We start from the raw sequence: 72,089 nt of genomic DNA on the forward strand, positions 1-72,089 counted from the left end.
TGCTCACCTCAACCTCAGGCTTCCTTATGTCTATATATTTTCCTTGTTTGCTCTATTTTGTTATCTCTTACTCAGAACATCCCTTTTTATAATGTTTTCAATTCATTCATAATTTACTTGTTATACACATTTGAATTTAGTAATTATATAAGAACATTTTAGGACCAAAACGTATTTAGCACACCTAAGGTGAGTTCGGACTCCTCGGATTTCTATGCTCACATATTGCGCAGGCGAATAAATATATTAGTCCAGGCATTTTGAGAAAAAGTTGAGAAAAAATTCTCATATAGCTGGATCTTTCAGAATAACTTCATTTTATAATGTACTTTGACATATCAAAAGTTCTCTACTCTCCGACGTGTGCTTTCTCTCAAAATGGCGCACAAAGATGGCGGCCATGAAATTTCAACTTGACGTTTTTGGCGACAATAATTTTTCTTCTTTATGATATTTTCGATACGTATCAAGTATATATGCATACAGGAAAGACTGAAATTTAATTTTTAAGATTCTTATCTTGTCAATCTTCATTTTTGAAAGGTTTATATTTGTTATATGTATAAAAATGTCAAACCAAGTATCATTTTTTTATATTTGAAGGGAATTATATTAGATGACAAATTAGAAATGAAGATTTTCTAAAATAAAAGTTTATGATAATTTTATGACCAATTAAATGAAGTACCTACTTTACCTTTACGTAACTTGATGTAAATCCTACTTAAGATATTTTATATACCTTATTAGGTACCTTATCTATACATTATTAAGAAATGGAAATTATTTCTACATCTTCAATTTCTTTCTCAGATCATAAACAATTTCTGTATGTTCACATTTGAGAACATTGCAAACCAGCAGAACGAAATCACACTTATTTGATCAGTTGTTGTTTGCAGTAATCGTGCAAGTACATCGTATTAAAGTAAGAATTCAGTTGGCGCAGATTCTAGATTAGTAAGAAAGGGACATAATTTCATATTTTTTCTTGTTTTAGAGTCCATCCCCAATGAAGTGGACCAAGACAATTTCCTAGCCACTGCTCTACTTGTTAATAGACCCTCAGCGACTGTTGATAAGCAACAACCTCTGTTGGAGGTAACGGTGCTGGTTGGAAATTTGTTGAAATAGATCACCAGGACACTAGTTCTGAAAAGCGAACTCGAAAGATCCGATTCCGAAAGATCATACTTCTTCTAAAATAGTTTAAATGGACTCTTCTTTCCTATCTTGTACAGAGCTGAAGTTGCATCACAACCTGTCATGGCGCAGAGGAAAAGAATGCCGTCCTTCAGTGTCCAAGTTTATTCTGAGTCGCTGAAATATCAAAATATTTATTTGGTCTGGAGCTGGAGCATGGCATAACGAAAAAAAATGTAGCTTCAGGTACTGTCTTGGCCAGCAGAATAACAAATAAGTCTACGTCTGTTCCTACAACAGTGACAACATTCTGTTATTTGCGAGAGATCAATACAACTGTGCACTGTCAGCAATTGAATCGCAAAGGTCCTCCATGCTGAACCTCATATTCTGCCGCGAAGAAACCCATGGCCTTCCAAAACGTTGGGAGAAGGTCGTCGATCTTGATGGAGACTATTTTTGATCTTCCAGGTGACATATCGATGTTTGAGCTTGGTGGGTGAAAAATCGACAGACCTTTCTTGGTTACCTTTATAGTAGGACAGTCTATGCAGGACAATTATGTCGAACAACTTTGACACTTGTATTTTCTCTTACATCTTCAGCAACTTTAATGGTATTACGCCCAGCAAATCATCGGCTGGGAATCGTCTTGATCCAATCAACTGGGGATGGACTGTAAAACGAGAACAATTATGTCCCATTCTAACTAATCTAGGAGCTGCACCACCAGACCTTCGTACTTTGATCAGATGTACTTGAATAATTACTGCAAACAACAACTGATCAAATAAGTCTGAATGTCGTTCTGCTGGTTTGCAATGTTCTCAAATGTGGAAAAACTGTCTCGGGATTGAGCATGAATATACAGAATTTTTTATGAATCTGAGAATGATATTGAAGATGTAGAAAACTTTTCCGTTTCTTAATAATGTATACATAAAGTATCTAATAAGGTATATAGAATATCTTATGTAGGATCTACATCAAATTACGTAAAGGCGAACAAAATCTCTCATTTTAAAGCACATACAATTACCTTCAACTTTTATCTTAAAAAATCTTCATATCTAATTTGTCAGCTAATATAATTGCCTTCAAACATAAAAGAGTGATACTTGATTTCACTTTCATTATACATATAAACAAATTTAAATCGATTAAAATTGAAGATTCACAAGATAAGTATCTTTAAAATTTAATTTCAGTCTTTTCTGTATGCATATGTACTTGAAACGTATCGAAAATGCATCACGATATGACTGTAGTTCCCACAAAGAAGAAATGGACATTATCATAACGTATAATGAAGGTAAGTCAGGTGTTAATATTGAAATTGAAAGAAATGAAATATTGGAATGATGAAAATGGGAGAATGGGAAAGCGGGAGAACCCCGAGAAAACCCACGAGCTATCTGATAGTTCTGTGTATGAGATCCTCTATATGGTGCATATTTACAAAGTACTAATTCTAAAACGTTAATGTTCGTAAAAGCGCAACCAGATCCTCTGATTTCGAAATTATTCCTTCTTGTTCTTAATATTTTCAGTATTAGTTAACAATTCCTTAAATTGGTTGATTGATGCATTTCTTCGTTAATAGTCTTAAAATAAAAGTTTTGTATTTTTTTGTTTTTTTTATATTCACAGCTTATCTAAAGATTAACTTTTAACAAGCTATGTTTCATTAAACCAAGTTTCATACGTTTATTAAAAGTTTTGATATTTAAATAATATATTCCTCTACAGGACCACGTGCTTTATAAAATCTTTTAGATACTCGTATTCATAACCTGGATTTAAGTGCTGAGTTTGAAATTTCGCATCAATTAGAAATGTATGTTTTTATTTCGGTTCTTCGAATATTTCTTGTTTAAAAGAGAATATGTTACTAAGTTCTGAACTGTTATATTCATCTTCATGTTATTTAATAAGATTAAAAAGTTATTCTCTTATTAAACTGTAATACCCTCATATCGTGCTCTGGAATATTTTAAAATTATATTGCAGTATATTAATTTAAATGTTCCATCTTACTGTTTTCCACTGTCATCACTACACTTGGTTTCATTTTTAATATCTCATTTTAATACTACTATTAAAACTCATCTTGCTACTATAGAGAAAATCTTTCAATCATTCTTATTTATTTACATCTCTATTCTAATTCACTGGCTAATATTCATTTGACCCACGAAATCATATGTTTATGACATTTCGCATTAGAAATCCGACATTTGTGGCTACATTCCTTCTGAATTACGTACACATTATTAGAATTAATTCATTTAAAGAATCTACCTCATCATGGCACTCATTGTGGTTTACAGACTCATTTTTTTCGTTACAATTCTAAATTGATTTTAGGGTTTAAGTTCTAACTAATTTTCTTAGTTTTTCTTTGAATACCACTTCATGCCTTTGAAAACCACTTCTTTTTCTTTTAAGAATATTGGTTTTCCCAGTAATGCTGCAAAAAGTTAAGACCTTGGAGAATAAGTTTAATTCTATCATGCATTAGAGCACAATGTTACTTTATATTTATTATATATAAAATCTTGAAAAATTGAATATGTATATACAATGAAATTAAATGCTCTTATACGTAAAAACATTATAATTGAAATATCCTTTACAATTATTTATACATACTATTATTTATGTGTATTATTTAAATATCATGTTCTCCACAAATATTATCTCTTAGACCTGTATTTAGTCGCTGGTGTTGTTATTTAAATAATGTTAATGCTGATCAGGATTTAAGTGATGATGCAAATTTAGGTGCGAAATATGTGTTTATTTCGGTAATACAGATATATTTATTTTTGCTTTTCTATGAATATGTTAAATCATTTATTCAAAAACAGCTACTAAAAGAAAATAATGAAAAATAATGAAATAGAAAGTATTATTAAGAGGTATACTATGAAATGATCAGATGAAATCTTCGATATAGTAACTGATGACCGGAACTGAGACTGTCAGAAAAGATGTTACAGGTAAATCAGAAATGAGATTAATTGCAGAAACTTATTACCTAGACACTTATCTGAAAATTTTATGAGAGAATTGGCAGACAATGTTAATTAGATATATATATTATTCAAAGAGCTATCAGAAGATTCTATTAAGAGAGTTTCCAGATAAGATTGATTGGAGATTTATGTCACGGAAAGAATTACCGGAAGATTTTATAAAAATGTTTTCAGGTAAAGTTGATTGGAAAGTAATTAGCCAAGTTCCAAGATTGTCAGAAGATTTTGTAAGAGAATTTGCAGATAAAACTGACTTGAAAAAGTAGTCTTTATTTAAAAAATGTCTGAAGAATTTATCAATAAGTTTATAGATAAAATTGATTTTGAAAAGATTTATTACGCTTCCAAAATTTAAGAATTTATTCCTAAAAACGCTAATAAACTTAATTGGTACACATTATCATTACTTCCATATTACCTGAGAGCCTTATAAGAGATTATGCTGATAAAGTAGGTTGGGCACAATTTTAGTAAATCAACACGTAACAAGAGATTTTATTTTAAAATATCAGGATACGTTCCCTCTCAGGATAGGATCGTTATTCCAAAATTTGGTGGTAATGTGTTTAGTATTTTAATTAAACAATTTATAACTTTTGAATTATTAGGAATAATTGGTGAGAGATTAGGATTGATCACGTCCATTATGTGTAATTCCTAATTGCAAAAATTATTACCAGCATTTTCTTCTCCAGAATTAACAATAAATTCAACTACTAACTTTCGAACATCATCTATAGAAACATATTCTTTAGAAAATTGTGTATATTGTTTAGTTCCTTTGCTGGATTTATGTGTTCTTGTTGATAGTGTTTTTCTTCAGTTTCTTTTCATTTCATCCAAGATTGGTTTAATATATGTATCACTTTAAGCATATAACATGATTTAACTCAATTAGTGGACAGATTATTGTTCACATAAATGCATTTATGAGTAATATTATATGTCTATAGTTTTCTTAATTTTCTTCGGTAATAATTCCCAATTCACTGTTATTATTATGTGTCATTTCTGTTCTTAGTAATAACATTAAGCCATCCGTAGTTGTAAAGAATTCATCAACAACAATCATATTACTACTGTTTATTCGTACTTCTTTATCTCAAATTTTATAATAACGATTTTTTCCTCGAACTTCTTGTAAACTAAATGTATAACCACGCTTGCGTCTTGGTATTTGTAAGCACTTAGCAATATCTTTAAAACGAGTAAGTCTACATTTTATAGTTTCTATTTCTTGAAAGTTTAATGATACACTATCTATTTCAGACAATATTATTTTCTTTTGCGGTAGAGGTTTATATCTTTAAATAACTTTTGCACAAATGATTTTCGTTATGGTGTTCCAGCGTACTACAAATTCTCTTTACAAACTGGAAGAAGTTCTTTTATTAAATTTTTATTTTGATCTATTATTTTTTAGTCTCGCTTCCTAAAATGAGAATAGCATCTTTCACTGGTTGTTCTTGGTTTTTATACTTGTCATATATTCCTGTTTTTTTCTTATCTCTAATTGTTAAAACCTTTAATAAGAATCTCTTTCAACTTAAGGTTTGTCACAATTTCTTCCTCATGCATTTATTGTAAAGAAAATCTTTAAACGTTGATGTTGCACACTTAACGTTGATGTTAAACTTATGACGTTGATGTTAATGTTGATGTTGAATGTTTAAAGTTTGATGTTTACTATGAACGTTAATGTTAATGTAAACATTAATGTTTGATGTAAATGTTTGTTTCTCTTATAAATTAGCGGGTCTTACTAACTAGTTATTAAGTTCTTAATCTTCTTTCTGTGCTTTTCATTATTTATTTTTCTTAGCGTATAAATTACTACAAAGCCATAATAATCTTTCAAGCAAATTAATATGTCATTAAATTTACAATGAGACACATCTCCAGGTAAAAACTCATTATACACATGTTTAAGATTAGTATCATTTTAGCGAAATATGCATAAGAAATTAAGAACATATTTTACTTATTGGTACTTTTGACTGTGTCTGTACAATAAAAGAGCAATCTAAATGTATATGTCTTACTATTGTAAAATAGTCTGTAATATTGTTCTGTTTTTCGACGATAAAATCATCAAACACAGCTATAAAGTAATCTTTATATTCACCAATTGGAATAACATAATCATTACTAGATACAAAGTTTCTAGTGCTGGAAAGGTAATAGATTTCGTCTTTACTTAATTTTGCTTCTTTAAATCACTAATGTACTTATTGATATGTAGGCTGATACATGCTTTTGTATTTTTGGAATATGTATAGAAGTTAATAGTAGATAACCAACCAGGTTGCAACAAAAATTAAATAACAGGAATGTTTTTCCAGATTCAGATAGACGTTTAATTAGATATCAAATATCACACGTAATAATTCTCCATTTTTAACTGATTTTTCTTTAAGGATTTCTCCTACATTTCATCTACAAAGTTTAAACCGAATTGTATATACTTCTTCGAACCCTTTATTTATCTTGTAACAAGAGATAAGATAGATAAAATTGAAATAAAAATAACATATGAAGATGATAATTTGATTGATTTTAGTGGAGTTCGTTTTACAGCACAGTTTTATTTGCCTCCCGCTCCCCTCCCCTAAGAGAGTTAAGGGCTCTTAGTCCAACTAGGATTTGATCTCGCACTAAAATATCACCAAAACTACCATTAATGAAGTTAGGGACACCGAAAACTATGATTTCGACATGAATATAATTCATTCTAAATTATTTTTATATGCCATCATCTACTCCTTGTTGAATACTAATGGGGCCTTAATTTGGATTAAAGCAGCATAGAAAGTTTAACTACTCATCTCAATGACCCCGAAAACTACGGATTCGACATTAGTTTCAGGCATGTTTGATCATTTTGGTCTGTCCCTCTTCTACTCTCCTTAAGTGGGCAAGGGAGTCTTACCCTTACACAAGTGTTCAACTTGAACCTAAAAGGACATCGAAATCGGGTCACCAATCATCTCGTGCATCGAGTAAGACTGTAGTATAAGAGATTCTAGCTGCTCTTTCTGCTGAAACTAAATTACGTTACTGGAGACTAGCGCCGCCATTCAAAACAATTCAGTTGTACGAAATACTGAAGACAGAACAGAAGCCTTTACTGTATGATCTTTTCTAGGCGCATGTGTTTGAACAAAGAATCAGTGCAGTGGCTAACGTATCGTACGTAACAAATTTTATTTGTGCCTATAGTAAGCGTTTTGTTCAAGTGAAGATTTGTTACAGTGTTGAGACCACGAATTAAGTAGAGGTACGTGAAAGCGTTTCTCTTGTATAAATTATGCACGGCTTCTCGATATAGAAAACAAAGTCAGTTAGAAATCCTTTTTTGGTACTACTGTAGTAGAAAACTTGAGCATATCTAGGGTAAGGTTAAGGTGAGGTTGATGTAATGGTTTATTTATTTTTACTCATTTCATATTGATATATAGAACATACATATTGTGTTATTGTGAGCATACATGTTGATGAGACATGGTGGCTTAGTGGTAGACCATCTCTGGTGCTATGGGTTGTTGGTTCAATCCCGGCCTATGCTACAAGAACCATGAGTCTTTCATTTCTTGTGTCTTGCTGACAATTAGTTCTAATTTCTTTCCGACTTACTGCGCTGAGAGAGAGACACGAACGAGAGGTTGCCCTGAGTAAATAACTCATTTTAACGTAATATGTATGTGATACCTTGTTGAATTATTTAGAATTGAGTATACAACCGAAAATCATTTATTTTAGTAAACAAAAAATCATTTACGTCTCCTCATTGTGTGTTCAATAGTAGCCGCATTAAAACTAATAATAAACATTGAAAACTGTCAGAAAGAACATGAATATAAACTATTATAGCTTTATAATTCTTACATAATATTTCCAAACTTTCCTAAACGAAATTAAAATTCATTTGATAAATGAATATAAAAGAAATATCCTTATAATTGGGATGACGTACGGTGTGGTGTGGAGATTTGAGTTTTCTTCATTAGATAATAACCTCGCCAAGGTCAATAAGAAACAAGAAATTGGTCCGTTGTAATGGGAATTGTACTGTACAGTTCTGTGCTACTGTGTGAGTATAATCAGAACTCAGTGAGAATAGTGTACTCTTTGGAGCAACATGAATTTATCGTTAAAATGTTTGGAGAACATATCTGTTGTTGTTACGCAAAGGGTATTTAGAAATAAATTTGCCCCACGTTCTGCCCCAGACAGGAGCATAATATAATCGCTAGTGAATAAATTGGAAGAAACAGGATCGCTTCTGAGTGAGACAGGGAAACATCGGATCCCCTAGTAGGGTGTTGTGGAAGATGTCAGTTATCGAATCCTTAGGTCGCCCAAGAAATCTCTCCGTCATTTGTCTCAAAAAACCGACTATAACTATTCAACATGTGTATGGGTATTAGCATTAACACTAAGTTTGCACTCTCACTAACACTTTATTTATATTCTGCAATTTCGCTTAAAAATCCAAAACTTCATTCCACTTGTAAGGTATACTGGCGAATATTTGCTGTTTTTCTTCAGGCATGGACGATATTACCCCGGATGAATTTAAACTAGTAAACACAGTCCCATAAATCTCCCATTCATTTGCCAAAATCGCATGAAAATCGGACTTCAGTTAGAAATTCCAGACCCAAATGAAATCCGTGAGTTAAAAAAATCACCCTGTATTTGTGCTCATTTTAAAGGTATTTTTATGTTATAGTTGAACAACTGTTGAAGTCTGATACTAGTGACCATTATTTTCAGTTTAACTGATTTCTAATTTGCCTACTCAGGTATATAATTTGACAAAAATGAGAGGATCGAAAACTTTTAGGGTTCAAATTTTAAGTTATCCTTGAATGTAGGTAATTCGATATAAAGACTGTCCCCTTTTAGCCGAACAGTAGCGACATTGTTAGTAGATTTAGTTAATGATTGACTCGTACCATTTTTACACATTCTGTGTCCTAGCAGATACGTTTGAATGCCAAATACACTGCAAAGAGTGATATACTCCTGTAGGTAGGCAACCATGCCTGGCAAAGCCAACCGCCAAGAATTTCAGCTTGGCTCCACTTCTTAAATTGTGGACTAGAGCAAAAGATTATCTGTGTGAAGTGTGACCATTTGGTCATAAAATGCAGAATTGAACCCCTTAACCGCCGGACTAGTGCAGAGTAACGGTAATTTTACTTTCGTTACGTTACATTCCCTTGTTCCTAATGTATATATTGAATATTTATACAGTTCACGAGATTATCATGAATCACACAACACAGTTTGCACTTTTAATATATATATATATATATATATATATATATATATATATATATATATATATATATATATATATATATATATATTCACCTTAAACATATATTTGTTACATTAAAATATTATACATTCAGTCTGTACAAGATGGCACTTCGCTCCTTTTACCTTTCTTAGTTACCATAACAGCGACATCAAAGAGATAAGTCATCATAGCAACGAAATTAAGAAAATAACTCGGTATGATGCAAATATTTAAATTATTTCTTTATCTTTTTCTTCTTCTTCTTTTTAAGTGATTGTGCCTTTAAAATAGCACTTTTGCCAGTAAATATAAACAATACTTACGTTAGCTAATAAATACAAAAATATACATTATCGTTGTAAGAGTCACTCAGGAAGAAAAACCCAATAAAACTGATGATGCTACAGAAAATGTGGTGCACACGTAGACCATTGAGAGTGAGATACTAGATATAAATAGATTTAAATCATATTAGATCATCACCTGAAGTAGCGGAACATATTTCTCCATAAAATTTAGGGGAAAAGTCTCATCTATGTGTGTTTCGACGTTAAATATTATCAAAAAATATATTGATAAGGATTTTACTATAGATGAGTAGACCCAAGCAAACACCGAATGGTATCTTCCTTTCCCAGCAAGATACCTGATCGTAGACATAACCTAAAGACCAGTGGCGGCCGGTAGATTGTGGTTTTGGGTGTTGCAGTACGAACGATAAGAGACAGAAGATATAAAGTGGACTCATTGACTAATCAGCATAACTTTAGATGCAAATGCTATATGACATGTTAAACTAAATAAAATTCTGTTTTTAATTAATAAAAAATGCAGAACATTTTATCCGATTAATCACCGTAATTAATTAGTAAGTTCATTATCCTCTCTTTATTGGAACAAATCTGCCTAATACATGCTGGTTGAACTCTAGTATTCTTATTGTCAGGTCTTTTTCGATGGAAAGCAGAACCAATGGTGATAACCTTTCTTGGGACATTCAATTTCTTGAAAGTGTCAATTCATTCTCACGTGGAAAAAACTTTTCGTCTTTTGCTGACGCCATAGGTACAGTTAATATTAATTTCAGAAGCTTTGTAGATTCACTAAATATTTTTTCTAGATTACTGCGAATGATCTATTCTAGCAAACTCAGTCCCTGACAGCGATCCGAATTCCTCTTCAGTGTAGACTGAAGAGACTTCGTAGCAGAGATTAGTATTATAAAAAATGTACATTGAACACACTTTATTCACAGTTTATAGAGGAAAATTTAAAATAAATTGAGGAAATATATCTAGTGCAAACAACACTACTACCATAAGATATCCTGTAAATTTAAACGTTTTTTCTTTTTTTCGAACACTCTCCTGAATTGCCCTTCGCTTGTTTTGTCTAAGCCTTAATTACAAATTTTTCCTCAGTTGAAAGCTGGTCAATGTTTTTTGTAAGTTATTTACAGAAGTCATGGTATACAATTCATTCAGATTTTGTATTTTATTTACAGAATTAAAGCACACAATAAAATTAAACCTAATAATTAAAAACCAAAACAGCTGATACAAAAGACGAAAAGAATAAATTCCGAATGTCACATATTCATACATCAACACACACACATGTGCGTAAAAGAAAAAAAACTACATTCCAAATCATCCGTCTTGGTTGTTACGCAATGCACGATGAGCACAATATACTTCCACATGAGGCGAAACAATGCTTACCAATGTAATATGTTCTGGAAAGGAAACCCCGAAATCCACCAGATGAAAGATCAGCATGTAACAGAAGCCAAAAATAAAGAACATCAAAACAAACAGCACTGCCAGTTCTACACCCAGAAATGTTAACTCGGAGGGGTCCAAAGTATTTGAGGGAGGTCCAATACGTCTACATAATATGGAACCTGTCTTATACTGCATCCGAACAGACGATAAGTAATTCTTACTTACTGTCATCTATATTTTTAGAAAAAATTATAGAACTATCATTTTTATACGAATAGAAGAGTACGTGATGAGGCGTAAAATAAAATATTTAGCATACATCAATCGTTTCTCTGTTAAACAAGTATAGTTCGTTAAGAAAGTCTACAAAGTTAGTCAAGTTTCAAAATTTTTGGGAGGTCCGGACCCGGTGGACCCCCCTCGTGGTTACGCCCCTGAGCATTGCTAACTAGTCCCAAATTTAATGTGCGTTCCCCATCATACAGTTTTATGTGGAAATTATCAAGAGAATAAAATATACTTATTTTATAAAAGAAATATGTTTATACTAAAATACTATCTACTGAGGGAGGGGGCGATTCTACATACTGACTTATTAATATTTGATTCACAAATTACTGTAGAAGAAGCCTTCATTATCAATATAAGCTCAGAATTAACTTGTAAATGCGGGTCTACTTCCATTTGTTTTCCCCTCTATTAGATATTTTTTTTTCTTATTTTGGATTTCTGCAATCACTTTTTTTAATTGTTATTATATTGATTTGCTTCAGTATGGCCCCGTAATTTAAAATATGAATGAATAAAAATTAATTCCATTTGTTAATTGCTAGTGAAAGAAAATTCAGAAATCTTATTTAGCGTGAAAAACTTTCTCGCTCACTGGAAACCATGCTGTGTTGCAGAAGCACTGCAAGGACCAGTCACTTTAACTTCTGAGATAGGGGAAAGGAGACTTAACATTTGCTCCAATTGCCGCACTGAGGGAATCTGGTCGTTGTATGCTCGCTGCAACACAATATAAATTAGAGACTCTGTGACGGATTATTTTTCGTTTTTTAGAACGGATTAACGGAACGGACAGTTACAGAAGTAAAAAATATGTTATTTAAAGTGTATATATGCAAGTATTAAAAAGTATATTTTTCTGTCCTTTACTACTATTGATAATATTTTTTTCTTGAAATACTTTGGTCGTTGCGCAACGCTGCAACACTAACATTAGCCGCCACTGCTAAAGACATGTTTAAAATTTCGAATTTTTTGATTCATAATGTAGGAGTAAAATTAATTTCAATTGAGAAATGTTTTGTTAGCACTAACTGACATAGGTAATACAAAATGCCTGTATGGACATGCACACAAAGATACCGGTACCCTGTGTAATGGCATTCAACGTAATTAAATTGGCCTTCGACAGCATAACATCTGCATGTGTACCATTTCAATATGATATTTATTTATTTAAATCCACTGACTCCAACAGGAGAATCCCAATTACAGGATTCTTACATAAAATATTACATCTATGTTATCAATTTAGAACAAACACTAGAATCAGAAAAATACAAAAAAATAGAAAGAAACACAAAAATAAAAAATACAAACACGCAAAAGATTGCCAACATACATGCCTGTAAGTATTCAGGTTTCGTGACCTATTACCACTACCTCCTACTATTACGTGCTGCAATTTACAGACAGGGGTTTACATATAATCAAAATTTAAATAAGTTTCCACCAAATTACAATAATTTTTCGCTTTACAACTAAAATCCAAATCACATATTTTTACTAATCACATATTTTTTATGGCGTATGACAGTAATAGTTAAATCTTCATGTCCCAGAAAACATCGAACTCTGTTATTCAAGTCCTATCATGTCAATATAAAACACTTCCTGAGACTTTCTTTGAGAAAAACTACTTAAAATACAGCTTGAAATCAATACTTGATATCCATAACTAGGGTTATTTTAAACTGAAAAAAGGGCTTTGTTTCGTAACAATCCTAAAAAAAATTGCGAATTTCAGGCAAATGCAAACACTGAAGCAATAATTATAACTACTCAACTGAAAAGGGAAGATTGCATTATGTAGACGCACACCATTATAGAATAGAGTTCAGAGTCTTGATCAAAATAATGCCAAATTTTCTAAAAGACCGTAATTAAGAATCATAGGCAGGCTAAGTTAATATTTTGACTTTCATATCCAGATACTTTTTAGTTCCTGTATGCAAAGAAGCATACGGGTGCGTTTAGTTTTATTCCATGTTTATGTGTGTGTTTGTGTGTATCTAGTATTTTATTTCTTAGAAAATATTGGTCTGATCTCAACGAAATTTGGCAGAAATGTAGCTCATTGTCCAGGGAATGAAGATCGCTGTATACAGCGCCTAGCTACGTCACGAACGATCTCAACTTGGCAACAAAGGTTGTGTTTCACTACACGCCAAAAGCTCTTGTGACGGTTCACCGATTGTGTCTTTCTTATTTACATTCGCCAATAGGTAAGAACACAAGAGAAATTGAAGGAAGGTGCACGTTATGAATATTGTCATATATTGTAAAGGAATCTCTGTATTTGTGCTGGCACCAACATTAAAGACCGGTAGTGATTGAACTATTATTGATTGATTTTATAAATATTATAACTTTTCAGCGAACAAAGATGTGGGTTGCCTAATTTTGTGCTGTTTGTGTTTATTGCGATTTAGTGTATTTCAGGAAAGGACAGAGACCTTTGCAATATTACTGTTTTTATTGTATCGTAACAAACAAGCAACATGTGGGCTGAAGAACCAGCGACCGACTGCTCAGTGTATTGCTGAATCAGCACTCTGTAAATGTAATATGTTTTTGGTTATGTACTTTGCGTTTTGCAATAAATGTATGAGAGACTCTATTCCTGACTCGTCCCACTACCTCATACCACACCTCCCGTGACGTCTGGGACTCGTTTCTTGGCTCACCTGTAATAGTTGCCGAGCCCTAGGCTCGACCTTAAATAGGATCAGAGACTTCCGCTTGGGGAGGTTGGTGCTGAAGTTAGATTGCGAGCTGGCGGATGGCTGTTGCATCTGACCAGTGGACGAGAGTCTGAACCACAAGAAGGAACTATGACAATGCTTCGAGACCAGCTGACGATTAGAGCCTTAGAGAGAGTAAGAAGCCGAGCCTTTGGACACCGGTCTTGATTATCGAGGAGTGACTGACTTTTGCCCAGACGTCATAGTGAAAATATTCCCATCACTCTCTTCATCTCCTTCCCGAACACAGTCTCTCTTTCCCAGAAAATTATATTGTTAATTCCCTACTTGATAACCATGCTTTTACTTCAGAGAGCAGCCGCCCGATTCTAGAACCTGTCATCTAGAGCTAGATTCCCCCCTTATTTTTTGACGGCTTGTGTGTAGGAGTCTTTTCCGATTTCCCACCTTTTACACACCCTATTCAATATATACTGGACATTGGACATTATTCTTTTCCACTATTTCCTTTTTTCATTTTTGCTAGTTCTTTTCTGATTTTATTTGTAACGTTGCCGTTAACATTCCTTGCAGAGTATATTAGGAAGTAGAGTCTAAATTCGCGGTACAGTAGACACCTTAATTGAGGCAGCTTGCAAATCTAAGTAGTTACGTAATTCATATTTTGTTTAAAAAAATTATATATTATTTATATAATAAACACCATACACTGCTTATTGTTTTTGAGGCACAAAGACTAACTAAAACGGGCACTGATGACTATAATAGGAGCTACATCATTTATACTTGGCTACAATTACCTAGTACAATGGATGTTTCGTTGTTTTATCAATATCTGAAATTTTTGGTTCTTCAACACACAGACATACATTCTGACAATATGTTTAGTCAATGTGGCCAACAAACCCTTTCACTGTGGAAGGCGACGGAAAAAAATTCCCTAACCTGCGAATGTCGATTATAGTCGACGTGTTAAAATTTGTCTGTATCTTGGGTTTGTCGATTGTAGTCGCCAAAGGTTTTCTGTGTGATTTCTATTGTTTATCGAAAACAATAGAACACAAACAAAAATGAACGGTACAACTTTGGCGACTACTCTCGACAAAGCCAAGATACGGACAAACAAAGTTTAACACGTCGACTATCGTCGACATTCGCATGTTAAGGAAATTTGGTTCTGTCGACAAAAGTCGACTTCCTCTGCGAAAGGGTTAACTTACATTCTAAGTGCAAAAGACTTGCCTTCATCAATATGTACGCAGTGTTTCATATTTAATGAAGACGGAATATTTCTTGGTTAGTTAATTTACTGACAAATCAACACGAAGCTTTTATTTGCATCTTAAATTTTAAATTCTAATACTCACAATCAACATCACATTTTGTTAGCATTGGCTATTAATAGCTCCTTTAGCCAGTATCTAATACAAAGCTTCCCTCTTACATTTCCACACTAGCTTCTTATCACAATAAAGTTGCACTTCTTAAGTGAAATTCTTTGCTCATTATTTTTCTTAAGTTACGTACTGAATGGAGAAGCTTACAAAGATGTTTTATTCTAAATTATTTATGCATTTCTTGAGTCATTACTCAAAGAGGAATAGTTTTCTAAAATGCTGCTAACCATATAGATGTTCTAATCAAGTAAATGTAAATGTAAATGTAGAATTATGTTTCTTATTCAGTAGCAAATATTGAATTATTCTTTGTAGCGGAGACAGAGGTATTACAGATCAGTGGGGGCTTCGAGTCACCATAGTTTTTCACAAACGCGTTTCTAATACTTACTACTATCTAATCTTGATAACATTAACCACTCCAGCTATCGATGATATTCTCTCGATCAACGATAGGAAGTAATTGAATATAGTTGCTTTTCTTCATTGTACTACAAATTTATAGTTTCTATTTAATTAAGTTATGTGAGCACCTTTATTGATTCGTATGTTCGGCTTTAGTTTAACGAAACTATATTTTCGCAATATATATTTACGTTCAAAATTTAAACGTTTCCAGAAGCCACTGGTTAAGGCATTGAAAATCATAATTATCTCACCAATAGCGTGATCCTTTTTTGTATGTTTTCAAATGAAATATTGTATTTCCAATTAAAACAAGGCAAATGACTGTATTTCTTAATAAACTTATGTAATACATGGTGATGAATAAACATATATATAGTTAAAAAGAAAATTGACTATTTGATTTATCTTTATTCGTTACCTTACTAACATGGGACTACTGCTGCCGTGTCACAACAAAACGCTGTAACTTGAGTTACATTGTTTTGTCGCTATAAGCATTTTTGAATTTCCCGCCACCGATATTTGTGTTCACCAGGCCCAGTATTGAGCTGGGTCAAATACTTTTGAAAATACAGCAAAGAAAATTTCGATGTAAGTAGGAAATTAGCCTGTTTGTAGCGACAAAACGATGCAAATCGAGTTACATTGTTTTGTCGCTACTGAACGACTGCGTAACTGAAATTACATTGTTCTGTCAATGTCATTGTAAGTAGTAAATGTGCATTTTGTAGCGACAAAACGATGTAACGCGAATTACATTGTTCGGTTGAAAAATGAATGTAGGATGCTCTGTTTTTACGCGTGTCTGAGAGTGACGTCACCGCTGTATAAACCAATCAATGGTTCAATCTGAATCAAAGTGGCGTGACCAACGCCCCGAATCATGGGAACAAACCGGCCAAATAGGCTCGAGATGATCAACCCGCTGGTATCACATTACAATTTAGAGCATGCTCCAAACAGGAGATATCTCCCCTGCGGCTACACTGCGTCGAAAGAGTACGAAGAGTACCTCGAAGATTGCAAGGAAAAAGAAAGAAGGAAATGCAGCCGGCCAATTTTCCACGAGGTGATGAAAGATCTCCATATCTCCACTTCAAGACCCACTCAGGATGCGAGGAACATCGTTTGGCCGTTTACAACGACAACGACGGGCCGCAGCAGGAGCACTCCTGTGAAGCCTGTGGGTGCGCGTTGTGCAAACAACAGATCTCCCACCTGAAGAACCGTGATCTGGCCCGGGGGCACATGCACGACTTTCTAAGCAATGAAGAAACTCGTGTGTCAGTCTATACTGTCGATATGCAGAAAGTGCTCTCGATGCCAAAACTGTCTACCAAAGACAGCTTCTTCTTGCGAAAACTTGTACTGTTCAATGAGACGTTTGCTCAGGTTGGCCAAGGCGCGGAGGCAGTTTGCGTGCTGTGGCACGAAGCGGAAGGCGGGCGAAGGGCAAGCAACATTGCGTCTGCCTACGTGGCTTTCATCCAAGGTTATGCCAGGGATTTGGAAAACATCTACCTGTTTGCAGACAACTGCGGCGCCCAAAATAAGAACCGAATCCTCTTCGGGGCGCTGTTACGAGTCGTCAACGATTGCACTGTATCCTGTTCCAGGATCTGACTGGAATATCTAGAGCCAGGTCACACCTACATGAGTGCCGACAGCGTGCATGCGTGCATCAGCACCAAAATTCGAATAAAAGACCTGTACGACATGGATGACTTTGTGTCGACGATACAGGGCAGTCGAAAGAACCTCAAGACGGTAACGCTGTCCCACAAAGAGATGATATTGTTCCGGGATGAAACGAAAGCCAAACTCCCGAAAGGGTGGTCCTTCAGCAACATGAAGATTGTGGAATTTCGGAGAGGTAGTTTGGCAATCTACGTGAAAAAGGACTACGATGCAGAAGATTTTCGCGAGATTTCAATTCTTAAGCAAGCCACGAAGAGAGTCCTTGCTAAGGAGTTGGGGAAACAGAGCCCAGATCTGCTGTCAGCACTGCCGAGGCAGGAATTCCCAAGAGGCATCAGTGCGGAGAAGAAGGAGGATCTCCTCAAGCTCTGTCAGTATGCCTCAAACCAGACGAGGGTTTTTTCAGAAGCTTCCTGTCACGAGCGGAGTTTTCGATCTCGACAGGGTCGTTGACGTCGATTTTTGAAATGACATTTGACGTTGATACATCAAAGAACTGTCTAGTGTGTAAATTCTGGTAAATAAGTTTTTCAAAGCACAGACTAATTTGTGACAGATAATTTGGTCACTTGTATGTCATTTTCCCTTTTTTTCGTTATTATGTGAAGGAATAGTATGTGATCGATAAGTACGTTTTTCAAAGAACAGCTTCGGTTTTCGTTTTATATTCTTCTTAAGGTTCTTCACCACATCGAAATTTAACTGCCGCTAATTTCAGACTTTTTGTAATACAGTGAAACCTCTATAAAGCGGACAGCCGTGGGGAATCAAAAATTGTCCGCTATAGAGAGGTGTCCGCCTTAGAGAGGTTTCAATATTCACTTACGTAAATTAATAAACAGGGTAATATGCAATTAGAAAAAAAATATTTTTGCATGAATCATGTGTTTATACCATGACATCATTACCAAAATGTTAGTATGCCTGCATTATTTTGCTCCATGCAATTCGAGGCACAACATGGGAATATGTTATAGTTCTCTGCACTTTACACTTATCGCTACTTACTACGTTTTCGATATGTTGCTTTAATTTCTAAATTAATTGTAGTCCATGAATGACTTTTTTAAAGGACAATATGCGTACACGTGGTCAAAAATACCAAACTTGTCTTCTGTTTGGTTAGAGATTCCAGCGGGACAGTAGAATGATGTGTCATTCCAAAGAGTGGGCAACTGTCAATCACTTTTGTTTCTGGAGCAAGTTGGGTGGGAGTGGAAAGCAAGCAAAGGAAATAAGTGTGTTCTGAAACAGAGACCCTTCCTCTGGGTTGCTGAATAGACAGTTGAGGAGGCAAAATGTTGTCTCACCCACATGTTCTTCCTTGGTGGCATACGTATGAATTACTAAAGGTGTATTTTTACTGCATTTTCCAACTTGTTTCTAGAGAAAGTGTCCGTAATACGAAGTAAATAATACCTATAAAAGACAAGAAAGACTGTCCGTGTCCGTACTATAGAGTGTCCGCTTTAGAGAGGTTTGCCAATATGTTTTTTCCTATTATAGTGTTTGGGGATTACAAAATATTCCGTTATGGGAGGTGTCCGTTAGTAGAGGTTTCACTGTATCTTCAAAACAAATAACAGTACAAAAAGTGCATCCGCAGTTTGCTAGACAATCTCATTTTGCGTGACTCACTTCTCTCTGCTTCCGTTTTGTAGCTATTCATAGATTTGTCATTTATTTGCGATTTTTTGACTAGCTGCACAGCGAAAGCTGACAGGTGAGCCGCGACAACGATATGACATATAAAATAATATTGTCTAGTAAGCTGCGGATCCATTATCCTATACTGCTATTTGTTTTGAAGACATTACAAAAAAAGGTGAAATTAGCGGCAGTTAAATTTCGATGTAGCGAAGAGCCTTAATGTTTTATTTAATAATGTTAAAGGAATGTAACGAAAATATGTTCATACCGAGCGAAATATTAAAAAGGGGTACAAAACTAAATCAACATGTATGGTCGTTCAAATTACGTACTAGCAAATATAGCATACTCAATCCTTCAGCAATTTTATTTTGTGTGTCTATTTATGGGCTTTCTTTGGTTATTAGCAGTTTTCCCCACAATTTTGCAATAAACATTCAGTTACCATTTAACAGTGAATTTTGTGTATGCCATGAGCTGCCAATACCAACGAAGGAAAACATATGTGATATTCATGGGTATCTTAAGTTGTGTATAGAAAGCCGACTTGGTTATACTTGGTGAATGGAACATGACCAACACATTGAACACAAAATAAGTTGTATATATCATAGGCAAATTCGATTAGGCCTATTACAATAAACGAAACAAAGAATCTGTGTGAGCTCGCTATTATTTAACATAGGAATTGCCTCTATACCGTACGACTTTCCCGGGGTGGAAAAGTGGGGTTCTTAACAAGTCCCTATGCCTAAATTACAATTACGTACTCCTAACGCCTGGGTATTTCAGTTATTTCATTTATTAAATAGGTACTATTTGCTATTAAAATGAATTCAATTTCAAATAATGCTGCTAAATCGTGTACACTGTAGCCACAAAATGATGTAACTGTAGATACATAGTAGATGCTGTAGCCACAGATTGATGTAAGTCTAAATACAAGCTCAGCGCTATAGCGACAAAACGATGTAACTAGGCAATAATAGTCAACCAATCAATTTTCACCAAATTTAATCACACAACATGTATTTACGTAACATTACATGCAACCACGTGTTTCCAAAGTCAAGATACACCGGTCCTACACGATACAAATCAAATTTTCGGATGAAAACTTTACGGCTCTTTTTCTCAAAACTGCTCCGCCAAAGTTACAGCGTTTTGTCACGACACGGCAGACTGGTGACCCCGGTTACTCCAAGGTGCTGGAATGGGGATAAATACGCTATATTTGGTACGCTTTTTCTTTGGTGTACTTAACTTTTGATAAATTTGAATCTTTCTTACAGATATATTCAGTTGTTGACACTACTCTTAAAGAATATGTGTAAGTTTGATATGATATTTCCCTTAGGTGATGCCCACTACGTCCGTGTCCCTCATACAACTCCTATGAGTTTAAATACTTCTTAATGTTTCCTTGTACCTACCACTCAACTTAAATAGATGTTTTAACATGTTACCAAGCAATTTAATAAGCACTTTATAACAGGCAAACATGAATTGTGTTCGTTTGCCATATTATCATCCTGCACTCTGTTAGATCGTAGACATAAATAAGATGTTCTACTTGTTTGATCACACAGACAAGTTTTAATCTATTTACATGTTATAGTTTAACGCCAGTAAAGCTTATATTGTTCTTGAAGTTGATTTATAATAATTTTTCTTCATTATTATTTATTCCGATGATTGCAAAAGATGAAGATAGGTCTAATAACAAAGAAATATAGAACTTCCACCATACTCATGAGGCTAGCACCTATGAAGAAACCAAATACTCCGCCAATGGACACTGAAAGGAAAACAAATTGTGTTTTTCACAAATATATAGATATGGACTTCCCGTAAGGCAAAATAAATCCTATAATAACTATTGTAATATTAATATTTTATTTATGTATATCTATTATTTAATTTATGTATTATTTATGTTACATGATGTATTCAAGTGATTAAACAATATGATTGTTATTAACATATGAATAGGTAAATAGTAAAAACATTAAATTATATTAAATTATACATTCTAAGTCTAAACAATGGGGTAATGCAATAAATAGGTCAGCGTAATGCTAACACGATAAACTTCCACCATACTCATGAGGCTAGCACCTATGAAGAAACCAAATACTCCGCCAATGGACACTGAAAGGAAAACAAATTGTGTTTTTCACAAATATATAGATATGGACTTCCCGTAAGGCAAAATAAATCCTATAATAACTATTGTAATATTAATATTTTATTTATGTATATCTATTATTTAATTTATGTATTATTTATGTTACATGATGTATTCAAGTGATTAAACAATATGATTGTTATTAACATATGAATAGGTAAATAGTAAAAACATTAAATTATATTAAATTATACATTCTAAGTCTAAACAATGGGGTAATGCAATAAATAGGTCAGCGTAATGCTAACACGATAAATTCATTGTTAATACTTTTACGGTATTAAATTTCATTTTCGTTACACTTTGATTCATATGTACCTTTCCGAGCATGAAAAAAACACTATTGCCTCCATAATGAAGTTATTCAAGAAGTACGTAATATATGCAACTGTATGTTATCTAACACATGATATACAATGTATAGGTGCACAGTTGTCAGTGGTAGAATATTTCTATGAAGTGACTTCACTGTTAGTATTTAGTTTGAACTAAGACTACATGAAATACTGAAGAACGGTGATTCTAGGAATATTATAGTTTCCATAATCTACTGTGACTCTAATTCTCTGACTATATCATTTTACCTAGGTATGATATGCTTCCTTTATCATCCAGGTTTAGAACCTTCTAACGTGCAATTACAGTTACTACTGCATATAGAGGAGAAGAAAATTTACTTATGAATATGTAGAAAGACCAAGTAAAGTAAATATGTGATTTTACTAAGAAGCTCCAGTTAACACTGTGTATGTGTATGTATGTATGTATGTATGTGTATATATATATATATATATATATATATATATATATATATATATATATGTGTGTGTGTGTGTGTGTGTGTGTGTGTGTGTGTGTGTGTGTGTGTGTGTGGACACTATGAAGTAACCAAACATTTAACGTAGGTGGTAATTAGTTATGAGCATCCATCCGATTTTTTAAATATTCTGTACAGAATATTAATACTATAATGCAAATACTAAACAAACATTTTTAGCCGGAAAGCCTTGCCCAAGTGCCTATCCAAAGGTAGCGTTTATTAGCATAATCATCAAGGAACAATTTAGCAAAATAACTGGTAATCCAGAGCCTGAAAAGTACCCCTAGGAAGCCGTAATCAGTTTGGTGTGTCAAAAAGTAGTACAGCTTGCTAGAGCTCATGCACGAAATTAGCTCTCCGTATCAATGCAGGAAGTACCCCAAAAATCGGCAAGTTATGTTCTTACAAAACCAAGTATTCTGCTTGAATTTTCCTTGAAAAACGCTTTCTTCTAACTATTTACCTTCTGTCTGAGTCCATTTATTTTTCAGTTTTATATTTATTACTAAGCGAGGCATCTGAGAGGGCATAGGAAGGTTTTAAATTGTATAAAATATGATAAAATAGAAGGGAGAAAATCAATATTTAGTCCTACGAGCAGGAGAAATTATACATATTTTCAATTCTTGAATTTAATATTCAAGAACGCGAAAAAATTTCCTGACGGCAGTAGGAATAGTACGGATAAAAGTTAGAAGCCCGAAAAACCTTGTGACTGCAGTACCATTAGTCGCATACCACATATAGCAAACATATACTTTGAATAATAAAGGAAGATTGTGTGAAGAACAACTGGTTATATGCACAGTAAACGCACCCGTAACGCTTCTTTTCTAAGCAGCCATACTCATTTTTTTTTCTAACACCACACCGAGGATAACACAGATATACGATGCTGCTGTACTATTTAGTCAGATAGATACTCTTCTACTCGAGAACTTTATAATTAAGATAAAAGCGTTGATATTTGCTAAGAATAAGAATAAGAACTTTTGATTTTCAATGTTTTTTCTTTTTCTTTCTTATAAGCAGAAATTATGTCTACATGTTTATATAAGACTAATATATTTTGACATGAACGTTTTAAATCAGTGTAATTTCAAGCACTCCGAGTACTATTTTTCCACTTAGCTATTTTCTACTTAACGTTTCAAGCATTATAATTTCTTTCAACAAATAATTTGCCGTAAGTTATTGTTCAATAGTTCCCGATTCAATCCAAAGTAATCACGCCCTAATACAACTAATAAATAAAATTCTTATAACTGAATCACAGCTTGGAAAATGTAATCTCTCCCGCGTTATTAATAAACTTAAATATTTTATATCTCTCTCTGTTCTGGCAAATTTACTGACAAAAGTTTGTTTGCAAGTATCTGATTTACATAATAGCATTACAATTTAGTTCGTAGAAGTAGGTACACGTTTCATACAATGTTGACGTTAGTTAGCGGTATTACCCACTAAGAAAAAATAATTTATTTTAAGTGAACGAATGAAAAATTTACTTTCTGCAAGGCATTACTACTGTATATCTCTACTTTAAGAATCAACATACCTGCAATGTTTAATATTCCACGCAGAACTCTCATTCGCCTATGTGTTGCTCCACGTGTAAAGACATATTTCTGAACACCATAACCACCTAATTCCGGCGTTCTCTTGTCACTAAAAATACAATATCCAATTTCAATACTTTTTCTACATTTACATTTAACAATTTAAAAAAAATAAAATCGAGAAATTGAGTCAAATAAAATTAAACTTAAAAGTTTTATACACTTTATACTGTCGAATACTAACGTAAAGTGATAATAAAAAAGATCAGTAGAATTTAAATAAATGGAGAATGGGAGAATCACCTGAATTACTCCTGTGTATTGTTAAAAAGTGATTGTCTTTTCTGTTAAAAATAAACTTTTGTACAGTAAGGGACACTTCTATATGGTACACCCATATGGAAATGTACGGCAAAAGTGTACCATCCAGAAGTGTTCCTTACGGTACCATAATGTTACGAGAAACAATGCGTTCGAAATGTATTTTAAGCGAGCTCATTCTTACCTAGGTAGTTCTTTTGAAAGTACATTAAGGACGCGCTGATATTGAGAAAATTACTTGAGAATTGGGAAATTGTTGACCTCATATATTTGTCTATAAAAATGATGTTTATAGTAAACGTAAAATATATTGATTAAATTATTATATGCATGTAGAGGAGGTGGATGGATATCCCTGAAAAGTTAATGATGTAAAAGTGTAATGTTTCAGGTTTATACCTCACGTGGTCTAAGACAGTAGATTAAAAAAGTTTATAATTTAAAAGACAGTGATAGAATAAAAATGTGGTAGAAAACAGGAAAACTCATTGATACTATGATGTCTATCAAAAACTCACCTGGAAGATGTACCAGGTAAAACCCTCTCACCTCAGAGGTGGCAGTTCCGCTAGTGAGGAAAAAGTGCTTTCTCACTGGAAATTAATTTACGTTAATTCCGTGTGTATGTTATCTTTACACAAAACAAAATTGTGTAATTTGCATTGTGTAAATGCATTGTGTAATTTGCATTTTCTCAAAAGTATGAACTATTCATTCTTCCTTCATTCATTTTTTCCTTTTCCCTTCTCTGGATAGTGAGCTTGTCAAGGGACATCTATCCTCATGCATGAAGAGCTTGAGATAGATGTCTGAACGGGCTCAGGCCTACAAAGTATATATCACTTCAGGATGGGCGGGGCTCAGGCAGTGAATTTTTAAATATATAATCATGTTTATCGGGTTCTTTCGGGAATTACTTTCTAAATATACTGTACATCAATATATAGTGCACTGTTCTTTCTGGAGAATGTTTAAAGCACAACTGCAAAATTAAACCTCTAATTGTTGTAAAAATGAAAACACAATTTTACATTAATTATTAAGTGTTTGTAATTCGGGCATATTTAGGGTTCGTTTGCTAATCACAGGAGCTCGGGCCAAAATGCTAAAACATATATTGGACTCGAGTCGGCCTCACATTGCAAATTCATTGGTGTGACCGGGCCCGGGCTAAACATTCCAGCCCATGCAGATCTTTAGCTGGAGGCTGTAGATGCGCGTAATGCCCCGAAATGTGTATAAAAAAATAAATAATTAAAAATGCAAATACGTAGACAAACAAAGTTCTGATCCAATACAACAAATACAAAACAATAGATATTAGATATGATCTTAGTATAATTTCTGACATGCTTTATAGAGTCATAAAAATTTGTTTTGCTCAATTTCTCTTGAAAGCCACACTTGAAAATATACCCTCATATTTTTTTTGTTCAGTTTAATGTAATCGAACGATTCATACAATGTTTTGCCTGGAGTCACGGTGGCTCAGTGGTAGAGCGTTCACCTCTGGTTCGTGGGTTAGATCTCAGCTCGCATTAAGTGGGCTTTGTGCTGGACAAACCGTGTTCATGGATTCTGTCGAGGTTCTACCGTTTCCTCCCATTTTATTCATTCCAGTATTGCATTCATTTTTTACCATCACCACTGTACCTGGAGCCTAGCCGGCATATACTTGAGACTTAAAACTGAAATATCTTATTCAATTTTTCAATGTTTCGTCTGTAGGCAATATCATAAAACAAATCTAATTTGTAATTTCTAAAAGGAAAACAAAATAAATCAGAAAAGAGTAAAAAGGAAATAATCAAGAAACGCGATTATTCTAAATTTAATTTTACATTGCATAGAAACGATTTCTTTTCGTGTCTCATGCAATTAGCTTGCAATCTTTCAACATTAGCCGGAAGCAAACATGCAGATAGAGCAGAAAATAGAAAAAAAACATACAATGAAACTGCAGACATAAGATGGAAACACATTGAAGAGAACATTCTCATCACAAGCAATTGATTTGCTGAGATAGGGACGCCAGATCCTTCGAACAACGCCAAGCGTAGTTACAAATAGAAGCAACAACTTGTAACACTAAGCTTTTTACCTCGATATTTCAAACTCGCAACATCTCTGTGTTATTATTTTGTCTTTTTTGTTATTAAAGCATATACGAATCTGAAGAAGAAAATACCTAAAATGAGAAAGGGACTGTCATAGACTTTTAGGGTTTTCAGAATCTTAGGAGACACCCTCGTGGTTCTCCCAAAAGAGGGAAAGTCACCGAAAACTTCGCTCATACAGAAAAGAAGGAAGAGATGGTTGCCTTGCAGTCAACGATGCTGAAGTCCAGATTCCTAATTGGTCGTCGCCCAGAGTTGATCTCCAAGCAATTTAGATGCTTAATGGACTAAAGACCTTCCCACCTCATTTTTCGGACTAATACAAGTGCCACTTAACAACCTTCAGGAACTGTGTATTAGTGAAGTGCTAGTGTGAGTGTTAATACAGACTACAACAAACTGGAATGGATGGAACTAAATCCGTAAGCAGTACTCATTTATTGGAAAATCCGAGTCAGTTGCAGTTTCTATTACATATACTCTCCGTTCTGCTCTCATATCTGAATGTTTCCTTTTAGGCTGTGTTGTTTCCAATCCAACACCAACCCAACATTTTATCGGGAATTAAATTTTAAATTAGACTCGTTTTAGGAAACAAAGGCACTCGCATTAAAGCCTCACACATTGCCTTTGCTGTGAATGAATGTTTCCTTTATACTCGTACATTTCCTCCTCTAAACTGTGTATTTTTCGTTCACCCAAAATGCTCTCCCTAATAACAAAAAAAATGAAGATACGTTCTAGGTTTGCAGGTACGGAAACCTCATCTAGACAAGAACGTTCAATGTGCGCTGTGCCCCTGAGACCAGGTAAGACTCAGTAGCATATGCACACAACGATATTATATAGCTAAACAGAAATTAAAACTTAAGACTTTTATAGGTAGACTACATTTCTTGAAACATACAGTGAAGCGTTTTCTTCATAGGTATTGTAATGGTAACTTTAACGAAAGTATACTTAAGTATGATTTTCATATGAATAGTTGGTAGAACTATGCATCAGGATTTACACTCATCATATAATTTTAATCTGATAAAAGTTATGTATTGTTTGATATATGTCTTACTTTTGGTCATTTTACAGACCAATAACGTTGTAAACATTTCATACAATTATTTCATTTGGCAGATTTTGTATTACTTACCTAATAGAAACCTTAGGCACATAATCTATCTGGAGGCAAGAGAGCTCACACTTGCAGTTCAACCCATAGTTCTTTGTACCATATGTATTAACCGGTTCTATTTGATCTGTAATAGAATTACCAAAAGTGTAAGAGGAAACGTTTATCAATTCACGGTAACTGATTATTATTTTTGTACACAGTATATTTCTGGTATAAATAGAACAAAATAATCCACACACATTTTGTTTATTTCTACTTTATGTTGTATTACGAATCATTACTGTTGTGTATGTTAGTATGTATCAAAATTTATAGAAACATATGAAATATTACTCAATAAGTAAATGACCAATCATCAAATGATTGATGATAATATGATATATTTTGTTCATAGAAACCAAGACTTCACTATATTTTAATGGATGTTTTAGGTAAAACATACACTGTTTACGAAGCAGATAATTTTGATTCCAAAGAAAGTAAAACAAAAAGTACAGAAAAATGTCAAAGGTTGCATACAAAAGAATTGTTGCTCCTAACACGAAAAGCTATCAAGTAGCTCCGAGGAGTTATCTCAAAGTGTTAAATAACAAGGAATGTAATTGTTTACATCATTGTAAAGATCATGCAAAATCATACCAGTTTTATGGAAAACATTTTCTCGTATGGGATCTCATTTACGAAATAGGTTTCTTCAACATGTAGAGAAAACGTCCGGTGCTTATAAATCATAGACGGCTAACCATCAAGGAGATAGGAAAACATCAGGGGCTCTCTGAATGAACCACTCTAATTGCCCTACATTGTACAATATAATGACGAATCTGCCAGTCACCCGAAAACTTTAAATAACACAGTATGTAATTGCTTATATTATTCGTAACATAATGATCAGCGGAAAAGGTTTTCTTTAAAAAGTTCATTGCTCGATATTCCATGTGATTTTTTTCTGCTTTGTATTTTGTTTTCACCTTCTATCTCCCATTATTTACTTGTAAGCAATGGCCATTTTATTTTAAACACTCGATATGTTTTGTATTCTTAATAACCAACTTCAACATCCTTAAGTTATTTTACTTGCCATAATTGTGGAGCTTTAACGAACTCAATATGCATATGAAACTGAGAATATTATATATAGTGTGTAATCTACAAAACTCATCCGATCTGGCCAAATTAGCGCAGTAGAGACCATAAAAGTTTAGTAAGTAGATGAAGTATGATCGTGTGAGATCTTTAACTTTCGAGGTACTGCATACAAAATTTTAGTTGGACTTATTAAAACAGGAAATTTCATTAAATTGCAATCGTCAAATCTTATTCGATCTTCACACAACTTCTTCATCATTTATGGCATGATGGCACATCTCGAAGACTTTCGTATGTACGTAAAACGTTATTATGTGTAGATCTTTGGTTCTAGTATAATTGAACTGTTCCGATATTGACCAAACTTAGCATAGTAGTAGATTGCAATGTTAGTATGCATAGTTTTTTGATCAATCGGTCATCAAAATTTGATTTGCAATTAGTCAAAATAGACTATATTCGTAAAATTAAATCATTATATCATAGAATATTGAACAAATACCTTAGGAAACTTGAATTAGACGAAATCATTATATATGGAAATATCATGGTATGAGAACACTGAATTTATATCTTAATTAGGGATTTGGACTTCGTGAAGGGAACTTTTATCATATGCTATTGGACACTACTCATCAGTATATATATATATATATATATATATATATATATATATATATATATATATATATATATATATATATATGTTTGTGTGTGTGTGTGATCCCAACAATAAGGAGACGTAATGATTTGAAGTCATCTTAATATTCCTTGTAAAGTTATCCTGCAAAATACGTCTCCATATGGTAAAGAATAAAATATTTTTAACACATATGAAAATTATTTGAGTTGATATGTCTTTTAAAATATTGTATGATCAAATGAAGTGTTTTTTCTGAAATTAGTAAACGACGATTTTTCTCGTTTCCTTTAACTTTTCTTGTAATACACTTTGATATTGAATAGTGAACTTATAATACATTGGGTTAAGCAAAACCAAACCTTCTTCATTTTGTTTTTCCTAAAAGTAAGTTTTTCTCGTACTAACAATGGGTATGCTGAAAATCATTATATATGTATACCGGGTGATTCAATAAGAACGTACCAGGTCTATATCGCAGCTAATACTGCACGTAGAGCCTTGAAACAAAAAATTGCATTACCAAATCGTATGTGTAGAATGCAATAAAAATAGTAGCGAGACCAGTGGCAATTCGTGAATACCTCCAACAGGGGCAACTTCAAAATTTGCAATGGAAAGTGGTATAACTGTTGGAATTGTTCGAAAGGACATTAAATGTCATGCATTGGACTATTTTTATTGCATTCTACACATACGATTTGGTAATGCAATTTTCTGTTTGAAGGCTCTACATGCAGTATTATCTGCGATATAAAACTGGTACGTTCTTATTGAATCCCCCGGTGTATATATATTACCGCCTATTATATAATTTTAGGCAAGGAAACTAAGAAAGTAAATTGTAAATATTTCTTAAATATGAAATCACCCTTAATGTACATTTTTACATTATCCTCAAATAGACGAAAGTTATTAACTTAATTACTCGCCCTTCATCTTCTTGAGGCACTCTCTTCCAGAATGGTCGCACAAAACTTGAGGTCCTAAATGAAAGTAATTAGATACTGTATTTGAGAATGTAATTTCATTCGAGAAACTTATATTTTCAATTTTAAACTAACTCAAAGAGTGTTGTTTTAGTAAATTTACTAATCACAGCATTATTTCAAACAATTTTTCAGTGAAGCTACAACTTACATAACTTTACAAAATAAGCAAATTAAATTAGTTAACTTGAATTTAGCATACGTTATTTCAAAGTGGACACTTAATGAAATTATTTTAAATTTATGTCAATTATTTAGAACATCAATGTCTAGCGAAACAGCAAAAATTATACGTTGATGCTTTTATTAAAGCCTTGCCTGATCCTTTATGATCAAGATGAGAAATAATCTTGTAGCATGCAGGAAGAAAGCTCAAACATGATAACATAAATTCTAACATTGGGAGGTAAAGTTTTATCATGATGAATGGGTTTGTCTAAAGTATCAAGGATACTGTCACCGACAATCTTATACGGACCATGGAGAGATTCCTTAAGCCTTAGGACCGATAATAGCGGGACGATAAGATAAAAAAAGACCCATGCTGTCTAAAATCTGTGTGTTTCATAACATAATCTTATATATTGGAACTGTACACTAAATTGTTTCATAAATAATACTCACGTTCGTTATGAAATATTCTAACCATAAGTACTTTAGCCTCATGACGTTTACACCATTGTCTTTGGGACAGATGTGGATTTAAAATAACATTACACATATATTTCTCGTTTCGAAAATAAGGGAGAAATCTGAGCATTTTTTCAACATACATCCAAGAAAATAAATCAGTGACCTACTTGTTCCTCCTAGCAAGGCCTGATACAAGTACTTCCATAAAATAATACACAATCTTGCCTAAATGTATTGTTTAAAACTATTGAAATAGGATATTAGATATGAAATTGAAAAAAAAATTGAGCCCATAATGTAGTGCAAAATTGATAAAAAAAAAAATAAACTAATAAAATCTTTCTGCAGGTTCCTAGTCGCACCTAGATTATGTCGTTTTCACACGATGTATACTTCACAGTCCATAAGGGGCGCGGTGGCTCAGTGGTAGAGCGTTCAACACCGGTGCTTGGGCTCCCTGGTTCGATCCCAGCTCGCGCCGTGTGGGCTTTGTGGTGCACAAACACCGTACTCATGAGTTTTCTCGGGGTACTCCCGTTTCCTCTCACTTTCTTCATTCAACCATTTCGCTCATCTCTCATCATCACCGTCTCCTTTAGCCTAACCAGCATAACTGAGGGACGTAAAACTTAAAGATTTCACTTCATTTTTTCACAGTCCATAAATTCTTGAAATTATGGAGTTTGCAGACTAAATATGTTATTTAACTACCTGAGCTCTATTAACTTATTTCTTAGGAACAATATAAACAGTGATTAACGCTGAATCTAATTTATGTATTAGGATAAATGGTTTCATATACATATTATATGAAATCATGCAGCAAAAACTTATGAAACTATGAAATTATGTAGAAATTATCATAATTACCTTTTTTAATCCCAATGAGCCTGTCTGTACAGTTACATAGTTTCACTTTTTGTTCTACTTTGCATTGTGTAATACATGCTGAATAACTATAGAACGGAAATGCCCACATGCCCTCATTCTCATCCGGAAATCTGCATTTCCTCGACGATATAGGTAGAGCTCTTACATCGTCATCTGCGGTTTCTTCACTGAAAATTCTCTCTCCATAGTAATTGGAATTTATAATTGGAACACTGTTAATACTCATCGAGCCATATCCACCTTCCAAAGGAACTTCGTAATTTGAGAAACACAGAAACTAAAAATAAAAAAAGTTTCATTAGTATCCCTGTGCCTAGAAAATACATTATTGGAGTTTCATTATATAACAATGCAAAGTATTGTACTAACTAAACAATGTTCCAAACTATTGCTATTCTTGATGAAACACGGCCTAACATAACTTCGTAGATTATTAAATATACGTTTTTATTATTAAATACACGCCACAACAATACCTTTCATGATACGTTATTCAAGGAAGCAAAATATTGCTTCAAATAAATATACATTTCATATTCCAACATTCCACCAACAAAATCAACAGCTCAGAACATGTTTTAACTACTTATCTTGACTATACAATGAAAAAACCAACGACCTGTTTCTTATGTTTTTTAATATCAAGAGATCAAATCTTCCCCATTTTCATTCGAAGTTTTAACATTCTACTTGTACCGTATCAGTATAATAAAGTAAAATTAACAGGTCAACACGTTAAGAGCGTCGTGATCACACATACCTCAAGCTAAGATGCATTGAGGCCACATAAATCATAATATGTAACATGGAACTTCTTACACTGAAGGCCTGTGTGCCACTGGTGGCTCATGCGTGTGTTTCCTTTTAGGAGCTTCCTGAACTCCCACGAAATGAAGTCTGAAACTTTATTGATATATTGAATATTCCTTAGCGTTTTGGAATTACGCACCTAGATTTTTTTTCTAGAAAACGTTTTTTTTCAAAAACTCGAAGAAATATGAGGAAGATTGTTTGTTTATGTTACTATTCTGTACCCCTTAGTATTTCGGAATTATCATTCGACCTGCCTGTGCCTACATACCAAAACATTATATGTTACAATTATAAATTATCAGATCTGCAACCTGCTGCAAAAACAACGCATGCGCCACATGTGGCTGAGATGCGTACGTTTACCTCTAGTGACCGTGAGCCATCCACGATACATATGAAATACTGTGAAAGGACAATGTTGGGATAAGGAGGAATTGTCACAAGAATGGAAATAATCAATTATTGTCCCAATTCACAAGAAAAGCGACAAAATTGATTGTACATTGTAATTATCGGGGCATTTCTCATTTTTCAACGTCTTATAAAATTTTATCAAACATACTGATAGCAAAATGCATACGAAATTAATGAAAATTATTAATGCGGATCTAGGTAAAATAAAATGAGCTATCGACCAAATATTTACCATTCCTTAAAACCTCAAAAGCAAGTGAGATTACAATATCCCGGTACATGAATTATTTATTGATTTCAGAAACGCCTAAGGCAGTGATAGGTCCTTCTGAAATCAATAAATAACTGATGTACCGAAATTTGTATAACATTCTTACCGAATTTGGAATACTGAATGATGTTTCACTCCTTAATTATATGACTTTTTTATTTTGTTTTGAAAATATGGCATGGGTAGAGTTTAATGTTGTAAATTGTAGGAAAACAAATTTAAAACCCTAGGACCAAAATTTCGGATTAATAATTTAGTATTAACTATTTGTAGCTATTTAGCTACATAATGCAATTTACATTTCGAACCCCTGTCACAATATCTACTTTTTATTTAACGTTTTTTTTTTTAGTTTTAGTAATATTAAACGTTGAAAACTCCTTTTACACATTCATAGAAAATTTCTTTTACACATACACATTCACTAAAAGGTAATTCATAACTAACACTTCACAAACAAATTTTGTAATGAAAAAAAACTCAGTTCTTCAGAGACCTTCACAGTATTGTTGGATATGGAATGCTTTGAAAGTTTTTTTTTTCTTGTGGAAGTTTAGTGCTACCCACACTTGTTACATTTGACCCACTTGGTCTTACCTCACATTTCTTGGAGGCATGAGTGCTGTGGATCCTCTGGTCTTCTATACTTGAATCTGCTCCTCCAGGATGTTACTCGGTCTTCCACAGGTCCACGGGTACAAGATTGACATAAACAGTGAGAAATTTTCATACGAAATTGACTAAGTTTCATAGTTGTAGTGGCCCCTTTGCTTTCTCCTATCTTGCTCGTCTACAGAATCCATGAGTTCACAATTTAAATGTCTAGAAGATGAATGAGCCCACGATACCACTTTCGAGATCTCGTAAGTATTTTGTGTCTACCCATAATGGTATCAAACAAGTCAACTCCTCCCATGTCTCTATTGTAAAGTTTTATTACGTGTAAACATGGCACATTAATATTCAACACATCGGAATATGTTGCGTTCTAGGGACTTTTCTTGCAACACTTGCAAAAACGGAATGTATATACGCTGCGACAAAATGCACTTACGAAAAGAAACAACTATTGCGAGATTTATAAGCAAGAACTATGTGTATGTATTTTCTCTGTTGTTGTTCAGTCTTGTTTTGGAATACAGTATAAGCAAAATCAAAGGTACACTCCGCATCAAAAATTTCGACAGCTGACGCCGTTCAGCTTGGCTACCCAATATACACCTTCTTATTCCATAATCGTGTCCGGTAAAGAGACTCCTCTCTTTCCTCATTTCGCCTCTCCCGTACTAAAATCAGCTAACATCGTGAGTGCAAATCTAATTTCTAAGTACACATGTATTCGTATCGATAAATTGAAAGAATAAAAAAAACAAATGAAACAAGATTAAAGATTTCTGGAAGCCTAACTTTATAATGTTAGGTTATTTTCTTACTGCGTTTAAATTCCATTTTTATGTTCTCCCTTTCATTCTTCTTTCCCCTACTCTCTCTCTCTCTCTCTCTCTCTCTCTCTCTCTCTCTCTCTCTTTCTCTCTGCCTGATTTCTGAACCTCTGTGCAATAGATATCCTTTGGTTTCAATTTTTCATTGTGTGTGTTTAAATTATCCCTACATCAACTTACGAATCTTGTTTCGTCTCTGTTTTATTATTTACTTTTTTCGATATTAACACATGTCTAGTTTGAAGTTAGAATTACGTTCCTGATGTTAGCTGATTTTAGAATGAGAGACATAATAAGGAGAGAGAAGAGGTCTCTTTACCAGACACGATTATGGGATGAAAAGGAGTATATTGGGTGGCATATCTGCATAGCGTTAGCTGACTCAATTTCTTAGATGCGGAGTGTACTAACCAGGGTCTACAACTGAATGATATTCACCATGTACCGATAATGTAAATCTGATTGGAGATGATATGAAAAAATATAAAGAAATATGAAGGTTCTATTAAACACCTGCTGGGACATGCGTATTAAGTGTAATCGCAGAGAAATTTAAATACATGGAAGTTCACTGTAACAGTAGTATTGCAAAATATAGATATTTTAAAATATAAAATAATCCTTTCTATAAAGTGGATACTTTCAAATGTCTAGTATTCAAAAACCTTCGTGCAAAAAACAATCGTGAGCATTAGTGTTAGTGACCATAAACTAGATCTCCACAAATACGCCTACTCTATGAATATGAAATAAAGGTGGAGGACGTTCCCCAGAGCAAAATAAATGACTATTAGATATTTTGTTAGGAAAAGCGTATCTGATTCTGAATACGTAAAACGATATCTCGAACAGAATCAACACATCGACGAATTACTTTTGATGTTGTGAATCATTGGACAACTAATGTAATAGAAACATGTAGAGAACAAAACAGAAGGAAATGAGATCTTTAATTTAATGACTCATGATTATATCCTATCAACTAAAGGAGACAAAAGTTTAATGAAAAATAATGGTTGTGGATGATTTAGTGGAACGAGATATAGCATTAAACGAAAGAATTCGAACAAAAACTGAACACGAGATTGTCCACCACAATTTCAATTTGATTTTGCACCTCAACTAAGCCCCTTTGCAACAGAGGTGAGCACTTTACCACTGAGCAAGCATGTACCAGAAATACTAGGTCATTGACTATGCGTGGGAGTTAATTACATATAAAAGCGATCAAAAATCCTATGTATCAGATCTACCAGAATCTTTTCTTAGTTTTCGTAACACTAAATTATATTTCTTTCTACACATTAATCATATCCGCGTTACTATAATTCTTATGTATTTCTCTTGTATTACTGCTGATGATTTTAAAAGCAGAAAACTAGTTTCCTTTTACAATTCTAACAGAATCTCTAGCAGTAAAGTTTGTATCTTGATCAATGTCATTTCCCCCAGTTAATACTGAATGAGTTCCCAGAAAGAGAGAGAGTATGGGGTCGTATATGCAGAAAATAGACACATTCAAAACGGAAATATAAAACTTCAATACGAACCACGCTCTCAACAATCTTCCTAATTGATGATAATGTTCTTCGTAATATTTGGAAAGACGCTGCAGAAATTACACAGGACCTTGCTGTTGGTCATCAAATAGTTTCTGCTCAAATCACAAATTGGGACTTACAATAAAGCACTTCAAATGAATACCATATAAACTATCAGAGAACAATTAACAGGATCATGTGATTATCAATTCTTCTCTCCTTTCTAAAAATAAAAACTAGATATTTCCAACCCAATTCTAACTGAAACTGAGAAATGGATCACCTAGGAGGAAATCATTAGGAAAAAGCTCACTTCAAACCAAGACAAGTAAGTTCCTGTACACCAAGACTCCAAAGGATGTTGGCAATATGGTAGGATACGAGTGGAAAAATTATTGTGAGGCCGTGAAAGAAAGCAAAGCTATAAATCTTGATATATACTACCCTCGGTTTTAGTCTGAAATACAAAACACAACGAAAAACGGTCATATGTAGAAAACGGTCATATGTCATCCTCGTAAGGGGAGCAGGTAGGTATCCTGGAAAATTAGATATAATAAAGTAATTCTCAACCTGAAAATAACGTTGCTTTTAAAGCAGAGCTGACGGTTAGAGCTAATTATAAAAACAATATCATTCATTATTTTATCTCGGGATTACAGTCACAGTTAACATTAAAGTAATATGATGCGTGGACCTACAGCATAACACGGGATCCAAACTATATGAGCTTCAACAAGGATTGTCCCTATCTCACCGAGGGCGATAACGAATCATATACTCACACACGAGATTCCGGAAAACAATCTTGTTAAGAAGGAAGATATTTGTAAATTGATGGAACATTAACTTTTAACACTAAAGGAAATCTACTCTCGCGTTCTAGAGTTGCCTCCAAAATAGTGTAGACGATCTCCAGAAGTACCGTAATTAAGGAATGGAGTTTGCAGTTAAAGCTATTATGTGTAAATTCGAGAATGTATTGTACAAGTTGGAAAGAAATATTATGATAACAAAGTTTAAATGTACTATGGAATTTTCATTGTGCTTGCAAAGTATTCAACCACGATTTACTCAAAGATAGGATAAATTATATAAGAATCTGTTATACACCATTTTTTTAATTAAAGAAGTAATGTGTAGGTCTACGACATCCAGGCTCAGTTTTACAATATTAAGGTAAGGTATGTCTAAAGATTTAAATTCCGAATTTCTCAATTTCTTGGCTGATGCAATAAGTATAGCAATATATATTAATAACGCGTATCTATCATTTATTCTTTACAATTATATGTTCAATATATTTGTTAGAATATCTATCTCCAAAGATGTAGATAAATTGATGATATAAGGTGTAGTTGATTCATTAAACAAATAAACAAATTAGAAAGAATGTGCTCCATTTACTAGACATATACGAATTGGATATTTAATATTTAAAATGTCATGAAGAAGTGCAAATATGACTAAAATTGACAAAATAATTATGTAATTTCTGTCTTTTCTCATATCAAAGCATACTTATTTCAGCACTCTAATGTCTGTGTTACTACGATTATAGATTACTATGTAAAAGGAAATGTCTTCCCTGCAAAATTTGAATCTGAAAAAAAAACTATCTGACCAGGATTTGAACACATATACGAGCTGCTTCTAATCATAAATCCAATACTCAATCTATGGATTTCATAACAACTACCATAAAACATACAAATCGAAAATGCTAACACTTGTACAATATCAAAACCGTAGTACGTGAGCAAATTCTTAGAACAATTGAAAATTAAGGAAGAAATAGCATAATGGGTGTTTTGTTCAAGAATAAAGATTTATTTCTGTATTTTGGGGTTGAAATTAACAAGAGGGGGGAAGGAAAATTCCTCGCTTCTAAAGCACAACGCACCAATAGTAATAATGATAATTATCATGAAACAAGTAAGAAAAATAAAGATCACATCACATTTGGGACAGGACAAGATGTTCCAACGACTTTGTAATGATGTAAAAGCTACATAATCTGGTATTTCGAGCTATATGCTCTGAGACATCATAGTTCCCTTCTAACATTGTAAATGACATAAAAAAGAGTAAGTAAAAGACAGCGAAACCTAGCGCTGATAGTAGGAAATGGAATTACGCAAACAAGTTTTGTAGATGTAGTACTAATGGATTTATGTGTATAACCATGCACTGCCAATGTCTGTTTCAGTTCACTCCGCTCCCCTTGTTTGCTTAACGTCTTCTCTCTCTCTTGACTATAACCGTAAGACCCGCCTCTGTGTCACACATTAGCCAGCTGGAAACATCCACTCTATACTTGCCCGACATCAGCCTTAGGTTTAATTTTCAGATTTGCAGATATTGCACATCTTGACCTATTCCTTATTTCTCTAGGCAAACAAATATTGAGTCACGGATTCTTATGTGATTTTTCCCTATCTATGAATATATTATAATCGCACACTCTGTAGATCAGCGCTTTTGTCAGCGATCCTAAATGCTAAACTTTTTAATTTTCTTAGTAATTTTATACATACATATACAGTCTGTCCATCCCATCTGATAGATAGTACTACAGAAATGCTAGCAGAAGGAGACTCTGAACGATCATCGTTAATGACTGAGTAGTTCGACCTTCAAATAGAGAAAAAAATATCGATTAAAAACCAGCAATTAAGAACTAGCAATTTTGTAAAAGTTTCTTAAATTCATGAGAATTCAGAGCAAAATACAAAATGCATGGTACTTTATGAACTATATGTAGTGCAATTATCAAATCAATATCATTCCACGGTTAAGAGGAAATTGTTTATTATAGGGTATCCAGAAACGGTGCACAAAATGAAGTTGGGAGCTTCAACAGTTTTAATCATAAGTGCGAATGAAATTAAAGCGTAACTTCAACTCAAAATATACCCTTTTGTTTACAAAAACCAAGCCTGATTTCGATTGTCGACGTCTAAGAAGGTGAGCCTACACACTTACGTCCCTCCAATTTGTTTATAATCAAAATCTGTTTTCCTTTCATTCTGTTACAAAGCAACATGCATATTCTCTAATAGAAAGAGACCGTCTGAAAGTTACCTTCATGTATATATATACATATATACGCATATATATATATATATATATATATATATATATATATATATATATATATATATATATATATATATATATTCAAATGCTATGTAGAAAACAATAAAGATAAAAGTCAAAAGTAGCCTCCTACGTGATACAAAGTTCAAGCCAGTGGAAAATACACCAAGGCAGAAGAGTAACAGAAACAAACATCGTAGACTAAGAAGGACACTCTGTTTGTCTAGTGAATAATGTAACGGATTCTCATAGTAATGTTAATTTTAACGTGAATTGGAACCCCGCCTACCAAAACTGCTTTTTAAATAAAAATTCATGTTACTAACAAAGATGATTCATGTTGAAATCTAAGATATTTATGAATATATAACAGTTATGTAGTGTAGTACATATTTATTAAATAAAATCAGAGCTCCTTTTCTCTTGTCTGTAATGTTTACTCCGACGAAGAGAGCTATGATCGATTCCCGGCGCGAGATCAAAAGTTTGGGATTCCATGTTAAGGAATAGCTCCAGGTCTCATATAACCTGTGTTGAAACGGACGCTGAACTCCAACAAAGTACAGTCTAATGGTTACTCTTAAACAGAAAGCAGTATGGAAAGATGTTCACCCTACAAACTAATTATTTAGTTTTTATAAGAACCAGGTGGATAGGGAAAATTGTCTCTCTATGAAACATAAAACTCTATCAAAGTCTTGAACCTCCCTCCAAAGAAGCATAACATGAAAAGACCCTACTGCACATAAGGGAATTCATTGTTTAAGTACAAACTCGTCATTAAATTATATTAATACCAACAATGGTGTCTGTTCTGTGTACGTAACAAATATAAAACGGAAAATTTGAATATTGTTCCTCATTTTACCACTTCAAAGGGTCTTTCCTAATAAAATAGTAAAATCGACCCTTGATCCAAATTGGGTCGCTATTGACCCAAAAGGTCACCCTTGACCTGAAACTACCTCAAAATTTTTTGACCCCACCCCTCCTCTTACCGAATTATCGTATCATACATGCTCAAAATTGAATATTTTTTAGTTTTGGTGGCGGTGATCACAAAATTTTAAAAAGTTTCACAGATTATAGATACTATTTAGATGTAAATGTGCAATTTTTTTGAAAGCCATAGATGCGTATTTTCTTTATTTATTTGCATGTTGAAAATTTCAAAAAATTGTAGGAATAAAATTTTGGAGGAGACACGTCGCTGATTTTTTGGTTACAAATTTGTTATACCCTTAGGTACAACATATATATTTTTTTTTCGGGGCCAGAAAGTGATGGAAACATTGTCAAAAATAAATAAAACTGAAAACAAAGAGAATAACAACGACTGGGCGCGAGAAGTGGAACTTCGGCCACCAGAGAGATTAGAGCATATCACTCTCCACTCCAATATTATTTATATAGTGATAATTGTAATATAAAATGCACCAAATGATATACTACAGTCGCTTGTGTTAACTAGGATGGAACCAGCATGTGGGAGGAGTGAACTTTCTAACAAAAAGTGCTAAAAATCTTTATCTCCAGTGAACAGTGCCTTCATCCTTGGTTGTTCGTTTTTCATTACCGTAAATACGAGCTCGGATAAATCAGTATTCGGTTGTCAGCTCTATACGGGGCATATTACTATAATCTGAAAAGTATTTTAGTGTCTGTAAAATGTAAAGTGTTATAATAATTAAATGGCTTAAAATATACGTATCAAATATATGTTTTGTGGGTGTAATTAACACGCCAAGTAATCATAATAAAGATATGAAAGTGTGCATGCTATATAATAATATTTTGTGTTGTAGAATAAGTTTTGTCCTTGGTAGAGTTCAGTGTGTTTAGTCTCCGCAGTGCAATTGGTTGGTATTATTTTCCACTGAATATATGGAGCAGAAAATATGTCGCACCCAACGTTCCCCGAACTTCTGACCGTAAACTGGGTAACCACTATTGGAACAATCAGCTGTTCAGCTGAGGTGAATACAAGGATTTACCGCGAACAAAGTATAGATTTAATGATAACAGTCCATGGTTCGAATCCCAATTTTCACTATTTTTGTTCTTAGTTGGTTGATGTTTACTTGTGAGTAGTTATTATCCAGTCCAAGAGCCTGTTTTCTTTCATGAGTCAGTACAAGGACGTTCAAGGATCAAACCTGATACCGTTAAATCTGTTTACACAAACAGTAACCCACAGGGAACGAACCCCAAATACTCTTATATATGGCTATTCCCGAACAGGGCCATACGGTACTCGAACCCTGATACTCTCATACGTGGACCATATGTCTCTGATTCTCTTCATTCTGGATAGATTGCATGGTTTCCCGACTGCAAGCTACAGCGGTGCTAGTTTTTCTTCATCGCCCGCTTACCATCTGTTCCTTATACATTCCTCAATCTGAAGATCCTCATTCCTCAATCAACGCCGATCTGCTTCAGCAGAATCACCTGGTTGAACCACCAGTCTTGCTTGTTATAGATTCTAATGCCTATCACTGTCTTTTGGCTCTCTCCTCACTGACGATCGTGGACGTCAGGTCACAGAATTTCTTGCGAAGAGTGGGTTGCTCATCCTCCATGATGGCAGTCAGATTCATTTCTCCTATGCCCATGATATATATTCCTGTATTGATCTCTCCATGTGCAGTGCTGCTCTGTGATTGACGCGGATAGTACAAGTTAATCTTTGTGGTAGTGATCAGTGTCCATTATTCGTCAAAGGACTCCCTGTTTTCCTCAGTTTCCTTTCCGACGCTTCAATCTGAAACGAGCTCACTGGAATAGCTTTCGTACGTTCTGCGAGTCAGGTTCTCTGTCTTACTGTTAATAGATTATTCTGTTGCTGTACCTGCTTTATCTGTGAATGGTGTGTTAGAGATCAGAAATAGCTAACAGTTTGAGTCACCACTTTGCATCTAACTCTGAATCTACACACTACTGTACAGCGTTTGTTCATTTTCAGGCAAAATCAGAGCGGAACCGTTAGACCTCGCGCATCGCCAACAGCGGTCACTATAATGCTCCCTTTCGCGTTTGTTGACTTTGATTCTGTTTTCCGTGAATCGCCCAATACTTCCCCAGGACCCGAACGCATCTTCTGTGAAATGATCAACCTCTTCGACTGTTGATTGATGTGTTCACATTCGTTTTCTTAAGTACTCTTCTATCCGTGGTCTGAATGTTGAGTCAGCGCCATACGTGGGGTGCTGATCGCACTGTTCTGCCCTTCTGATACTACAATCTAATTAGGTTAAAGTTAGACTGTGACTTTGTTGCATATGCATCTGCTCGTTTCTCTCTACTGAGATAATTTAACACAGACCATCACTTGGATATTCAGCTAGCTACTGGCGCCTTCCTTACTAGTTATGTTGTCAGTCTTTATGTTGAAGCTAACGAACCATCATTAATGGGCTTTTTCTTGTCTCCGACGAATTTGTGTGGCCCTCTGTCTCATTACTTCGATTTGTGCTATACCTCAGTGTCTGGTTTCTGCACCAAGAATTGATATAGGATTATGTTTGCATTCCAAACGACAGTTTCCAGGTATACCAGCAGGAGTTTGCAGAATTATTACAGCAGTACTCCGATTTTAATGCGTTTTATACGGACAGTTCTAAGGATGGAAAATCTGTTGGTTGTTCCTATGTCACCGACGAAGGCAGCTCAGAATTGTTTGCATCGCCTGTGTTCAGCATATAGTGCTGAATTAACTGCAATTGCACTTACCATTGGGTTGTCGTTGTCCGCTGGGCACTTGTTCATGTCAGCATTCGGGGAAACCAACGAGATGACACAGCTGCCAAGCAATTCACCTTGGCCAGGATTGCATTGGAGCATAGTCATACTCGCTCCGATCTGTATTCTATTTTCATACCTTGATGCCCTCTCATTGGCTAGCAGACTCGGACCAGGCAAATCAAAATAAACTTCATGCAGTTAAACCACATCTTACAGAATGACACACATTAAATCGCTCTCATTTTCGAAATGAAGTACTCTTAGGTGTTTATATATCGGGCACTGTCATCTCTTAGGTGTTTACATATCGGACAACACCCATAGTTATTTGTTGCGTGGTTTGAATCGTTCGTATTAGCAGGAATGTATTGTCCCAGTGAGTATTCGGCACATTCTTGTCGAACATCCTGAATACTCACAACTCAGAGAACTAAACGGACTGTCACTTCCACTTGATTGTGCATTGAGTACTGATATTGCTATGATTGAGCATGTACTTGCTTTCTGTGCACGCTTGTAACATTGCTCACGTAATGGTTGGGTTGCATAATGTAATGCTATTTTTATTGATGAACAAACTTCATTCGTACGAAATAATTTTCTTCTTCTAGGTATTATATGAACAAGTCCAACTGAACCACCTCAGATTTTCTCGCTTGCCTTCACACTTGCTGTCTTTCGAAGTAACCCATTTTCGCCCACCCCTCCAATTCGTTTCACTCCTGAAGTACCGGAACACTGAGACCATGGTTTTATCTTGTCAAAATGGAGATTGTAATTATTCTCTGAATACCAAACACACAGATATACACACATTAGTATTATGTACCATCACTCAACCTACTATAATAACAATGATAATAATAATAATAATAATAATAATAATAATAATAATAATAATAATAATAATAATAATAATAATAATAATAATAATAATGGATTTTTGAAAACTTATATTAACCCGTACAAAACTAACACTCATGTTAGGCACAGCTTTCTGATACTTCTGTAATGAAATTATGTTTATTGTTCAGCATTTCAATAGCGCAATGGGACTATTAACTTTCTTATCAATCTTTTTATGCTTTTTTTAACAATTAATATCAAGCCTACACTACCTATTGAGCGCATTTTCAGAAAAGTGTTTCAGTAAACCGCTCGAAAGCATGGTTTATATTTGGTCTAGGAATTAATTCGTGCGGGTGGACAAGAGATGGCGCAACGAACGGAGCGTCCCACAATTCCGTGTATCCACACATGTGTTGCAAACCCCTGTCATCGCGTATCGTTCGTAGTATAGGGCAGTGGATTAAAGCGTCAACAACACCAGTTTGTAGTTAAGTGAACATGGCGCAATTTGTGCCTGATAAAGTGTTTTTGCGGGGTGTCCTGCTGCATTACTTTAACATGCAGAAAAGTGCGACTGAAAGTCATCGTATTTTGGTGGAAGTGTATGGTGACCATGCTCTAGCTGAGCGAACGTGTCAGAAGTGGTTTGCACGGTTTAGAAGTGGTGATTTCGGCTTGGCAGACCAAGAGCGAGCTGGACAGCCAAAAAAATTTCAAGACGAAGAATTGACAGCATTGCTCGAGCAGGATTCGTGTCAAACGCAGGAACAACTTGCAGCAGCATTAGGCGTTGATCAAACAACAGTCTCCAAACGCTTGAAAGCCATGGGAATGATTCAAAAGATGTCACATTGGGTTCCACATGAATTGAAAGACAGAGACGTTGAAAGACGAAAAACCATTTGCGAATTGCTGCTTCAACGACAGAGCAGAAAGGGGTTTCTGCATCGAATTATTACGGGAGATGAGAAGTGGATCCATTACGAGAACCCTAAACGAAAAAAGGCCTGGGTGAAACCAGGTGAACCAGGTCCATCACAACCAAAACGAGATATTCACTGTGCAAAGGTTATGCTGTGCATATGGTGGGATATGAAAGGTGTGGTGTACTATGAGCTGCTGCAACCGGGTGAAACTATGAATGGAGAACGTTATCGACGACAATTAATGCGTTTGAAGCAAGCTCTGGCCAGAACACGACCAGAATGGGAGAACAGACATGATAAACTTATTGTTCGACATGATAACGCTCGCCCACATGTCGCAAAACCGGTCAAAACCTATTTAGAAAATGTCGGATGGGAAGTTTTACCCCACCCGCCGTATTCACCAGACGTTGCTCCTTCGGACTACTACTTGTTCGATTGCATGAACAACGATTTGATTGGACAGCGGTTTACTTCTTCAGAAGATATCGAAACATGGGTCTCTGACTGGATCGCTTCCAAGGATGAGGACTTCTTTCGCCACGGAATCCGTACATTGCCTGACAGATGGGCGAAAGTGGTGGCTAGCGATGGACAATATTTTTCTTAAGGTATTTATGTATTTTGTGTTTGTACTACAGCTTCAATGTTTGCGTACCAACCGCACGAATTAATTCCTAGACCAAATATTTATATTTTTAGTTTAGCATCCCTTTCAGCAGCGATGTTCTATGAGACGTGAATCTACAGCTTAACGTGGGATTCGAACCACATCAGCTCCCGCCCGGAATCGAACTCTAATCTGCTACGCCAAAGGCACCCAGATCTCCATAGGCGTTTATTATTATTATTATTATTATTATTATTATTATTATTATTATTATTATTATTATTATTATTATTATTATAGGTAACTTATGTGTAGGAGAGCTTGACCGCAATTTTCTTGGGGTTTCCTCATTCCAGTAATTCTTTTAAAATCATTCACTTCCATTATGATCATCTTTTCTTCTCTCCTATAAACGCTCGAAATTAAAAAGGATCCAAGTGGGGTTTTTTTTCTATTATAGCATCACTGAGAAATCGAACTATTTGATCTTGTATATGACATCAAACATAAGTATACTAAAAGAAAACGGAAAAGCATAGAAATATCGAAAAATATCGAGAGATAACTTATTGAAATATCAAAATTTCGATTAGTAAATTTTTCGATGTGATATTTAGATATTCGAAAATACCTGATGGATTGATTGATCGATATATCCAATAGCACACAGCCCTAGTAAACACATAAAAATGTAGTAACGCGTCTCATGTAGATTTTCTCTCGCGTTCTCCATAAAGTCAAAACGATCATCAAATACACTGTCTAGTATCAAACTTGTGATTTATTACTTGGCACTCCAAAGTAGAAAATCTGCCAGTGAGTTATTGTGGTTTCTAATAGTTTGAACCACGATTACCTTTTTTTGTGCTATTAATAATTTAGTAAGGAAAACATATCGCCTGTTTATTTCAAGAGTGACATAACTCAGAAAATTATCTTATTGACTTATGGGCAGAAAATGAAAGCTAATCGTGATGACTATCTCTGATTTTTTTTAAAAAAATCACAGATGTGTCTCCAAAACTTGGCGTTAGTTTGTACTTGTGTCGTTCTTCCGCTAAGTTCCACCGCGTTCACCGCGTTCCAAAGCTTTCAAATACTCTTGAAATGTTAGGAATTTAGAGTTATGTCCCTCTTGAAGTAAAGAGCCGACTTGACGTAATCCATATTGGAGCTAATGTAAGCCGCACATTTTATTCATATTTTAATTGTAAAAATTGAGACGCGTCATATGTTCGGGATTTGACAAAAAAATATTACATTTCTTCTTATTACATATTCTTAAAAAGGTACTGATTTCTCAATTTGATACCAGGAGTACCGCAAAAGTTACAGCAACATTTTTTGGTACAAAAATGGGAACGAAGCAAGAAATTTTGAAATATCTAAATAGAAGGTTAGTACATAGAATGACTCGCGCAAACATAATGGCATGTCATATTTTCTAAATTTCGAATAAACGAGGAAAAAGAAATTTCAACATTTCTATGCAATTCAATGCAGTGACACATACTAAACGAATTTCCTTTGCATCTATAGGTACATTTCCAAAATAAAACTATCTACATACTGTTCAATGGGTCAATCTTGATTCATTTCACCTAATACCTTAATTTAACCGGAAGTGGCACTTACCATTATGTTTGCCACAACAACTCATATGTAAACATCCCATATAGGAAATTGGGCAGTCCTTATCAGGATATTACGAGATAAAATGAGTACAATAAATCATTGGTTTCATATGCGTTTTACTTCGAATTATATTATAAACCATTAGAAATACAATTAGAATTATATGTAAAACAATGTTCAGAAACATATAACATCAGAATCTACAGTTCTTCGAAGTAGTCTCCCAAAGCATCAACTAAATGGCAGGAGTATGACACCACAGTAACGCATCTTTAGAATATTTTCATGCGATGGGGATGAGATGTACTTGAGTATTCTCTATATTTGCACGACTTGCAATTTTCACCTCATACCAGAACTCAAGATGCCATTACGTTGAACACACTTTCGAACCCGGGAAGATATTGCCATAGCAGTGATCCGTGAAATTAGAAAATTCGTTCATGGTGAGGCTATGGATATTCGTCGCCTTCCCCATCTTCGGCAGTGAGTTGTAAATTCTTTCCTAGACTACTTCGAAAAGCTTTACATGTCATTAAATTGTATATGTTACTGGGTTTTACACATAATTGTAATTGCACATCGGTATATACTAACCTTTCATTTGCATATTTCAAAATTTCTCGGTTTATTCCCATTTTCATAAAAAACAGAATACGTAGTTGTCATGATGATAACATAACAATGAACATTGTAGAAATTGGCCAAATTATATATGATGTAGTGTTTTCCAACAACAGCATTGTCAAAACTAACTTTCTATAGTTAAAAGAAAGCAGACACATAGCCAAGGAGTGGATCCGGACAACCCCTCCCATCGAGACAAGAAATGAAAAAAATAAGGAAGGATGATACAAGGAAACGAGAAAAAGAAAAAAATCGTTAAAAATAAAAAGTATCAGCAAACGTTTGGTTACTCTTTCTTATGAGGAGCTTTGTGTGGAGGAAACGGGGAGGGGATCAAGTAAAAAATGGATGTCATTGTAACGGAGCATTCCGAATTCCATCTAGTTCCATGCTAATCCTATGGACTACAAATAACGATCGATAAATGGGTTCGATCAGAGAGACTCTCAGGTAGAAATTAGGAAATGCCCCCAATCACCAATAATTTCAATTTCAATTTCGCGTCAACACTAATCCATTTTACAGAATGTTTTTACTGCCGAAAGAGATCTCGCTGCTACATTTGACCGCATTAAACGAAGATAAGAAGACAAGAAGAACCGAGTTCAAACGACCTCGGAAGGCTACATATTTTTCAATATTCTTTTATTCGAGATTTCTTCAAAGTTTGTTATTAAAATACTTATTAACATATTCTCATTTTATTGTTCTAACAAACCAATATAGGTATGTTGCCAGTCAGATAGTTCCAATGGATCGATCCCCTGGTGTGTAACCACCGTATTTCATATCACGCCCTCCATTACGAAGTCCTGGCTAAACGAACCTATATATATATATATATATATATATATATATATATATATATATATATATATATATGTGTGTGTGTGTGTGTGTGTGCGTGTGTGTATGTTGCCAGTAATATAGTTTAGAATGATCAAGCCCCTAGTGTGATAACCACAGTGTTTCGTCACTGACCCCTCCCCCCCTATTACGAAATCCTGGCTACGTGCCTGACAGAAAGCTACCTTTAAAACGGACATATTATACAATTATAAGTTTAGTTTCTCAATAACGATACAGTATTTTGTATGTGTTATGTTTATGATGTTTATGATGATGTAGGTCCCTGTACCTACCTAATTATATTTCCTGAATCTCCTGCTAAATAGGCTAATTAGGCTATCACTGTTTGTTTTTCTTCTCTCGCCTTCAACTCGAACACATTATTTTTCTTTTCCGGTGATCCAAATTTTAGGGTGCGACTTATTTTGAGGCCAATAGGTAGTTTAAGCTATCTAAAAATATTGCAGAAGTTTGAGAAATGAAATCGGGTCTCATCCTAAATAAAGCCAATCGTTTAATTTTTGCTTGTTACTGATTGTTTTGAAAAGACAAGCGTTTGTTAAGAAAACTGTAAAGAAATATTTAAAAACTAATGTTGGGGTGTAGTCATCTTTAAACTCCTGAATTCATTTTGAACATTCGTTCAAAACCCAGATCAGTAGTTCGTTTTTGGTTTGTTTGTTCTAAACAACATGTTTGTTTCATAAATCGTAAATCAATACTTAGAAACTTCTATAGGAGTGTCGACCAACTTCACGCTGGTTCTTTGATTTTCCACTCAAAATTAAATTGGATCGGTCTCCCCTTTCTTTCAAGTTTGTTATTGATTCTTTTGATGAATATGTTTTGAAGAATTTGTTTCGAGAAACGTAAATAAATAATTATAAACTTAAGATGTGGTTCTTGACTTTACATTGGTCCCTTTACTTGCAAATTGCGATTTAAAATCCAGAGCAGTCATTTTTTTGAAAAAATAAAATATAAAGACAAAAATTAGCTATGATATATAGATAATTTATACAGACATTATATTTAGATATATAGAAAAATATAAATATCAGCTTGAGTTTTGAAACGAAATTTGAATGTGTGGGCCAGTGTAAAATTGGAAAGCAACCTTTATTTTGTAAATATATATATCTATATTTTTCTTTAAAACAATCTATATATATAAAAGAGAACGTACAAATCCTTTGTTCCCTCATCACGCTAATACGGCTGAACCAATTTCTTTTATTTTTGGGGGGTTATTAGGATTTGGACCCTAGATGGTTTTTATCATATCACTTTAATTTTTAATTACCAGTGTCTTGAGATAATTGACCATTCAAGTGTCCATAACGTACAAATCCTTTGTTAGATCATCATAGATAAAAATAAACGTATTTATATGCAACCCGCATGACCGTGTCACTCGGCGGGTTAACATAAATGACAGGCGCTATAATGTTAACATTTACTGCAATCACTTGAAAGCGAAAAAGTAAAAATTATCTAAGTAACAAAGTTTATTGCGTTCCGGGGTGACCGCAGCGAAGCGGGGCGGGTTAACATAAATGACAGGCGATATAATGTTAACATTTAATGCAATCTTCTATGGTTTTTATCATATCACTTGAAAGCGAAAAAGTAAAAATTATCTAAGTAACAACGTTTATTGCGTTCCGGGGTGACCGCAGCGAAGCGGGGTGAACGCTGCTAGTAAATAATAAACGAAGAACGATTGATTTTGGTTTAGAATATGAATTGAAAGAGTAGGGGGCAAATTCACACATGTATCAAATGGCAATCTATTCTTGATGTTGCACTTATTTTTATATAGTCATTCAACAGCTTTATTTTATTGTTCTTTGCATACATATATTCTCCCTGGCCAAAACTAAAATGAAAATATACTCCATTTTACAGACCTCGGATAATCGTATGATGTATACCAATGCTACACTCTTCAATTGATGTGCCTCTATATAAGCTTTTATTGGTTGGTTTGTTGGTTCGAGTTTAGTAAGAGACGTGGATGTACAGCTTAATGTGATATCCAAACTTATAAGCCAGCGCCGATAATCGAACCGGGATCTTCCGTGTCGAAAACGTTTACGAAAAGCATATACCGGTACCCACCCTAGTAGCAAGAAAGCTTTTGGCAGGTTGGCGAGTGCTTCGGTTTGGCTTTCTACGCATGCACCTGAAAGGCATGCTTTCATACAATTTGCCTTTTGTTGTACTTGCAAGCGATGCTCTAGACCCTTCGCAGAGCGTCAAAGCATCACTGGCCGTTCATTGGCTATTGACTTGGCTTGACTTGTAAAACGCTTGCCCCAAGCTTGAATGGAACACTAAACACAAGGTTACCCCCATGTAACTTCGTTACTGGAATCCAGCTTGCAGCACGCTTGCCCGTTTTCCAATCACACTCGATGCAAACTAGGCCGACTTGCAATTCAAGCTTACAGCAAGCGGTTTGCAAGTTGTCTCTACAAATAGGGCATGAGGGATTGTATAGACTATTTTGTGTCGGCAGGCTTAGGTTTATAACACCTAAATTCCTGCTTTGGAAAAACAATATTGGATACACTGTGACAGCTGTTCTCCACATAAATATAACATTGACGCACCCGCCAGGACACCATCTTCGGATTCTCAAATTGTCAATATAACCTCAGTAATAGATATAGAGGTATTTCTGTTGTAAAGAAATGACTTCTTTGATATACACTCTAAAAAGTATGTGGAAGATTATTAATTAATTTATTTATAACATCCTTACTTACTGTAGTTGCATTGAGTTGAAAACGTAACAATTACGAAAATCACTTGCGATTGGAAGAACATGAGAACAGCAATCCTTTCTTTGACCATTCAAAGAACAATTCCTTAAAATATCATTGCAATTGCTACAAAGATAATAATATGCATGGTTATTAATGTTGTCGTGGAAATCTTTCAAACAATATTGTGGTTAATCATATGTTTTAAGAAAACACAATACCAATTCTGATACCAATTCTGATCATTTTCTTAAATATACCTAAGAAAATATATATTTTTTAAAATTTATTATAGGCGTTGGAAAACTCTTCTACTACACAACCACTCTGATGCTGTTTAAAAACGAGTAGTAGATATAGTGAATCATAAATTGTCATATAAAAAAGTCTTCGCGGTTTTTTGATACATTTTTTTAAAAAAAATTTCTTTATTGAAAATCAATTTCAATCAAGTACATATTCACCATTATTATCTACGACCTCTTACCATTTTCTGGGTAGCTTCATAATTCCATTGGTGTAGAACTTCTGTTGTTTATTGTCGAAAAACTTGGTCCAGTGATTTTCAGCGGCGCTTCGGTCGCCCAAATTTTTAAAAATCAAGAGAGTTTTGCAGACACCGAAACAAATGGTAGTCAGATAGTGCAAGATCAGGGCTATAAGGTGGATACATCAAAACTTCCTAACCAAGTTCTGTCAATTTGTTTCGAGTCAACAAATATGTGTGTGGCCCGCATTGTCATGATTGAAAACAACTCAATGTCGGCAAAGAAGGTTATGTTGACTGTTTGGTGGCATTGAAAGGTAATTGTCCATTATGAGTTGCTACAACCTGATGAACTTATCAATTCAGTAGTGTACTGTGCACAACTCGACCGTTTGGACGAAGCAATCCAGAAAAAGCAACCAGAATTGGCCAACGGAAAGGGAGTTATATATTAGCTGGAATATTATATCATTCCATGTGCACTACATCGTTCAGTTCTGTAAGAGAGAAAGAAGCCGAAAATATGCTTCAGTTTCGTTTCTTCAAAGAGGTTCATAAATAATCAATTATGTTCATGTCTGGAGTTTTGATAGGGTGAAGGAGATAATCAGCTTCGTCCTAGTTCCCTAAATTATTCCACGAAAGCTCCAGCTGTACTAATGATAGCCTTATCATCATAGAGTGTGGCGACATTGCTCAGAAATAACATTGGAACATAGCATGAACAAAGTACCCTAATATGGCAACTTAATCAAGGGTACTGATGCGACCAATAGGTCTCACCACCGAACCTCGAAATATCAAGATAATGAATCCCACACTATTACAAAACCGCTCCCATGTTCAACGGCTGGTTAGAAACGCTGTCGATCGTATGCTTCTTTGGTAATCTGCTAACACTGGTCGTTTCTTGCATTAAATTCCAAAATAACTTATCGTGTTTTGCTACACTTTCCAGGCCTCACTGTCCATGTTGCATATATGCATCGCCAAGACGCCTCGAAGCTTAAATTATATTGAGAAGTTGTATATAACCAGTACTTTGAAATACTTCATCTCCTAGAGCATGGAATAAATTCCGTTATGTTACTAAAGCTCCAATCTTTATTATGATATTTATGATTCAAGTGTCGGTATCAAGCATTCTATCACCATAAAATACAAAATAGAACCAGAGCTCTACTTTTACCGTTAGCTGATAAAATTAATGGTTCGACTTGGTTTCAACATCCTTTTTAACTGGATTTCGACATTGGGCCACTGTGGCTGAGTGTTAGAACGTTCACCTCTGGTGCATGAGGTCCTTGGTGAGATCCCAGCTCGCACCAAGTGAACTTTGTGATGGACAAAAACACTGTGCGTGGGTTTCCTTGGGGTTCTGCCGCTTTCTTCATTCCATCATTTTCATTCGTTTCTCATCATTACCGTCTCCATTAGCCTAGCCGGCATAATCGTAAGACGAAAAACTCGAAGATTTCGTTTTGGGATTTCGACACTGCTTTAGCTATATTTCAACGTTTCCCCACTCAGATTTTCTCTTAAATTTGCAATATTAGAAGAATTTCTAAGTAGCAACAGCAAGATGTGAACGTTGAATGAACTGTTGCAAAATGGTATATTTTTTTTTCACAAATCAATTCTGACTCTACCAGTTTTGGGGAGAAAATCACACTAGGTAGCTTCAAATTTCTGTGCTATGTGAGTCAGGTACCGTACATTGAAAGGATATGAACAGGACTATCCAATTGTGGTATTTATGATTCTGTTTAGTAAAGATAACTTGTCTGATATGTATATTGTTAGTTTGAAATTTCTGAAATACACTAAATTTAAAATTGTTAATTTGAAAATACACTAAATCCCAAAATAAATTAACTATCATGTACTACAAGTGACTGAAAGGAAATGTTCAATTCCGACTGCTTTCATTTAGAACGACGAGATGACTAATATGTAGTTAATTGTATGAAATCGACTGGAAAACGTCACTCCGGAAAAAATTTCGTACCGTGTACTGGAAGTTGACGACCGGAAGCAATTCTTATACCGACCACTTTCCTTAGTCAAGACGAGTTGACTTATATTTACGTTGCCTGTATGTAATAGCTGCAAATAACCCATCGTCTTGAAAATAGAATATTCCCTTTGTTTACGTTTCGTAAAATATAATCGTAAAAATTAATGTGAATCATTGCTGATTCACACTATTAGGACTGTTTGGAGCATGACATTTATTTTAACTATAGTTGCCAGTGACTTAGTGTGGTAACTAGTTGTGTCGAAAACGGACAGAAGTAATCTTATCTGGATGGTTGAAAGTAGAAATAGCCCACTGTCTTTGAATAAAGGCCAATGCTTTTATTATTTTTTTAAAAAAGTCAAGGTGTTACATATTCTCCAACTGACTAAACTTTTGGTTTCATCAGACACATTACATCACATATCACATTCTAGTTCGTCTTTTTAAATACAATTTCATTGCAATTTGAAGATGGGCGCGTTGCAGGAGATAACGCCTTCTCTAGATACATGAGAATTCATTTACTTAAAGCTCGGTTCGGAGATTGCTGTCAGGACTAATTATTTACTCACTTTTGGTTAGACATACGTACATAAGAAATGGACTTGATCATACATGTAACGTAAATGATGTAGTGAAGTTCATATAACAGAACACAATGATGTTATGATAAAGTTCTTCTCGGGCAATCAGCCAGGTGAAAACTGGTGGATAGGCCAACGTTTCGAGAGCTGTCATCGTTCTCATCATCAGGGCAATTATGTAGAGATCAGCGGATGTAAGTAATATATACTCTGGACTGAATATCCACCAGTTTTCACCTGGCTAATTGCTCGAGAAGAACTTTATCATATACGCCACCAGGAAACCTTCAAATCTTACAATGGTGTTAGTTGTAACAAGGGTGTTAATATTCTGGTCTAGGGCTACTCAGAGGAGGTTCACACTTAGAGCCCTGTTAGTTAAAGACTAAGGAGTACATTGAAGAAGTTACATGTACGAGAGTCACTACGAAAGTTTTGAGATGTGAAATAACTTACATATTCAAAATCAATTTAACACTTACATTTTCTCAAAGTGTTCACTATTACACTGTACACACTTTTACATCCCCGAAAACCACTTTTGGAAGCAGTGTTGCCAGTATTTTTCTTCAAGTTTTGAAAGTTCATTCTCGTAAGCCACTACAGCTTCTTCAGGGCTGCAAACTCTCTTCCCACGCATGTGATTTTTGATCCCGGGGTTCAGAAAAAATCACACGGGGCCAGGTCAGGGCTATACGGCGGATGAGTCATAAGATTGACCTCCGTAGATTCTACAAACTGAATGGTGATGTTGGTCGTGTGTGCGAACGCGTTGTCATGATGAAGCAGGATCCCACGCAATCCAGTTCTTGGACGCCGTTCCCGAAGCTTCTGGAACACTTTTTTTAGGCAAACAGTGGTGGGTACCACTGATCAGTAACAATCCTTTGTTCTTCAAGTGAACAGTTGCAACATGGCCAGATTTGAAGAAGAAAGTTGCGACCATCTTCTTCCCCATACTTCGCGGTCGCTTCAATTTCGTGGGTGGATTTTCGTGTGGAAAGATCCAAACTGTAGACTGGCGTTTATTTTCAGGGTCAAATCGATAGATCCAAGTCTCGTCACCAGTAACAATGTCACAGACGCGTCGAGAATTGCCTCCGTCAAATCTTGCAAGCATTTCTTCACACAATTCAACGCGCATGCGCTTCTGCTGTTCAGTCAAAGTGTGAGGCACCCAACAAGATGAAACCTTCCTGAGCCGAAGATGATCATGAAGAATTTTTGTTACTGGTGGCTATCCAATGTTCAATGTCCTTGAAAGTTGTTCGAGGATTTTCTCGAAACATTTGTTCCACAGCGACAATGTTTTCATCTGACACAGCTGTTGCCGGACGTCCAGCTCTCTCTTTATCTTTAAGCGATGTCCGGTCTCTTCTAAATTCACCAAACCACCGAAAAATTGTAACAAGGGAAGGAACAAGGTCCCAAAATGCCCCCTGCAAACTGTCCAGGCTTTCTGCCTCGTTCAAACCACTATTGAAATCGTAAAGGATCATTGCCCGAAAATGTTCCCTTTCGAGCTCCATTCTAGACAGCCGAATACTTCTCACATCAACAAACAAGTGAAGGCGATACGGCCATTCCGATAAGCGAGGCGAGTTGAAACTTGATCGCTTCTTCGCTCTGGATAGCACTACCGAACGCAATTGTTGGAATTCAAATACTGTGCCACAACAATACGTATCTCAAAACTTTCGTAGTAACCCTCGTAATTGATAAATGGATTGCAAAAATAAATGTGACGACTTTGGTTATAGAAAGCACAAGCCTGATCACTTTTAGATCGTGTATTGGCGAATAAGCGTAACATGGTAGAACTGGAGTCTGGACTAGGAGTTCATGAAGAATCGGATAAGCATCTGATATGTAGCAAGAGCGGAAACTCTGTAGGAGAAGTGAGAATGTTGATATATGTACGACAGTAGGTCTCTGGAGTTGGAATACATGGCAGTAATGAATCATCAAGTCGTAAGACATGAGGTATCCCAACCTGTGGTTTGACATAAAACTTTTGTAGAGCGAATAACCAGGCTACATGTCAATGGGTAATAGCAAGACCAACAACAACTTTATATGTATAGAGAATGAGTTTAGTGTTAAAACTCCAGCGTAACAAGTTGATCCGACTGGCAATATTAGCTTGTAAATTGGAAAGCTGGGCTTCCCACAGAAATGTTTGTCGAAAGTGATACCAGGTACATCACAATGTTTTGTAATGGTAGTGGCGAACCTAGTAAAGTAATATGTAAAGGTTCTGGATTTCGTGTTAAGTAGTACTTGTTACGTGTAAGTCCAAACAGTGTCATTTGAGTTTTACTTAGATTAAATTTAAGTTTCCACTTGAGACGCCAACTGAAAAGTTTATCATCAGTTCCTGGTTACAATGTTTCAGTTATTTGATCTGCTGAGAAACCAGAATTGAGATATGTTGTAATAATAAACTGAAGTGCACAAATTGGCGGTTCTGACATTGGTATGTCAGTTATATACAGGTTGTATAGTAGTGGTAACTATACAGAAATCTTGCGACAATCCAGGCTGTAGAATCAAGAGATGAGAATGTGCCTAGTTTGTTTTTATGAATGCTGAGCGATTGTGAAGAAAAGTGGTTATAATTTTAAAGTATGATAGTGGTAGAACAGAGAATAATTTGAAGAACATTTCTTGATGCCAGACTATGTCATATACGTGCTCAATATCAAAGGAAATAATGACGGAAGGAAACTATTCATTCAAATAGTTAAAAAAAAAAAAAAGCTCGAGATTTTTAACAGTTGATCAGTAGTGCTAACTGACAGTGTAAAGAAAGTTTGTGTTCAAAAAATCATAATGAACTAGAGGGTAAGAACATAGTTGCTGATACGTTGGTAAGGCTGATTGAACGAATGCCAGTAGAATCTTTATGAGGATTTAAGAAAACAATATTTTGGCAAACTTCCATAAAATAGGAAAAAGATTGGGTGAGTGGGTCTTTGGTTAAATCATAACGTCTACAATGAAGTGTCTGTTATGCATAAAATCTGAAACAAATATTCACGTGGCAAATCTGAAAGAAAAACTTGTTAACATAAGAAAGAATTCTGTTATCACCTGATAATTGAAATTTGCTGCTGAGTTTCTCTTGCTAAAAACTTGCGTGGTTAGGCATATATCATAAGTGCCTGGTTATTGTAAAAGTAGACATAAATAAACTTAAAAGATGGAAAATGTTTACTGAAATCAAACAGTTTGAAACCAAACTTGCACTAATTGATATTTTTCTTCGCAGCGAAATACATCTAGGTAGGCATAAGTCAATTGAATCAGTCAAAACATGCACATGAATACATAAATTACAGTGTATACCAATCCTTTAACGACATCTTAGAATAAATAATATCCTTACGTTGCATTCCACTCGAAACCCTCTGAGCATAATGCTATTGCTGGAAACGATCCATTCAAAGAACTATTACTTCTCATCACTTCATATGTTACTGAACTGTAAAAATATTTCGTCCAAAGAGATATTGCTGAGATAACGGCAAAAGCCATCATAGCTACCCAAATACAAAGCCATGTAAACCTATAAATAGATAAACATTTCCTTATATGTTAATACTTGCTGAAACGAAAACTAGATTTGGCAGAAACTATTTACTAAAAAATTGAATATAGTGTGAAAAAGTTGAACTTATATACTAATGCCAATTTGGTATGATAGATCCGTCAGTGTATAATAAATTAAATTTTGTGGTAAGATTTCAGAATATGGTGGATTCAGAAGATTTCTTATGTCTCATAAAATGTAGTTTGTAGTTCACTGGTAACTGATCATGCAGTGGTAACCAACTTAGATAATCAGCATTGGACTAGAAATATTAATAATGTAGAATTGCAGAATTGCAGTGAGCAATAATTCTTCGATTTCTCGGATTTTTCTTTAATATGATGATGATAATAATAATAAAATTAACTACTGTGAAGTCATTAATGAATCTACAATTGGAAAAGTTACAAAATATAATTATTCTTGTAATCACTACGTGTAATCGACATATTTAAATAATGGGCACTTAATAGGAGAAGTTTCTTTAAAGCTTATCATCTCAAGATTAGGCACCTAGGCTACAGAAAACGGCGATGAGTATACTTGAGTGCTACGTAAACTTCCAATGTTGAATTCTAACTCCACATTTCCAACCTCTAACGCTTCTGCTGCTTCCATGCACTGTCTCACTAAAATTGTAATCACGTTTGTGACAAATGCAGCCGCTAAAACCCCGTTAATTTAGAGCACAGGATGTGGTCATATTACGAGATCAACTCCTCGTCATGTAAAGTTATATTATGTCTGATGCATAACATATCTATTACTTTCCTGGTGCTACGAGTTTTACACTTGAAGAACCCAGCTTTACATTAGCAGACCTGTCGTGCACTTCTGACCATGGTGCCTATGATATAGACATAACCTCTGTAGAATCTTATACCAGCACTTATAGTATCAATTTCGCAGAATGCATGACATAAAATTATCAGGAAGAAACAGGTAGAAATGTGCAGTAGTATTCAATAAACATTAAATATTCATGAATCTCAAAAGTGTTAGATTTATGCAAACGGAATATTACGCAAATGTCATTACTGGAGGACATCCCAAAGAAATCTTACCAGTAAGTCGATTGCAAAAGATTGTTAGATGCGATTAAAATAGCTTTGACTATCGCTGATCGGAATTATGAAAGTTTTATAAATTTTCACTTCCTTTCGAGTTATTGGAAGTCTGGAAAATAAGTTTTACATAAATTTAATGATTAGTAACATTATGCCGAGTTAATAAAACCATTAAATTGAAACGAGTAGACAGAAATATATAAAACACGATCATGTTATGCAAGTAATTATACGGCGTAGAAATAAAAAACACTGTGTGCTAAAATATAAGTAACATACATAGAAATATAACTAATATATACATGTGGCCATGAAATAGCCAAAATGGAATCAGGATTATCAAAGCATGTGTTCATTAGTAAATACAAAATAAGATGTGTAAATTAATGAAATTACAGAAATCGACAGGTAAATACACATATATTCACAATTAATATTCTGTTATACAAATATATTAATGGTATTTTGTTTGAATAAAGATTTAAATGTAGGTTTTGTAGTAACTCATATATATATATATATATATATATATATGTGTGTGTGTGTGTGTGTGTGTGTGTGTGTGTGTTTAGACAGCGAGTTATCCTCGAACTGTGCTACCTGTAGGATGTAGATGGTGGAAGACTTATAGCTACGCCACGCTATTCGTTTCCAAGAAGTGCGTACGAAGGTATTTTAAAGATAGTTTGGTGTAAGGAACGTTTGATTCAGTGTAAAACAGTGTCTGTGTTTCTCCATTAGCAACTTCTCAAATAAACCAATGCTCAGTGATAAATAGTTACCCGTCATAAATAATAATACGAAAGATAGATGTACCAACATGTTGGATTGCAGATTCATGAATTTTGGAATTGATATGTACACAGTTGTTTAAGTAGGATTCAGTAAAATTGACAAGCATTATTAATTGTCGACTGAAGAATATGTTGATATAGAAATCGATGAATGTTCTGTAATGTGACAATCACAAAGGAGAAAAATTTATCAATAGCGATTGGTTGATATGCTGAAATAAGAACCAGCGTAGTGGTGTTGAAATTATGTATTCGTATAGGAATAGTGAGTTAGGGTTTGAGTACCTCCTGAACGGGTTTGATGTTATATTTAGTGTTGTATTCAGATTCCTTTCATGAGTTGAAGGATGCTTCGCCTCATTTGAAGTTTAGCTGAACCTCTGATGATCTCGAAATTGTATTTTCTTTTAAGTATCGTAATCAAGTTAGCGTCTGCTCACTGGATCATAATGTCATTCTTGATAACATGAGGTCAAAGTAGGTGACATATTAAAGCGATCACAAGTAAATTATCTTCAGATCACGAAACTGCGTCGTGATTAGTAAAAATAAGCGTGAAATACAAATTTAGATGGAGATATAGATGGTAAAGGTGATAAAGGATGGTAAAGGAAAGACTGTCACCTTATCGATAGAATTTTGTTAATGATTCACTGGCAATGTGATGATGTTAAGATGGACGTGTTATTTGTTGCGATCCATCTAAAGTAATTGATGATATAGAAGACGGTGTGGAACTGTTCGGTTGTAAATCATGGTAATCTTTCCGTTTATCGACTTTTGCCAATATTGAAGAAGGTCCCTGCATAATGATATAAGACGGTTCTGAATAGTATGAATCTTGTCCAAAATATATGAATCCAGGCACTAATCTCTCCAAATCCGTGAGAGGTTTCAGATAAATAGTAAGATGCCAATAACTTGCACAGTGGTCTAATTGAGCCAAATTGGTTATTGATCTGCGTTGGTATTGGATTGCGGTTGAATTGGGCTGAATTTTCGGCTCAACTAATACATAGAAATCCACTTCACTGACCAGGATAACGAAAACGATGTGTTTAGTATGCTTCGTACACTAACGGAAGAATATTGTCCTCTAAGAGATTAGTGACTTCTTTTCTGGAAGGAAAATGACAGAAAATGTGACAAGGCAAGGAAAATGGGTGGCCTATGGGTAGGTATCTTTTTATTTATCTCTAAATAAAAGACATCCCAAGTGAGTGAGTGGCTCATGTCAAACATCTTATACTACACAAATGAAATTAGGACAGTGGATAAAATGTGTGACAAAATTAAGGAAGGATTTTTGAAAATGCGAAGAGCAAGAGAAAATAGGTGTGACAATTATGGTATTAATAAAGTATGCTCGTGTAAGTTAGAAACATGGAATTTTATATATGGACTTATCATTTAAAATTATTAGACACGTGTTTCAACAATATTCCTATATATCAGAGTCTTTGAAGCTTAGGAACATGGGACTTTTTATATGGATCTACTATTTAAAATAATTTTAAATAGTGTACAAGGTTCTCTCATATTTGACGTAGAAAAAGAGATAAGTGGTGAGAAGAGAAAAAGGAGCGACAAATACAATTATAATAATAAGAGTACATAACTCGGGTCTCTAAAGATTAGAAGAATGTAATCTGATATTTGTATTTATTATCTAAAATAATACGATCTCTGAAAGCACCAGACATTCGTTAACATCTTCTATGAATCTATTATTTTGGCATGAGAACCTTGATAGTGGTGTTATATATACCTACGTCTAAGGCATAAATTTTGAGGATATTAAAGTTGAGGTCTAAGAGATAGTACTGACGATATGTTTAATTATAATTCTTAGTATTGAAACCAAAAGAGACTACTTGAATTAGGTATTTTTATACACACACACACACACACACACACACACACACACATATATATATATATATATATATATATATATATATATATATATATATATATATATATATATATATATGCAAACGAAGTCTGACTGTTGACTCAAAATACTAGTTTTGTGTAAACGGTATACAAATAAAAGTTAATACAGTGTCAAAATTTACCCCCAATTTCATCTCCTCATGATTGCCCGAACGTGATTGTAGTCGATAGCTTCCGATGCGTAGAACCAGCCTTTGAAGAAACCAGAGTGGTCAGATATACCGTTCCTGAGATACCGCGTTCCAAAGGTGTGGTATCTCACGAGATGACGCCAGCATCGAGGTTAAGATCGACTTGGAGCTTTAGTTTATGAATCTAAATCAGAAACACCCTCATCATCGGAAGCATTTTCAGTGCGAAAAGAGACGTTGGACAACCTATGACCGGGCACAACGAACTCGTGGTTGTGACCATAAGAGAAATAGCAAATAATGGTGGCTACATGTGAACATCATCCTACTGTTCATGTTCCAGACTCACACGTACGTATAGTATTAGGCAATGGTTGCCGCTCTACCTACCTTCGCCTTGTCTATCAGCACAAATATGTAGTGTTCGGTTCGAATGAGATATCTCGACTTCATTTTTGCCTTAACCAGAATGGGCTCCGCAACGTCGTAGTCGCTGAAATCAATCTCAACGCCAAGCCCGGAGCGCGCTAGTACTTTATATTGAGCGGTGAAGAAAACACCTTCATGGGATGCTGTGTGCTGGGCGTAGTAATCCAAAGGGTTGCGCAATTAGAATGGGCGCAAAGTTATTTCATACAATTCCTCCAGGTATTGGAGGAAATTGGGTTTCGAATAGCTCACTAGTGTTCTCTATTGGTTAGGACACTATTCGCTTCTGCGTCAAATTGAGATCGTTGACAAGTGTCATCAGAATATTCTCACCAATATCTAGACAATTTAGATTGCTCAAATTGGGTTGGTGAAAGAGATTTAGAAGACCAAACCCAATTTGAACCATTTCAAAATCATGGTTAAGTGTGCTGTTGTGTGCAGCAATAGCGATAATTCGTAATTTTTCTTCAAACAGCCAAAATGCTACTCAATCACCCATCTGATCTTTGTTACGAAACAATTTGAGCTGACAGCCTCCAGATGCAAGGATTTTCACGTAGAACCCCATCTCCTCGAGCTGTGCGACTACGTCCCTAAAATCCCTATCGCAGACGTGGACATCCCCTTCCTCTAACGTGCTCAGTGCTTCCTGAAATCAAATCAAGCTACCCGATAGAATGGCGGCATCGTTATAATGAGCATTGTAAGGTCCAAAAACAAAAGCAACGAATCTGTCTGAGAAACCACCGACCATAATCTTAGCAATAGGCAATTTTGTTGGCGTTCCAAAGCTCCTTTTGTTTGACAAAGTTCGCGGACTTCTGGACCAGTCAATAATCTGTGTCCCAGCACATTGTCACAGTATCGCCCATTTTGTACAACGGCTTTCGCAAGTGAAGTATTGTAACTGCCCAAAGTTTCTCTACTGTGTTGACTCAAAAGGTCTGGAACTAGTCTAAGAAACAAATCCCTTCAAGCTGCCATAACATAATCGCCTACAGGATATGTCTAGATGTGATCTGATGGTACGACAAGTTGATGGGCAATCTGACCAAGAACACAGTGACTTGGACAGGCTTACAATTGGATGTGAATAGATTTGAGGGAAAGATATGAGGAAAAAACTTGTATACCATTACACGCTGTGTCTTCATCCCTATTCTGGCTATCAATACAGAACTTCGTACACACATTTTTTATCCCCTATAGTATATTTCGAGATACGTTTAGATTGTATGCTTTTCCCCAGGGTCACTTCAGAGTTTCCAAAGTTGGTGGAAGGGATTTCTGGAGAGAATTTTCCCTACAATCTCCCAATTTTACCTGTTCAAATACGTTATGGGCCCCAATACATACCACCTTTGGAAATCTTGTTTCATGCTGAAGAAAATGAACTATAAACCATGACTGTCCAATGTTCAGTGTTGATGTAATAGCTATTTCACTGCGAGTCTACGATTTTCTTGATACTAACAGGGTTAATGGGCCCCAGGGACTTACTCCGTTGTCCATGGCACTTAATTTTTTGTGTCTTCATTCCTATTCAGGCTATCAATACAGAACTTTCTTATATATCTTTGTTATATTTATCGAATGGACTAGGATTGAATAGGCTGTCCCGATCACAGGTTCATATCCGTTCCTTGTTAGTTGTTTTCCGAAATCTTACCGATTGGATCGAGCAGCTTTTGTCATGTGTTTGCACCAGCTCGCACTTCATTCAGATACTGAATCGAATCACTAAATAATGACGCCCAATAAAACTTGCCAGTCCTTCCTTTATGGCGTTTTGCATCCAATACAATCGACCGTCATAGTTCTGAAATAAGCGCAAAGAAGCAGTGAAAACGGTTGCAGTGTAATCGTTTTCTTTTTCAGCAATTATAAGCACCAAACACAAGAGAAGATAAAAACAACAAGCTTGACCAACGAGTTTAATATGATAGGGAGTTATGTCTGTGACCACTACAACGTGTTAGCTTACCACTTTATACAAATAGGCTCGGAGCGGGAAGAGGCGATCTCGCAGCTATACCTCGATACTAGCACCATCTCGTGGCACCCCACACCTTTGGAGGGCGATATCACAGGAACTGTGCATCTGACCACTCTGGTTCCTTCACAGGCGTGTTCCAGGCATCGGAAGCTATTGCTCGCACTCACGTTCGGGTATTTTCATAGTGAGATAAAATCTGAGCTCCAAGGTAATGCTTTGTTGGCCGCACTCTTTGAGAGGAAAATATTTTTTTATATTTTGTAGACCCTAGTTATTTATAACTTATAGATGTGTTTGAAAGTTCAAAAATATATTTTAAAAACTATTTACGGAGCACTGTATTCGACATTCTGTATACAATTATCGGTCAGTGAAAGTGTATGTAGTGGCCGCAATTCCTGTTCCACAAGGAACAATTGAGTACTAATATAGTAAATAATTAGTTTAAATTTTAACATTGAAATGACCTGTAATACATCTCCTAATTAACTGAAAAGTATTCAATATACATATAGTTAAATATCTTAAAGTGAAAAATTCATCTATACAATGTACGAACAAACAAATAAAGTAGAAGTTTTTTTTATATGATTTAATCATACCTGAGAGATAAGTTAGGTGCCAATTTGATGTATCGTAGACCATGAAGAGTCGCAAATGTCAAATATTCTTCTGTAGACTTACGAATTGCAGACCACACATGGGCAAATCTTGTCCTCAAAACGTAAATTCGTCTGGAATAATTAATTGTGGCAGCTAAATATGAACAATTAATCTTTCGTTTATATTATTATCAAATTTACTAAATTACAACTAGTTTCCGGCTCCATAAGAATAATTTCCCAACTATGGTTGTATTTTTCTGTAACTAAACCTTGAATGAAATTGCTGTCTTGAAACGAAATGACTAGGCTAGAGAAATTGGCTAGTAGACTTGTCCCTCCCTCACAAGAGTAATTTCTCGGATGGGCTGATTCTCAGACGATAGAACATCCTTTAGTAGTACTGCATTTACTCTCAAATATCATATCACTTCAGATAGCTGCTAAATCTTCTTAATAACAACCTCTAACTGTCTTTGCAACATTGTTTGCTTAATAAACTTGAAATTAATGTATTATTTCATAAATATTAGTATTACTTTTAGTTCGTCCCACAACTATGCTCCGAGACTAAAAGGAGTTAGTAGTGATAATATTGACCGAAATTAAAGAAAGCGAAGAAAACAAGAGGACCCGGAGAAAATCCTCGCACACTGTATTTGATAAATACTAATCCCACTTTGCGTAACTTGAAATCAAACTAGACAACTCACACACCAGTCTTAAACTTACGCTTTTTTTTAAGTCCTTGATCTGGTAAAATATTTGTATCGCACTATGCTGTGCAAGCTGTAACATATTAGAGAGGAAACATTAAATATCGTGTCTGTGAATTTTCCATTTGTTCACACTCTCCATATTCCCAACTTTTCTGGAATTATTATATTCATTGTGCATGGTGTAGCAATGGTAAAACGATGTCTATATAGGCAGAGTCTTCTTAATGTATGGGGACATGTCCGGTTACTCCATGAGCAGAGGTTCGTATGGTAATGTGCGTATGTCAAGTAACTTGTCCTAAATAAATGCTATTAGACAGTAGTTTAAACAATAAACTATAAAACATTACCCGATGCAAGATTATTTTATTCAGATAGAGGCTCTCTTTCTGAACTTGCAATCGTAATGAAACATACTTGAAGATTTTACGACTAACGACTCTGCAGTCAGGAGAGACTCTCGATCAATTTATGAGAGTTTGTCTTATGTTTCTAGTTAAGCTTCCCTGTATTTTTACACATTCTTATTTCAACAATTAATAAATAATGATATACTTATATGCAAAATTCATCTCCCTTAGCCTAGAGGGCAAAATGCAGGAACTAAGATTATATTTTCCTTCATTTTTTTTCTTTATGTGCATAATTAGGTTTGACATTTCAGTACACTGTACACGGGTATATTCTATCTCTTATTCATTTTATTATTACTTATACTTATTCATTTTATTAAAGGTACTTATACATTTTATTAACCTCTTCTGACTTTGCTTTTAAAAAGAACAGTTGTAACTTTTAACATACCTACGATATAGTCCATTTGTCATCCAACTTACCTCTGACAGTTGTATTCATTTTTATCACAATCATATGGAAACCTTTTACTTTTAGATCGTACGAGTATATTTTTCACACGGTGCACCAATGGTCGTTTCCCAAATCTCAGCTTGCCTAAAATTCTACTTCGTTGCTTAGGTTTCACACATCTGTACTTCGAACGAAACGAGTATAAGCCTAAGAGATATAAAAATTCGACCACGGACAACAAGCTCCCTCCAAAGAACAAGGATCCAATTCCTCCAAAGGAAACTATAATAAAGTATGGTATTACTAAGGTATATAGGGACACTGAAAAATTACTTACATATGAAAAAGAATATATAGTTTTTATAGTAATAGTTTACAGATAGCATTAAAGTATATTTTTCATATATATACACCTTCAGAAAATCAACTTCAACATTTGCTTTTGCAAAACTCTGCTTTCTTTTAAGACCCAAACGGAAACATGATGGGAGAATGTTTCGGAAAGTGGTGTTATTTTCGCTGCTAGCTTCTCATTTCAGATAGAGTACGTTTGCAACGAAAGGGGGTTCCTGTGCACCTTTTTACCCCGCCAAATCCGGCCTTGTATATATATATATATATCAGGTAAATGCATAGTAAATATGTTTCACAAAATGAATAAAGTAAGATTATATTTGATTACTTTAGTCAAAGAAATCGAAACCGATCTGTAAAACAACGCAAAAGCTTTTACTCAGTTCGTATATTCTATTTTATTCTTCTATTTAAACATAATTTTGCCAACTTTACTCTATTGAGTTTGTTCTCAAGTTGTCCAAAGAAATCTTGTGGTTTCTGACTGTCGAACAATTTGAAGCCTTTATTAAGCTCTGTAACAATTGAAGAAAACATGGCTATGCTGCATTAGTGGATTTAAGATATATTGCGGTCTTACTTCCCTCACCCACATTCAAACCCTTATTTCTTTTACGTGTCCGTGTATATTATGCAGCATCCCAGAATATTCCCGTAAATTGCTGCATAACTGTTTTAATAAATTCAAGAACATTTAAAAGATAGTATTAAAATTCGTTCAATTATGCTATCTCAATTCTGTAAAGCTTTTACCTTTGTTGTATGTGCTTAATCAGTCAAAACATTTGTCAAACAGTTAAATATATTTCTTCCGTATAAAATAAGAAAATAGAACACCTGAGTAATTTTTTGTACCATCACTATTGGAATCCTGTTGACTTTCACCGGACCCAGTCCTCGAAAGGTAATCGAATGTCACGTCACAGCGGAAAGGAACAAAAGGAATTGCTCAGTGCATTTGTGATTGATTGTCGTGTTATTGTTCAGGCCGAGAGCAACTCCACGATCAACCGTTTGAGAACAAAATGTTTCCCCTATTCACGACTTAAAAGAAATGATCAACTCTGATATAGTAATTCCAGATCAGGGCAGGTTAGCATGAAGTTAATATCATTGAGATTTTCATCAAGTATCTTTATCTTTACCCCTGACAATTTGACAAGATGAGCTATATGAACATCAAATGCACCTTCATTTTGGTATCGTTTGTGCCAGGAGTGCTATGCGACCATGTGAAATTATACTCGGCAATACCCCAAGCCAACAAGGAATCGTCGAAAGTGGAAGAAAGGGGCATCGTGATCATTGCCCAACGTAAGTTAACTTCTTTTCTTGTTAATTTTCCCCTTACCTTTTACCTCATCTAATTCGTATTTTTACAGATTCTAATTAGTGACTTTGATTTATGTAGTGCTAAGCATAATCATTATAAATTAAGTTGCGTGGTAGATTGTGAGCTTTTATCCCAAATTAAGAATATTTTTATAGTCATTAAGGTAATTAAGTCAACTACCCCATGCGCTTGTTATAGTCCAAAAATATCGGCGATTGGGATAGTTGCCATTTTGGTTAACTTGTGGTGCATTAATATTTTTCAGCATGTAGTCTTCCCTTTCATCCTTCCTGCACCCCTCGCGTCAGTCCTTGGAACTAAAGTTGGGTGGCATTTCTTTCTGTCTACAGTTGACTGTCCCACACACCAATATTCTCCATGTATGTTGTCATCACAGTCCATTGAAGGCAGTTGAACTGAAGAAGTTGTCGATAAAAATTTTATAACATACATTTTCAGCTCCCCTACCAATCTCAAAACTAGATTATGGGTGACTGGACGTGAATCCTGCACGCGGATCAGATCACCTAATTTCCGAAGGTAGTTTTACATCATGTAAGTATATTCAATAGCATCAGTGACTTGCAATAGTTTGCTTCTTTGAAGTATATTGCTTGAAAATAAACAATTTGTTTGCACAGTACAATAACTTCATCGACAGATACATATTCCATAGGATAGTATTGTGTCATGAATCGGTTATTGATTATAACAAAGTATCGCATGAATTTCCAGAGGAGGTGACCCTGGGAAATTTCGGTCCGGGTTTAGCGTGTTGTCTTCGAAGTGCTACCGGACAACGAACATGAAACGAGTACATGGCATGGTGTTGTTCTACCATGGACATTAATCCATTCTGTTGATGTGCAGCAATCTTGAAGTATGTTGTACCCACAAAGCCTAATAAACGGACACACTGGGAGAAATACACACGGTTCTTCTACGGATATTAGGACCTCATACTGTCTTGGACCTCAATTAACTTTTTGGAGTTTCGATCGATGTACAGATTCATCTGTTCCACTACAAGCTTGGTGATACGTATGGAAGAAAGATCGATGAATAGATCAAGTGGTCATACATCTGACGAAAGGAGAGAGCGCTTTTCTTCCCTTCTGTACCACCAAAAGAGAGCACATTTGGGGGCACGAAATTCTGGCTAGAGAGTTCAAGGGACCTTCTTATTTGTTGGTGGTTGAGTACATTCGTCACACTCGCCTTCACTTCCTTCGTCTGACATACATTTCCGCATCAAAATTATCGTAATCACCTTTCTCATTTCTTCTACTTCCACACCACCAGCATCTTCCCTTCCTATCCTCCCTACGCCTACATCAAATTCGGAACCAAAATCTTTATCCATTTTGTACTCTCGGTCTGTGTCAAAAGACAGCAAATCATCCCGAATGTCGGAAGGAGGAAGGTAGGGAATTTTCAATTCCGAAAAATTACTATCGCACTATCAACAATATTACAAACAGTCCTTGCTATAAACACCATACCAAACAATAAAGAAGAAAATCTGATGCCTAACTTTTCCCTTAGATAAAACTGGCAACCTGATTCCACCTTTTTAAAAAAAGTTAAAAACTTCGCGTTGCAGAATTCTGTCTAGAAACAGCCCAAGGTGAAATTGAGCATCCCTTATGTTACAAAACCAACCACCAACATAGGCCAAAGACGTTTCAGCTCTCTACGACATAAAAAATCTTCCACAATCAAAGACCATGTAAAAATAAAACCTTTACTTTGTTATTACTGGGCTTCGGATTTTTTAGGTCCCTAAAATTTCAAATTAGGATTTTAAAAAGTGCATTTTATGATTTTATATGTTTTTAAAAACACCGTTTAGGATTTTTAGCGTTATATTACTGAAAACGGAATATTACGACAGTTTAAACACTTTGTTAGCTATGTCATACTTAAATGGTAACCTTAATTTAGTAAGCTTTATGCTAACCAGTCTTCTGCGTAATAAAAATAATAAAACTCTTCTTACCCTGGACTTTTTTTTTTGATAGCTGAAATAGTTTAACATATGTATAGCCTGTCGTACTATAGTAGTAGTAGTAGTAGTTTTTTGTCAGTTTCCTTATATTTGAAATTTTATACAACACCACAAATATCACTTCACTTTTTAACGATGCACTGAGGAAATACGAATGTTCAAATACTGTTTTTCCGGCACTTTTCATGTTTTCTACAGCGCAAAAAGTGGTCACTTCACTCTCTGTAATGGCACTGAACAACAAAATATTTGGCAAGATTTTCTGTTGTGAACTTTTTCCTGTCGTCTGACAAAATTCTCTTGAATGCAGAAAAACTGCGTTCTACATCACACGATGTAAGAGGCGCATTTTTCATACTGGCTAATTCCTCAGGATTCCATAGCAAAATTTCTTGGACATTATCTCCACGAAGAATTTGTCCCACTAGTTGTATCTGTGTGAAATCAGGACTGCGTTTCAAAACCGCCTCCAACTTGTCCGCAATTTTTGTTCCAACTTCTCCAGGTACTTTTCTTTCTCTTTCACTTCTTGAATAATTTGAAGAGCTTCTGTTAGTGGAAGAGACTTCTTCTCCAACTCAGTGATGGCTTGAGGCAGATGAGAAAAGTTGGCTTTAATGTAACTTAGTTGTTGTACAGCAAACTGTGACTTCAGTGCTTTTTTTGCAGACGTGATTGAAGCGGCTTCAATCTCGTCAAGCGAATCGATGACCTGAACAATGCTTTCAAAATTATCTGCATAGTACAATGCTGCTGTAGCCACGTTCCCCAACGGGACACAATGGGCTGTGGGGGCAGTGGTGTGTTTGGAAGCTTATTCTTGAAGGTAGCCACTCTGTTAGGAGCTTTCAAGAAAACCTTCTTTACAGATGAAATTATGTCGTTGACGATTGTGTGTAATTCTCGAATGATTTCTGCTATACGATGGAGTCCGTGTGCTAAACAGGTGACGTGCAACATGCGAGGATGGAAAGCCTTCAAGCATTCACCCATTTTCAACATATATGCTGCACTGTCTGTAACCAACAATCTCAGTCTATCTTTTTCTTTAAAATTTTTAAAATTATAATTTATTAAACTCGCCTGCTTGTCACATGCTTGGCAAAAGATGACTGCCATCAGTTGTGAAGTTGTTGTCCGATATTATCCATTCTCGAATTAGAGCACTTTTGGATGGTTTTGTTTCGGCATGATCTTTACTTTTCAATTCCAATCTTCAATGTTAAGAGAACTCATACAAATTTGATATGATCCAAATGCAATCCGAATAAACACACTTCCTTCTCCTTTCTTACAAGGTTAGAACACTGACACAATGTCCAATTCTGACAGGGAGAAGAGGTCAACGCCATCAACTTGAACTTTCTATCGAATGACCGCGCACCTGTTTTTACTAAAAATAAACTTGCTGTCTCGCTTATTCACAATCGCAGCCGCAAATTACAAAGAAACATGCTGTGTGAAAGAAACCTTTTTATTGCATTGTTGAAAACTTTTTGACTACGTGTTTGAAAGTATTTTTCAAGTTAAAAATAACTATAAAGAATCATTTAGGACGTTATAGGTTCTAAAAGCTAATTTAGGATCTTTTAGGTCCTAACTCCCCAATTAGGACATTTTAGGTCCTATAAAACTAATATAGTTCTACTTATAGCAACTTGAAATGTAAAGAAAACACGAATTTTTGCATTCATTGTACAGGAATAAAATAGGTTCGAACCTAAGAATCCGGAGCCTAGTTATTACTTAGTTCTTAGCGTTTAGTTCTACGTAACTATTGAATTAACTTCAACATTAAATTTTAAAATTTAAAAGTAGCATACACATAACATTGTACTTTTACTTTTGTCATTTCAAAGCATAAAATCGCAATTTAATATATAT

General features: G+C 34.9%; 1 protein-coding gene across 1 annotated transcript; it reads right to left on the reverse strand.

Annotated features, from left to right (window-relative positions):
- Positions 1-21,397: 21,397 nt before the first annotated feature.
- Positions 21,398-43,164, reverse strand: LOC145675474 (sodium channel protein Nach-like). The gene is made up of 8 exons (XM_081745949.1): positions 43,048-43,164; positions 39,202-39,245; positions 38,754-38,850; positions 31,715-32,012; positions 30,155-30,208; positions 27,512-27,617; positions 23,926-24,035; positions 21,398-21,510 (listed from the first exon to the last, which is right to left on the reverse strand). Exons 1-8 carry the CDS (start codon positions 43,162-43,164, stop codon positions 21,398-21,400), a joined length of 939 nt encoding a protein of 312 aa, XP_081602075.1.
- Positions 43,165-72,089: the final 28,925 nt, after the last annotated feature.

The sequence above is a fragment of the Thermobia domestica genome, chromosome 1, assembly GCF_964235325.1.
Source record: "Thermobia domestica chromosome 1, izTheDome1.hap1.1, whole genome shotgun sequence".
Taxonomy (NCBI): Eukaryota; Metazoa; Arthropoda; class Insecta; order Zygentoma; family Lepismatidae; genus Thermobia; species Thermobia domestica.

Bases quoted from the DNA above. Each gene is read 5' to 3' on its own strand.
- LOC145675474 (XM_081745949.1), bottom strand. From the start codon at position 43,164: ATGACTATGCTCCAATGCAATCCTGGCCAAGGTGAATTGCTTGGCAGC. The intron at 27,618-30,154 runs GCGAGTAATTAA...ATTCTATTACAG, and splicing joins GTGCCTCAAGAAGATGAAGG to ATCAAATAGAACCGGTTAAT. The intron at 21,511-23,925 runs GTATGTTGATTC...TTTTCCTTTCAG, and splicing joins TGGAATATTAAACATTGCAG to TGTCCATTGGCGGAGTATTT.